The sequence below is a fragment of the Oryctolagus cuniculus genome, chromosome 4 (assembly GCF_964237555.1).
Source record: "Oryctolagus cuniculus chromosome 4, mOryCun1.1, whole genome shotgun sequence".
Lineage (NCBI taxonomy): Eukaryota > Metazoa > Chordata > Mammalia > Lagomorpha > Leporidae > Oryctolagus > Oryctolagus cuniculus.
Window position 1 is genome coordinate 26732567 of NC_091435.1, and position 72089 is coordinate 26804655.

Here is a 72089-nt window from a genome sequence, read left to right on the forward strand (position 1 = left end):
ACTCGCAGAGATCTTTCATTTAAGTTTTTTTTTTTTTTTTTTCCCCCCCAGAGTGTCTTGGCTTTCCATGCCTAAAATACTCTCATGGGCTTTTCAGCCAGATCCGCATGCCTTAATGGCTGATTCTGAGGCCAGAGTGCTGTTTAGGACATCTGCCATTCTATGAGTCTGCTGTGTATCTCACTTCCCATGTTGCATCGTTCTCTCCCTTTTTTATTCTATCAGCTAGTATTTGCAGACACTATTTTTGTTTATGTGATCCCTTTGGTTCTTAGTCCTATCATTATGATCAATTGTGAACAGAAATTAATCACCGGGACTAGTGAGATGGCATTGGTACATGCCACCTCGATGGGATTGAATTGGAATCCCCTGGTATGTTTCTAACTCTACCATTTGAGGTAAGTTAAAGCTAATACATAAAGAGCATAATTGGCTTCCTGAAGTTCAAAGTACAGTACATAGCTACGGAAAGGTACAATGCTACAAATGTAAGATATTGGCACATTCTATTCTACACATTGTCATTGATTTCTCTACAATTCCTAAACATTCAAGTAGTGTTGAGTTACCAACTAAGATAAAATTAAATAAATAAGATCATTAGCCAGAGTGCCACCAATTTTTTTCACGATTCTCAACAATACCAATATTTTCTTCCTTCTAGACTTCTCAGCCAAAGGAGTAAAAATCTCTAAAAGCATGTGAAAGAAACGTTTCTATCATCTCATACAAGAGGATTTTTAAGTTACTGGAAAGAATTTTAAGGAAGTCACAATCAGAAATACTGATCAATTGATCATGTAGCACAATTGCCTTACCATGTTTGAAGTAGCTAAGAAATATTAGAAAGGATTTGTAAAATAATTGATGTTTTTTAAGCTTTTCCAATTTGGTAAGAAATGGTTTCAAAGCACATTCCAATCAGATGTTCTCCATGTTAAAAGGGTTTAAATAATCCATGTTTTGTCAGGAACACTGGCAAAATGTAGAAATAAATGGCTTACAATTGCCATAGTTTCAGATTATAGAGTTACATCAAATCTATTACATACAAACTCATTTCCAGGAAAGTTGTTTCTTTTTTAGAGAACTTTCTGGATTTCTTGATCCAGCTTATTTTTTTCTATGTTGTCATGCATACCCATAATTTATCTCAATTACTTCCAAGTTACTTAAGCTAAGTAAAATCTTCTGAAGTAGGTTTTCTTATTTCTGTTTTATATACATAGGTACTGTAATTTAAGGGTGTTAAAACAGTAATTTCAAGTCTGCTTCCCTGATTTCACATTCTGGTTTTCTCTTTACCCTCTTTTCAAATTCATCTTTTTTTCAACCTGGCCATTTTTTTATAATGGATTCTTACTACACTCTCTTGTGTAATAGCATAAATTGAATCATATAATTTCACAGTTGAATGCGTCTTAGAGAATATGCAAACAGGACATATAATAAATAAATAAAATTGCCCGAATAACATGAATATAAAATTCAGATCTCTAAAACCCATAAGCTATGCTTTAAAGGCCTATGAAATATGTCCAAATGAAAAGATAGAAAAAATTAGTTTATATTCTTTCAGGAAGTCAAACTTAGAAAATAATAGACTCAATAGAGAAATATACTTTGAAAGAAATTTCAAGAAGCCATATTAAAATTATTTAAATTTCTAAATTTCTTGTCTTTGTGCACATGGATAATGTTGTATAAGACAACGTATGGCACAATCTCAGTGTCTAATGTCTCCTACAAATGTGTTTTTCAATTAAATTTAACCCAGATGTTTCAATTTCTTTGTCTTTGTTTAAATCAATGAAATGTAAGCAAATATAATGCTCAAATTCTAGAAACAACAATACAATGTGTGTCATATATACATGAAAATTAGGAAGCAAATTATCCTTGATGCCAAGCAATTCAGTTGGAGGGTTATCATTTCCATTCAAGGAACACTGGAGATTGACCAAATATTTTTATCTTTGTCATCAAATGTGTTGTACCATGTTCCTTTGCCTAGTTAAATGTTTTATTTTTGTTTTTATTTATTTTTGTTATTTTTAATTTCTAGATCAGATATTACTTTGTGAAAACTTTTGTCACTCATTCTACTGTAATTCATTAGTCCTGAGTGAGACAATCAATTACTCAAATAAGCAATTTCTCAATTTGATCACATATTTCCATGTACAAAATAATGTGCCACATTGATGAAAAATGAAATATTTTTATTAGTCTTCATTTAAAGTTGCCTAGAGCAGTACTTTGAGAGTGCTAGGTGACAAAAAGTATTTATTTCATAGATTAAGAAATGAATGACTGCATGAATAAAATTACTTGATGTTATTTTTACATATATCAACTATATGTAAATATATTAAAGTTGTATTGATACAGAAAACAAATTACTAGCACATTAAAAAATAGAGAAATTACCAATTATTGAAGCAAAAATTGAAACAAATTGGACTAGGAACCACAAATTCTATGCTGGATCCTGATTTTATCACTTAGGAACTTTAAGTCCTGATTTCTTTCACGTGTAAAATGAGATATATATCATTGTAGCATTACATACCTACAAATACCCTGTAGACACACACATACAAACACACACACATACACACACAGATCTTTTCTGATGGCAATAGCCAGGGCCCAGCCAGAATGAAGCCAGGAACCAGGCACTTCTTCCTGGTCTCCCACATGGGTGCAGAGGCCTAAACACTTGGGCTATCTTCCATAGCTTTCTCAGGCACATTAGCTGGGAGCTAAATTGGAAATGGAGCAGCCAGGACTCAAATAAATGTCCATATGGGATTTTTGAGTCTCAGTTGGTGGTTTTACCTGTTACGCTACAATGCCATCTTACAAATATGATTTCCAGAGGAGGAATTTCATATTGTCTATTGATGCTATCAACACAATCATCTGCATTACGATTATCATTTGCATCAATACCATATCAATCATAAACATGTTTTGTGTAAAAAAATGAGAAAGATAAAATCTTATATTTTTAAGATGCTTTTTCCAAATATTTGAGGATTGATACAGATTTTAATTTTAAATATAAAAATTATGCTTTGCATGCTTTCCTTAATGATCTTGAACTTTTTGTTTTTACTTAAAGAAAACTGAAAAGAACATTAATAAATGATGATATGTTATCAAAAATCTTATATTTTTAAGTACAACTCACATTTTTAAATTTGCTTTGAAATATAAAATTTATCTGTATAAATTTTATGGCTGCTAATACATGACTCTTCATAGAGAACACAAAAATGACATGATGAACATGAGATCAGTTAGTATGGATATTGTACAAAGTCACATATTATTTTTTTCAATATTTATTTATTAATTTGAAAGTCAGAGATACAGATAGAGGGAGAGACAAAGTGAGGAAGAGAGATCTCCTATATGCTGGGCCATTCCCTGGACAGCCACCACAGCCAATGCCCAACAAGGCCAAATCCAGGATGCAGGGATTCAAATACTTGGGCCATCCACTATTACTTTTCTGAAGCCATTAGCAAGGAGCTGGATCAGAAATGGAGCACATATGAAATCCCAGCATCACAGGTAGCAGCTTTGACTGCTACACCACAACTGCCAGCCCCACATGTTAAATTTTTGTGTACTTGAGCCAAATATTCAGATTTTTCCTTATTATATGAAATACTAGAGCTGTGTCTTAGATTATGTATAAAGAAGTAGTCATTTTGCATCTGGGGTAGCTTTTTTTTTTTCTTTAAACTATACTCTCAGAACATGAGATACATTTTTCTTTATTTTCCAGGAATTTTTGCCTAAGATTTATGTCTAAAATGTATCCCTTTTATTTGGCCTATTTTATAGCATAACCGTCATAAATATTATATATTTAAGAGTCTAAGTTCTGGAACATGAAACTTCTAAGATGTTTTAGTCAATTATTGAAATAATGCTTATTCCAAATTTTTCTAATATCCTCAAATTTTCCAGTTTTAAGTTATTTTGACAATGACAATATAGATATTTGTAAAATAAAAAAGTGGAAACTATTGTATATATTTCTTTTAAATAATTTTATATCAACCATTAAATCAAATTAATAAAATAACCAAGGTAAGTAGAAGATGGTAAGATGGTCTTTGTGAACTTTCTCTTTCACATTTTTGCAGCAATTCAAATATTTATTTTTTTGCTTATATTACTCTGACACATCTTGTGCATTTTCCCTTTAAGTGGTTATATATGTAATATATATATATATGTAAATATTTGGACAGATTTGCTTCTTCAATGACCGTGGTATATGTATAGTAAAAAAAAAATTCTTGTTAATTCAATGTGATTTACTATATACATGTCAATAAATACAACTTAGTGAGAAAGTTACTTGTGAGAAGCTACTAGGTATCCTAAAGCTCAGAGAATGGAAAGAGAAAAGTTTGTTTTAACTGGGCATCTTATATTTTGAGGAATCTTGAAAAAGGAAAAATACATAATAATAATTTTTGTCTCCAGATAATACATATTTCAATCTTAAGTTGCATTTGAAGTGAACTTTTCTTTAGAATGTAATAATTTTAAATAGTGTGACATCATAAAAATCTATCCTTTAAAAGTCATAATAATGAAAAGAAAAAAGCAAATGTTCAATTAAAAACATTAACAAGCACTTGTCAAATATAAAACTGTGTGTTTTCCAGAGCTTTTCTCACCAACATGCAGGAATCACTAATGCTGCCTAGCAAACCATCAGGCACTTAACAACTTAAAGAGACTCACATTTATTGATGCATAGCTCCATCAGTCAGAAGTCTGGTGTGGTGTGGCAGCATTCTTTTCTGAATACAAGTTCGCAATCAATGTTTTAGTTAGATAGAATTCTTGTCCTGTGGCTGTAAGAAGGGTGCTTTAATGACCATTCTTATTATGTTTAAATTTAGTGTCTCGTGATTCTAGGACTCAGTTTCTCCACTCACATGCTGAGAGTCACTTTCATTGTTCGACAGATTCGGAGTATGTCTAGGTTATCTTTAGCCGGCAACACTTGGAGTCTTTCTCGTATTTCCTCATATGTCAAATTATTGATTTCTTTGAGCAGCTGAAGTAAACTATTGGTAAAAGGCTTCAAATCTGCATGACAAATTTTTAAGTTACTTGGTTAACCACACACACACACACACACACACGCACTCATGCACAACACACTCACAGGTTTTTAAAATATCTCCACCAAGAGGCATTTTGTATCCTTTGAAATTCACGTGACTCACACCATTTGATCTTTACATCTGCTTTATTCAAGATTATGGTACCACAACCCTGCTCATCTACCAGAAACTGGACAACCATAGAGGGAGTTTGTATGGTAGGTCTAGAGTACCTTGCAGTTTTATTAAAAAATAAATTAAAGAAAGAAATGACAGGAGCCTGCCTTGTAGCGCAGCAGGTTAAGCTGCCACTCGTGATGCCAGCCTTCCATGTCAAAGTTCCAGCGACTGCTGTGCTGCCTCTGGGCTAGCTTCTGCTACTACACCTGGGAAGGCAGCTGAAAGGGTTCAAGAGCTTGGACGGCTGCCACTCAGGAGTGAGATAAGGATGGAGATCCGAGCCCCTGGCTTTGATCTGCCCTAGACCTGACTGTTGAGCCAACTGGGGAATAAACCAATGGATGGAAGGTCTCCCTCTCTCATTCTCTCTCACTTTTTTACCTTCTCTCTCTGTTACTACGATTTCAAATAAATAAATCTTATCAGAAAAAAATTTAAAAATTAACAGACATAGAAGAATTGTAGATACTTCTGGGTATATGTGATGCTTGATTATGTATGTGCACTGTGTAATGTCAAATCAGGGTGAAAATATTTATCTCCTTGAACATTTAATATTTCTTTATAATGAAAATCTCCCTTAAATCAGCACTGTTTTCTTCTGCTCCAGTTGAGGACTTGCCCCAAGTAACTCAAGTCATTTTCCTTGGATTCTCTAAAATTAAATAACAAAAGAAAAATAAGTCCATGCTGCAGCCTACAATAAATAGCAAACACTCAATAGTTTTGTCTTTCAGAAGCTGTACTGTAATCATGGTGGTGAGAATGGTAACTAATATACAACCCGAGCAAGCACAGCCTGAGATTGGAAGCTCTCACAGTTCTTCCCACTTTATTACTTCCATGTCCTGCTGGATTACAACTCCTCTCTGCCAAAACACATCACCTCCTCCAATCATTACGCTGACTCTAACACTTCTTTCATCAGCAACACTAGTGTTGTCCTATCTAGAAATGAATAGGAAGTGTCTCATTTTCTTAAACAAAGCAGTTAAGCTCTTTATCTATTTGAAAGACAGAGTTACAGAGAGTGGGAGAGACAGAGAGAGAGAGAGAGGTCTTCCGTCTGCTGGTTCACTCCCCAGAGAGCCACAGCGGCCTGAGCTGCACCAATCCAAAGCCAGGAGCCAGGAGCTTCCTTTGGGTCTCCCACATGGATGCAGGGGCCCAAGGACTTGGTCCATCCACCACTGCTATCCCAGACAGTAGCAGAGAGCTGGATCGGAAGAGAGTATTTCAGGCATGGAAAGTCAAGACACTGTAGCAAAAGAAAAAAAAAAAAAAACAACTATTGAAATATATTTTTAAAAACATGCATTTATTTGAAAGGCAGAGGTACAGAAAGAGAAAAGGAGAGAGAGAGAAAGAGAGAGAATCTTCCATCTGCTATTTCACTTTCCAAATGGCTACAACAGATGGCTTTGCCAGGCCAGGAGCCAGGTGCTTCTTCTGGGTATACCCTGTGGGTGCAAGAGCCATGCTCTGCTGCACATTAGTAGCGAGCTGGATCAGAAGTGGAGAAGCCAGGACTTGAACCACCATTTGGAATGCCAGCACTGCAGGCGGAGGCTTAACCTCCACCACAGCACTGGCCCCTGAAATACATTTTAAACTGACTAAAATTATGATAAGTATGTTGTTTCTATAGTGATTTATAAGAAGCATTAGCTCATGATATTTTTCTTTTAAATATATTTGAATTTAATCCCCATTGTTAGTGATTAAGCAATATAGCTAATAATCTGGGTTTATTGATTATTATAGTATTTACTTAAAATTTAATGATGTATCAAAATATGTCCTTAAATATATTTCTAGAAGAAAGATAATGGTTTTTCATTCACCAAGGATTACAACAACGAAGAAAATGTGGCTTAAAGTCTTGCTCTTGATATAAAAATATTAGGAAGCGAATATTTTATCACTGAAATCCAGCAAGTATTTTGAGTTGAAGAGAAAAGGTGTATAAGGGATACTCTTTCTTTCACTGTAGCACAGCATCTCTCTTATAAAACATTTTTGACTACCTGTGATTTATACAGTACAATACCATTTTTATGACACTTATGTTAATTGTTTTTCCCCTTTTCATTACCTGAACATATCACTATGTTTTCTTGTTGAAATAATTTGGAGTCATAATTTGCAAATTTCCTCTGACAGCCCTTAAGGAACAATAAATTTCTCAAATCAGTAGGAGCCTTTAAAATGTGTTTTCAATATCCCTGCTGCAAATGAATCTTGTGAGCTACAAATGTACAAGTGCACAGAAAATCACAAAGAATAAACTTTTCACTTGTACAGAATTGGATGTTTCCTTAATTATTTGTAACCTAGGGTCAGAAGGAAGTTTCCTGTTTTAGAATTCGATTTTACTACCAAGATTTTTTGTTATCGGACTGTACTATATTTAATGAGTTTGAATCAGAATGAATATAAAGACACACTTGAGCACAAATACCTCATTCCCTTTGATAAATTCTAAGATTTTTCCCATAAAAAGTACTACATCAAGTATGATCTTAGATTGTATCTATAAATCACATTGAATCTGTTATAAACTAATCAAAAACCAAAAAAATCACAAAATCTAACTTTTTGGGTGAACATGGAGAAAAACAAAAAAGAGCCTTTGTCTAATCAAAATATGGAATATTTTTTATCTGTGACTAACAATGACCATGGAAAGTGTGGGTGTCAGGAATTTATGAGATGATATTTCATGCCTTATACATTTTTTAAATCCTATGGTCATAATATATTTTATACTTATTCATCTTTTCAAGAAATTTATGATCATTTACATATCTGAAAATTGCACTTGTACTCCTGGGGCCCCTAGTCATGATGATCAAACTGAAAGTGCTGGAATCAGATCACTGAGGTACTAATTCTTGATCAATTTACTCACTTGGGCAAAGAATCTAGCTTGCTTAAAATGGAAAATACATCTAGGATTGGCAGCATGAATAAGAAACCCCAATATAATAATGCCTAAAATTCTAAATGGCTACATTTCTCTTCCATAGCTTATATAAGTGGCTAACTCTTATGAATTACTGGAAAATTTGATTAAGTCATCAGAAGTCAGGTTCCTTCTTTCTACTGATCTATATTGCAACCTCAGATTTCCATTTTCAGGCCTCCATCCTAAGTGTTTTATTATGGTGGCTGGAGCTCCAGCTACTATAGCTCTATGTCAGGGCACAGAAAAGGAATAGACACAGGGCAGAATCCAGCCCAGTGGTTTGTTTTATTTAATGATCCTTTAGATTACTTCCAAATTTCACTTACCTCTCATTCACCCAAACACTCATTTAGCTGTAGGTAGATACTGTTAAATTTACTGTCACTAAGTAGACACTTAAGGCTATATGGAATAAATGAACAATAATATTGTTACAGTTTTCATAGGTTAGGGATTTACAAATAGCATAGAATTAATGGTTTGTGTCCACAATGGTTGGTGTCTCACCTAGGAAAAATCCAAAACTAGAGATAACTTGATAACTGTGGACTGGAATCATCTGAAACCTTCTCTGATGTGCCAGGCGGTTGATAATCACTGTTGAGTGATATCTAAGCCGGGAGTGTCAGTTGGAACATCTCTAGCATCATTGCCACAGGAACCTTGGACTTCATGGCAAAATAGGCTAGATTGCAAGCTTAAGCATCCAATATGAAGCAAGCAAAGCTCTTTTCTTTTCTAACCTAGATTTGAACATCACACGGTGACATTTGAATGCAATATTTTCCTGCAAAAATATATAAACCTTTTCAGAATGAAGAAGAAAGGAATCGTACTCCATTCTTGGTGTGGTAGTTGTACATACACCCACAAAAACAAGAGAACATGAGCTGCAGAAAATACTCTTTCTGTTATCCTTGGGAAATTCAGTCTTGTACCTTCAGAACTTAGTCTCAGAAAATCTAGTGGTTTTTCTGGATGTATTTTTTCTCTAAAAATTGTGGCTTTATTGCTTCTTAGGAATAATGGAAAAAAAGTGTATTCAACAGTGGTATTTGGCTGACCTGTATTTACCCATCTGTAAAATAAGTAATAAAGCAGCGTCTAACTCTAAAACTGTTATCATCAATAAGTGAAGTAATGACAGCTACCCTTTTGGGGATATCCAAAAGGATTCTTATGGGCCCTTTGGTGAAATATTGAATTTCTACTACTATAGATATATTTTAATATATATATTGCCTCAATGTAATTATTCCCAACAATTTAATATCATGCATGACATAGAAAGTGATACTGTTTCATAGAGACTATTGTATCCAGGGTTACTCATGATTTGCCAGGACAGAGGTCTAGACCACTCACATGTAAGCCAGTAGCTCTGTGTACCTCAATAATTAACAAGCCCTTGTTGGCCATAAAAGTCTGTCTTATAAATTACTCCATATGGCCGGTGCCTTGGCTCACTAGGCTAATCCTCCACCTGCGGCACCGACCAGCACCCCGGGTTCTAGTCCCAGTTGGGGTGCTGGATTCTCCCGGTTGCCCCTCTTCCAGTCCAGCTCTCTGCTGTGGCAAAAGGAATGCAGTGGAGGATGGCCCAGGTCCTTGGGCCCTGCACCCACATGGGAGACCAGGAGGAAGCACCTGGCTACTGGCTTCGGATCGGCACAGCTTGCTGGCTGCAACATGCTGGCCATAGTGGTCACATGGTGGGTGAAACAACAGAAAAGGAAGACCTTTCTCTCTCTCTCTCACTGTCTAACTCCGCCTGTCAAAAAAAATAAATAAATAAAAATAAATAAATTAGTCCATATGATTTTTCAAACCTTTCTTTAAGTGGATCAGTTAGTCCATCAGATCATATACTTAAATTTTAAGGCGGTATTTATATAGCCCTGAAGTTACTTCAAGATTTATGCTTTGAAATCCCAGGTAATTTTAAATCCCAGGTAATTTTTAAATTCCAGGTATTTTTAGATTTTTTTTGTATAATAGAAATAATTATGTTTCTGTAAAATTCATTAATTCTGTGTCGAGTAGAATCAGGTACTTCTTCTAAAAATCTGCCACTGAAACTGGCACTTTCTGTATTGAATATATTTTTGTTTTTAAATAGAATGTGTCATCCGTTTTGTATGGAATTCCTTCTATTCACTGTCATACAAAAGAAAGTAGAGGGAAAGAAAGGAAGAGGGAGAAGAGAGGAAAGAAGAGAATTTCTAGTAAGCATCTGGGCATTTAAGACATTTTCCAGATTTGGAGATTCCTTGTGGAATGTTGAAAAGAGAAAACAACTTAAATCAGAGCAGTGAATGTTATTTCAAATGTAACGTCACAATGTATTTTGTTAAAGGTATTAAAGCTACTTGGCTAAGTTTTGAATGAAATTTCACCTTTCATCTTTTTATTAGAAAGGTTTTTCCTATGCTCCGAATGTGTGTCCTCTCAAAATTCACATATTGAAGCTTAATCCATAATATGACAGTATTAGGAAGCAAGGTCTTTTGGTAAGTGATTAAGTCATGAGGGCTCCACTTTGATGAATGAAGTTAATCCCCTAAGAAAAGATGTCTCAATGAGATGCCTGACCCTTCTACATAATCTGCCATGTGAAGACACACAGCAAAGGAGCCATTTCTGAAGCAGAGAGATCCGCCGTCACCAGAAGTGAACTCTGTTGCTGCCTTGGTCTCAAAATTTCCAGACCCCAGAATTGTGAGAGATAAATTTCTGTTCTTTATAAATGATCTCGTATCAGGTGTTTTGCAACAGCAGTTCAAATTTTTTACCCTAGTCTTACCTCAAGCACATTTCTTTCTAATACAAGAAGTTTTGGGATTATATTTGTTTGAGATACTTCTACTCTTATATCCATCCTCCAGCACTTTGTGCAGGTATTTCCCTGCTATGTAAATGTCCTTCCTAGGAGGACTCTTAACTCCAAGTGTTCCATTATGCAACGGTACTTTGCAGATACATACCTTCAAAAAGGGAATGCTGCCTCGTGTGGGAAAGCACTGTTCTAAATAGAAGGCTTCAAGAAAAGCAGACAAAGCATGTCAGGTCTCCTGGAGTTGCAAGTCTCAAGGAATTACTTAATCTTCAAATTGCATTATTTATTTAATCAACTTAAACCACGCTTGTGCAGTAAAAATCAAGAGGAAAGAAATGGATCAGATTAAGTCAGTAAGGGTAGAGTCTAAGGCAGGTGAAATGACTGTATTCTAAGTAAAGTTTTATCAGTGTTCATATAGCCTTTGTCTCTATTTTTGCCACAATATCCTGCCTCCCCTCCCCCGCCATGATGATATGGTGGAAAGAATCGAAGTTGACATTTGAGCAAAGGAACTTGTTGGAAAGAAGATGCTTGGAACCAAATGAACCAGCTGTATGGGGAATGTGTGTGCCAAGTGTGTCTGACTGATAAATATGGCTTAACTATGATTTACTGAACAACTGTGCTTACTTACTGCATTTCTAATGTAGAACATGCGTTAGTTCAAAATGGGGCCTTAATGAGTGTCACCAATGGGTGACTGAGTTGGGGATGATTTCAAACAGGAGGTGGCATGATTATTCCTTATTAATATCTAAGGTTTGTTTGTCCCTTCCACCCCTCAGTTTTCATGTACCTGGTGCCTTTGTTAAACCACGTATTCTATCTTTACATTTCAAGTTCTATTCATAACACTGGTAACTTCTCAGTCTCACACGCTATTTGCTTCATCATGCTTTATGCATAATGCTTCTTACTAGCTTCACCCAATCTGTTTTTTTCATAGTTAAGAAACTGCATATTCTTAGATAAAAGAAAAAAACTACAACTAAATAATGCCATTAGTGGACAGTATGACTGTGTTTAGTGAAGGAGAACAAAGTACCAACAAATCTGCATTACCAACGCTCCATTCTGTGCTTCAACACTATTGCTCCTGTTACAATCACCATCAAAACCCCATGTAATTGGTTTTTAGTGAATAGTGATTAAAAGATTTCTCTTTTAAGGTAAGGGCAGAGTATCATAATACAGAATCCTGGATCTATCATGCAGATAAATTACTTAATCCTTTTTTTCTTCATGATCCTCATTTAAATAAATATTGAATTTAACTGATGAGATACTACATGTAAAGGATTTAGGACTCTACCTAGCATATTATTAGAGCTAAACAAATGTTAGCTATTATTATTGAAACCGAGTGAGTTTTAAATTATAGTGATCAACATACATTGATAATTACAAAAGCATTTAAATATATTATTAAAGAACTGTAGTTCTGAGGATACAGAAAGCCTTTTAGCAGAATTTAATAACAGAACTTGATTCAAATATTGATAAAACGTTCTGATTTCACTATCTAACTTACAGTTGGCAGAAATGCTCAGAAGTATTTTACGGTATATTTGTTTTTTGGTTTTTTTGGGGGGAGGGGGTGTGATTGTAATAATACTTCCCTCTCTAATATGTGGATGGCTCTCTGTATAAATTCAATAAATAGTTTTTACTTACTATCTGAATCATGGAGAAACATAAAAGGTGGGAATCTCATATTTTAATTTATTAATAGGTACTTGGTTTTGTAGTATATCAGCTTAAGCTGATATGGGCAGGCAGATAGGATTAAATCAGTTAGATTTGTGAGCTGGAGACCACGCCCTCCTGTCCCCTGCAGGATCTCACCTGTATATACCCACTGGTAAGTCAGACTACGTAACCTCTCCCCTTTTGGAAGTGAATAAAAGACATGGAGCCCCTGGAGCCTGCCCACGCTTTTTCCTGGACACTGAACTATTTGCGATCATTCCAGCCCGCATGATTTTTCTCTCTACAGAGCTCCAACCAGTGAACGCCCACATGTGGCTCTTGGCCTGTTCTCTGCCTTGTATGAAACTCCTGGTTCATTTTTCTGATCACCCTCCCTTAAATAAAGCCTTCACATTTCTGTATATTTCTCTCACTTCCCCAAATAAATTCTGAGTTTTCGCCATGATTCTTGTCTTGTGTATGTCTAAGTTTAGAATGACTCTCTAAGCTCAGACAAGAACCTAAAACATTAATCTTGGCTCGTAATTAAACAATATCAGAGCCACAGCTTGAAATACCAGCATCACATATTAAAGTGCCAGTTCAAATCCCAGCTGCTCTGCTTCTCATCCAACTTCCTGCTAATGTATCTGGGAAGACTGAAAAAGATGACTCAAGGCTGACACCGAGGCTCACTTGGCTAATCCTCCACATGCGGTGCTGGCACCCCGGATTCTAGTCCCAGTTGGGGCACCCGATTTTGTCCCGGTTGCTCCTCTTCCAGTCTAGTATTCTGCTATGTCCCGGGAAGGCAGTGGAGGATGGTCGAGGTCCTTGGGCCCTGCACCCGCATGGAAGACCAGGAGGAAGCACCTGGCTCCTGGTTTCGAATAGGCGCAGCGCTGGCCGTAGCAGCCATTTGGGGGGAGTGAACCAATGGAAGGAAGACCTTTCTCTCTCTCTCTCACTAACTCTGCCTGTCAAAAAAAAAAAAAAAAAAAAAAAAAAGAGAGAGAGAGAGAAATTAAAATTTAGTGTTATTTTATTTTTTGCAATGTTTTTACTTTAGTTTTAAGAAAAATCACACACATGAATCATCACCATGTGGTACAATCTAAGCTTTATTACCACAAATTTTAAAATTAAATACACAAAAGATTAACCCTACACTAAGCAATAAGGGTGGCAGAGAGGGTAGGGTGGGAAGAATCACTATGTTCCTAAATTTGTATTAATGAAATGCATGGAGTTTGTATACCATAAATGGAAGGTTTCTGTGTTAAATGAATAAATAAAATAAAAAAAATACATATTGGAGGATATACTTCCCGTACCAAAACTTGAATACTCTTTTTCTCTGTGGAATTGGTTGTGAATTAATAAGGGTAGACACAGTGTGTCATAAAAAATGAAATAAATGACAGTCTTTCTTCTGTGAGAAATTGGCAGTTTTTGTATAAATATTATTTTAAGATGATTCAAATGTCAAAGATTCAGAATAGCCAAGTTAATATTGAAATAGAAGAATAAATTTATACAAGAAATCAAGATTTATTTATTATAAAGCTGCAGTTATTAATATAGTGTATGCTTGGTGAAGAAACAGAAGAATATCTCAATACAACAGAATACAGAATCCATGATAGACTCACATAAGTGTAATCAATTGAATTTTAACAAACAAGCAATGGTGATGCAATGGAGTTAATATAGCATTTTCAATCAAAGGTGATGTGAAGCAGGACACTCACATGCAAATGAAATTCTAGACTAGACCTTAGAATTTTTACTAAAATGAATTCAAATTTGATCTGAGTTATAAATGTAAAACACAAAAATGTGAAACCCTTAGAAGATAATAAAGGAGAAAATCCATATGACTTTGGTATGGTAGTGACTTTTTAGATGTAACAGCAAAAGCATACTACATAGACAATATAACTGAAAAATTGAACATCATTAAAATTAAAACTATTCTGGGAAAAGAAATATCAAGAGAATGAAATGATAAGCCACAAAAGAAGGTAATTCAAAGATGTTGTAGAAAAATGGCATTAAAATATAAGTTTATTTGGGGCTGGTATTATGGTGCAGGTTAGGTTACTGCCTGGGACATTGTCATCCATTATCAGAGCCCTGATTTGAGTCCCAGATGATTTGCTTCCAATCAAAACCCATGCCCAAGAAAACCAGTCAAAATTGCCTAAATATTGGGGTCCCTGTTATCTATGTGGGAAACCTTGATGGAGTTACAGGTTCCTGGATTTGGCCTAGCCCAGCCCTTGGCATTGTGACCATTTGGAAATAAAACAGTAGATGGAAGAATTTTCTCTTTTTCTCTCTGTCTCTAGCCTCCTGCCTTTTGAAAAAATAAATAAATAAAAAGCAAAAAAGAGAAGTTTATTTATGTGCAAGTAAATGAAACCCATGCATGATTTTTTCCCAAAACACATAATTTCAAGAAACATTTTGAGGACCTCTATATTCACAAAAGTCACATGTGATAACAGCAGTTACTCACAAATACATGGTCATTCTTTAAAACTATGTGAAGAATAGGAATAGACTGATTAATAAATAGGGAAAAGACTTAAAGTGCTAGCTCAACAAAGATATGCAGAAGTAAAACATGCATAGAAAGATCGGCACCATATATTATTAAGTTATGGCAAATCAAACCAGAATTGTGATATCACTATACACATATTGCAGGGCTAAAATCTAGAAAAATGCAGCATTAAATGCTGGAGAGGATAAGGAGCAACAGCAACTCTCAGTCTTTGCCAGTGAGATTGCAAGTTGATGTGGCCAACTTGGAGGCCATTTTGACAGTTTATAAACTTAAGATTATATTGCCATTATGGCCTAATAATTTATCTCCTTTGCACAGCACTATTCCCCTAACTGCCATTTTGCTTTCTGCTGTTTCAATTACTTGCAGTCAACATTTTTAGATGGAAATTTCCATACATTAACAATTTATGAGTGTTAAATTGCATATTATGAGTAGTGTGATGAAATTTGGCACAATCCCACTGTGTGTTTTCCGGTACAGGAATTCTCATTCTCGGTTTGTCTAACATATACATATTGTATGGTTTATCTGCTTACTAAATACTTATCTCATCAGTTGCTATAGTATTACAATGATAGCATTACCTGGACGTAATCCTTCACAGTACCCTGATGCTGCTTCCCAATGCCTACATCATTGTTTTCCCTTCATCTCATCATGTAGACATTCTACCGTTTCACATCACCAGAAGAGTATAGATTAATAAGCTATTTCAGGAGAGACAGAAATGGGCATATTCACATAACTTTTATTACACTTCATTTTTATAATTGCTTCATTTTTATAATCATTATTAATAGTATTAATTTATAGTCATTATTAATCTCTATTTTGCCAACTATATTAATCTTTATCAGAGGGATTTATATAAAAATGTCCAGACATTGTAGGAATTGGTACTATCCACAGAGTCAGGAACCCACTGAGGATCTTAGAATCTATGCCCTGTGGCTGGCACTGTGGCATGGTAGGCTAAGCCTCCACCTGTGGTGCCGGTGTCCTATATGGGCGCAGGCTCTTGTGCCAGCTGTTCCTCTTCCAATCTAGCTCTCTGCTTATGGTCTAGGAAAGCCGTGGAGGATGGCACAAGTGTTGGTGCCCCTGTACCCATGTGAGATACCTGAAAGAAGCACCTGGCTCCTGGCATCAGATTGGCCCACTGAGTTGTGGACATTTGGGGAGTGAACCAGCATGTAGAAGACGTATTTCTTTCTCCTTTCCTCTGTCTGTAACTCTGCCTCTGAAATAATTAAATAAAATCTTAAAAAAAGGATGCATGTCCTGTGGCTAAGGAGGATGAAATGAATCTATACCATTAGTCTTTTCAAAATCTTAATAAGAATGTTTATAATTTTGTAATTGCTGAAACTTGAAAGCAACCACCAGACAATGGAATATTATACAATGCTGAAAAAATGAGCTAACAAAGCAAGCCATGCAACGATATGGAGGAACCTTAAATGCATATCACTATAAGAAGCCAATCAGAAATCTTTTAATATTATATGATTCAAACTATAAGATTATTTTGTAAATACACAACTATGGAGACCATGAAAAGTTTTTGTGGTTGCAGAGGGAGGAGAGAAGGGAAGAAACATGTAGAATACAGAGGGCTTTTTAGACAGTGAAACTATTCTCTATGATTCTGCCATGTGAATTTATATCATTGTACATTTGATAAAAACCACAGAAATGCAAAGTATATATGTGTTAGGTAAAAACAAAACAAACCAAAAAGGGCATTTAGTACCCATAATTAGAGCAAGACTGAGGGAAGAATAAATAGAAGAAAATAATTTAAGAAAAAAATTTAAATTAGACTATGCACCCTCACCAAGAGTGAAGCTTGATGTGAACATGATCTTTGGGTGATAAATGTGTTAACGTAGATTGCCCAATTTTGATAAATTTACCGCAGTTTGCTTGATGGTGGGGAAAAATTGTGGATGTGTAATGGCAGGAACTATGAGGCTATGATAACTCTGTAAAAAGTCTACTCAATTTTACTCTTAACCTAAAAGTATTCTAAAAATAAAGTTTATTTAAATAAGATAAATTTCTAAATTGTCACATTTCACTTGTAAGTTTCAAAACAGATTTTCATACGAATAAGGGTGATTATACAGTTATAATTATATTGCAGCTTATTTATAAAAACTATCATACCAGGAGTGGCTGTTTAGCTTAGTGATTAGGACACCAATTGGAATGTCTGTGTCCCATATCAGACACAGAGTACCTGGGTTTGCTGCCTGTCTCTGGCTCCTAACTGTAGCTCCCTGCTGGTACAGACCCAGGGATGCATCAGGTGTTGGCTCAAGTAGTTGAGTCCTTACCACCCATGTAGCTGACCTGGACTGAAATCTTGGCTCCTGACTTTAGCCCGACCCCACAGGCCAAAGGCATCTACAATAATTTAGGGAATGAAAGAGCAGATGAGAGATTCTCATTCTCTCTCTCTCCTGTTTGCTCTCTCTCTCTCTCTCTCTCTCTCTCTCTCTCTCCCCTTCTATGTTCTCTGCCAAATAAATAAAACATCTACCAAATCCACTAAGGAAAAATCTATACCTTTGATCCATTGATACCATGGACTAATTAGCAATGCAAAAGCAGAAAAAAGGGAAAGACGAGTTTAATAAATCATAGGAACATAAACATGGTACACTTGTGCATATATCCTCCAAAAATCACTTTAATAAATCAAACAGCTGTGGGGGAAATCCCTAGGGCTAACTACAATGAACTAGATCCTTCTATATTCCCCTCCCTTCAGGTTCAGCGAGAACCTGTGACTTGCTGCTAACTCATAGAACGTGGCAAAATAAAAGGAAACTGCAAAATGTAACTAAAGTTCTAAATCTACTGATTTACAATTAACCAAAAAACACCATCTTAGAAGAGGCTGATTTAAATGATTAAGGTACTGAAAAGAGGGACTGGGGTCTCCCTTCGAAGTCAGAGACTCTGTTCCATTCTCTCTGAAAAAGGAAGCTGTCATTTAAGTTATTCACCAGCAAGGAAAGGGATTTTGCCAACACGACAAGGGAGCTTGAAGGCTAATCTTTGCCAGTTTGACTCTTTTGTGAGAATGCAACCTCTGCAGATGCCTTGACTGGGGTCTTTGGGTACCTGAGTGAAGAACCCAGGTAGGCAGGACCCAGGCTTTTGACCCATGAGAACTGAGAGATTCTATAAAATGTGATATTTTAACCTGGTAAATATGTGATAATTTGTTATATGGCAGTAGAAAATGAATAGAATTGTTGAGAGTATAGAAATGATCTAGGAATAATAGGAAATTCTGACAATCTTTCACAAGCAAAATTAATTATATTTTTTTCTGTTAATACACGTATGTGCCATATACTTTTAAAATTGAATTTCAATAAAAATCTGGGATAGCAGTAATGCTATATATTACACAAGTAAGAGGCAAAGAGTAAAAATTGCAGTTGCTAAAACCATTACTTAACACAATTTGCACAAGGGATGTAAAAATGGGTTAATATGTTGAAATTATTGAAAATCACCACATTAACTAATTAACAGGGGAAAAAGCTCTCAGTAGATCCAGAAAAAAGACATCAGAGAAAAATATAGTAATTATGATAAATCCTAGCAACTTGATAAACTGTTCTGCCGAGAATCAATGCAATATCATATTTAACAAGGGAAATGTAGAGTCATTTCTCTTTGTGTAAGCAAAATGCTGGCTTGCCTGCTAACATAACTCAGAAACAGCAGGCTACTGGAAGTCCCAGCCAAAAAAATAAAAACTCTTGAATAAAAAAAGTGGTAAGAAGTAAAAAAAAGAGATTCTTTTATATAAAAGCACATAATGTTGCAGGAAATCAAAATATATCAATACTTATTTAAATTAAGATATATATATTAGCAAAGTAATAGTATCAAAATATAAAAGTAATCATGTTCCAAAGAATCACTGATTACAATGTTTTAATATGTACAAAAAAGGAAAGTTAATGATGGCAAAGAAATCCATGTAATGTATTAATCTACAGAAAGTTTTAAAGCTAAGTGAGACATTTTGCTATACGCTTTGACATATCAGAATTTGATTTTCTTAACATTTTCAAATTCTCTTGATTTCAAAAACATAATGAGAAAAAAGTTAAAATAAGCAAAAACTGTGGAAAGATATAAATAAATGAGAATACCATAATAATAGCTGATCTAGGTATAAATTTTAAATTGCAATCTTATCAAAAGCAAAAAGACAAACATCATGGCAAAGAAACCAAAACAAAACAAACTGAAACAACTCAGCATAAGAGAAAATTAGAAGCTAACAATAGCATGACTTTATTTACAAATGTGATGCTATTTCATAGAATTAAATTAATTAATAATAAATTTCTTAAAATTATTGGTCAGGATGAGAACTCAAAAATGCAATAAATTGTTGATGGGTGTATAAGTTTTCAAAATTTCTTAATTAATTCACTTAATAAAAGGTAATATTTAAAGTTCTTACCTTCTACATCCATCAGATATGCTGTATGATAGCAAAGATTCTGTGGCATTGTCTGATAAAGCAAATTTGGAAAGAATTTTAGTTAGAAATGATGGAGAAAGGGCATGTATATCATTCAAATATTACACTTTTATTGATCATATGTATTTATAATGTAAAAAAATTATCTACAAATGGAAAGCTGAATGGTTTTATAAAACTTCTAGTACCAAATAATTCATGTTATGAAAGAAAACACAATTTTCATTTCAAAAGAACAAACATATATTCAAATATGAGACAATAAATGCATGCTTTTAAATTTTTAAAATTTTAGATATTTATTTATTTATTTGAAAGACAGAGTTACAGAGAGGCAGAGGTAGAGAGAGCGAGAGAGAGAGGTCTTCCATCTGCTGGTTTGCTTCCCAAAAGACTGCAACGGTCACAGCTGGGCCAATCTGAAGCCAGGAGCCAGAGGCTTCCTCCAGGTCTCCCACGTGGATGCAGGGGCCCAAGGACTTGGACAATCCTCTGCTGCTTTTCCAGGGGCATTAGCAGGGAGTTGGATCAGAAATGGAGCAGCCAGGACTCAAACCAGCACCAATATGGCATCTTGGCACTGCAGATAGAGGCTTTACCTACTATACCACAGCACTGGACCCTATTCTTTTTTTAATTTTTTATTTGCTTTTACCAGATTCAATGTGGTTTGTAGATATATTCTAAGAACATAGTGCTATTCCTTTCCTCCCTCCCTCCCTCCATCCTTCCCACCCTCTTTCCTTCTTACTTTTTTTTATAGCTTTTGAGATAACATATTTTAAAAATTACATTACAGCAGAAAGGCTTAATTCTTCATCAAATAAGAATGTAAATAAGTAAAAACCAAAAAAAAAAAAAAAAACTCTAGTGCAGTGGGAGCATAGACAACAGCAGTAAAAAATAATTGAATGGTTATTAAGTAAATTTGCAAGAGAACACAACGAAGGAAAATATGTTAGATTACCTTAGGAAGAATATGTGAACAAAGCTGAAGTCTTAATTTAAGAGATAATAAGGTAAAATATGCAAAATGAGAGACCACAATGAGAAGAACAAAGATATAAAATGAAACCTGTGAAAAACATAATTTTGACAAGTATAACAATAAAGGTAACACTTCAGAGAATTATCATTCACTGTTTATTGTTCTTGTGACTGGTCACGCACTAGACACTTCACAGGTATTCCTCCAAAAATCGTGTAAGCAGATATTGTCTCATACAAAGATAAAGAAATCAGGATTAAAGAAATTATACATAAAGAATTTTAAAGAATTAAATAAGAAACTCTTGCTAGAAAGATACAAACATGAAGTATCTAGTTTCAAGATGTCATAAAGTCTAAAACCAATAAACATTATGAGAATGGCTGCACAAAAAGCAATGATTAGAAATACTAAGGAGAAGTGAAATGGAATGTCATTTAGGGAATTATGGGTGGCATTTACAGTGTCACCAGGACACAATGGAAGAAGTCACTGTGTGTTCGACTATAAAATGATTGAGAAGTAATGACATCAAGGATACTCTGAAATGACTGCACTGTAAGGAAAGAAAATAAAGAATGATTATAGAAAAAGAACCATGTGCATTTTTAGACTGAGAAAATATTTATAGATATTTAAAATGTTATATTTAAAATACTGTACTGGAGGTACAATATTGTATTAGAAGTCACAACCAATGTGATAAAGAAAGACAAATTAAAAAACAAGAAAGTGATATACATACTGGAAGACCTTGAACAGAATGTCCTTTTTTATTTTTTTTTAAACTAGCATGAATATATAGAGAGAAAAATAAAAAAATTAAACAAGTCATGTAATTAATAGAGAATTTAACCATGACAATATATGGAACTCAATTATAATTCTATGTATGAGGACTACAAATAGAAGATAAAAGATCAAAATATAGTCTTTCCAATGGCATTAAAAAGAAAAATTCACAGGAATATATGTGACAGTAGAGGAACAATAACTTTCCACTTACAACACAAAAGTATGAAGTCCATCATTAAAGAACACCAAAATCAGCACACTATTCCAGGTTTGCAACTTATAAAAACCAATGTTAGGATGATACAAATTCTGTCCTACATATTTTTAAAATATATTGAAAGAGTGAATTTGAGAGCGAAAGCAAGGAGGGGGGTTGGAGAGAGACAGAGAGAGAGAGAGAGAGAGAAAGCTTCCATCCTCTGGTTTACTCTCCAAATGGCCGCAGTGTTGGGTGCTGGTCCAGACTCAAGATGAGCACAGAACTCCATCCATGGGTTGTTTTCTGCTGTTTTCTCAGGTGTATTGCCAGAGAGCTGGATCAGAAGTGAGCAGCCAGTACACAAAACACTCCAGTAATAGATTCAGTCATTGAAAGCCCTGACTTAACTGGCTGCACCACAGTACTAACCTCCTAAATTATTAGTTTGATTTTATATAATCTAAAGAAAAATTCCAGCAGGATTCTTCGTAAAACTTAACTGTTTCTAAAATTTTAATTGAAAACAGTCTAGCAGAAATATAAAAAGCTGAAGAATTTATCTCTCTATATAAAGATAAATTATAAATATATAATAAATATGACAGTATATATTTAGCTCAGAAATAGGCAAATTGACAAGTTTAATAGAATACAATGCTCAGAAACAGTCATAAAATTATTTGGTATTAAAAATAAAAAGATACATTGAAATGCAGAATTGATTTTTGGGATTAAGCTTAATTGGATATCTATTTGCAAAAATACATCTTGACTTCTATATCACTACATTCACAAAAATTGATAGAATAAAAATGAAAGATAAAATTCCTTTATCTAGAAGAAAACATCTTGTTCTTCCTGATCATGATCTTGAAGTAAGCAAGTACTTTTTTAAAAAAGAACATACAAAGTAGTGGCTATCAAGAAAAAAGAAACATTCCACTGGCATTAGTCTTAATGGTTTTTATTCATCACAAGACACCATAAGATAATTATTAGAAAAGACACAGATTAATTTATAATTTGTATTGCTGACAAAGAATTCAAATGCAGAATATATACAGAATTCTTATAAACCAAGAACAAATTAACATCATATTGGTTGCTACAACTCCTGAAAAATGAAACACAAATTTAATAGTTTAAAAGAATAAAAATTTATTGTCTTCCACTTCTGAAAGAGAGAATGCAAGGCTATTGTGTCAGTAGTGGTGGTGGCTTCTGAGGACTACAAGGGATAAAATGGTTGGACCCCTCTCTTGACTGACGATCTTTTGCATTTCTTGGCTTAGGCTAGATCATCCCAATTTCTGCTTTCATCCTCATATAGGTATCTCCCTGTGTGTCTGTGTGTCCTGTCCAGATTTCTGCTATTCATAAGGAATCTAAATACTTTTGCTTAGGATTGTCTTTATTCCATTATGACCTCATCCTAATTACATACACAGTGATCATTTCCAAAGGTCATTTAATCAGATACTGAGAGTCAATCAGATACTTCAACATCTGAATTCATGAGGGACACTGTAAGACATAACAGACAGACAAGCCAATGAATCAAAATAGGTACACACTGAGAGATACAGAAGTGAATCAACTGAAAACTAATGTGAATAAATGCTCAGACTCAGTCAACAGGAACTTGAAAAATAAAAACCAAAATGAAATTTCAGTATGCAAACACTAGAATGGATAAAATGAAAGAGACTAACAGTTGTGGGTATTGCCTAGGATGTGTAATAGTTGGAACACTTATTCTGATAATTATAGTATAAATTAGTTAACCTGCTTTGAAAAATGGCTTGCCAGCTTCTTCTGCTAGAGCTGTGTATTGAGCACCCTCACTTCTAAGCACATGTTCTATCAGGACTACTTGTAAGATCCCTGAGTAAAAACTGCTCATTCAGTGGTAGAACACAGTGTCACACAAAAGCAAACATTCATGCATTTTCTTACAGTGAAACATTTCATAGTAATGAAAAAAAGTAATTATTGGTTGAATGAATCTCACTAATTTTGGGTGTAAGATGCTAGAAACAAAGAACCGTTATAGTCGCTGGAGCCGTGGCTCACTAGGCTAATCCTCCATCTCGCGGCGCAGGCACACCGGGTTCTAGTCCCAGTCGGGGCATCGGATTCTGTCCCGGTTGCCCCTCTTCCAGGCCAGCTCTCTGCTGTGGCCAGGGAGTGCAGTGGAGGATGGCCCAAGTGCTTGGGCCCTGCACCCCATGGGAGACCAGGAGAAGCACCTGGCTCCTGGCTCCTGCCATCGGATCAGCGCGGTGCACCGGCCTCAGCGCGTTCCAGCCGTGGTGGCCACTGGAGGGTGAACCAACGGCAAAGGAAGACCTTTCTCTCTGTCTCTCTCTCTCACTGTCCACTCTGCCTGTCAAAAAAAAAGAATCTCTATAGCGAAAAATACAAAAATATATAACATAGTTACAACGTTAAACATCAGAGAAGTTACCACCTTGATTGAGAATTATTAGTGGGGCCAGTGCTATGGCACAGCAGGTAAAGCTGTTGCTTGCAGCTATGCCATTCAATATGGATGCCAGTTCGAGTCCAGACTGCTCCACTTCTGATTCAGCTCCCTGTTAATGCACCTGGGAAATCAGCAGATCATGGTCCAAGTGCTTGTGCTCCTGCACCCTTGTGGGAGACCCAGAAGAACTTCCTGTCTCCTGGCTTCAGTATGGCCCAGCTCGAGCCATTATGGCCGTTTGGGGAGTGAACTAGTGGATGGAAGATCTCTCTTTCTCTCTTTCTCTCCCTTTCTCTCTGTTACTCTGCCTTTCAAATAAAATAAAATAAAATAAATATTTAATAAAAAGGAAAGAAAGAAAATTATTAGTGATTTGGAAGGAGACTAACAGTGACTTTTGGAAGGTAATGAATTCCATTTCTTTTTTTAAGAATTTTTATTTATATAAGGTGAACAAATTTCATGTATTTCATATATAGAGAGATTTAAGAGCATAATGATAACTTTTGTTGAGCTGCTGGTTCTAAGACTGAATTTGCTTTATAAAAATCTGTCCACCTGTGACCTTCTGTGCAGTTCAGATAAAAAATTTCTTACTTCAATAAATATTACTTAAAATGTTGGAAAATAAAACTCTTATATTTTGACTTAATGTATCATAAATTATGCATGTAATAAAATATTTTATAGTTTAAGAAAGAAATTAGGTATCAATAGGAAGCATTGTATTGTTCTGAGGGATGCTTAAAAATTGAATTAAAAATTACATATAAACATATATATGGAGAGAGTATATACAGATACATAAATATGAATATTTGATATATATTTCAAAAGTATGTGTGCAAAATGCAAAAAGTGTATGGAAAACGCATTTAAAATTCAAGGGTAGGATGGATGTTACATTTCATCAAGTTAAGTCACAGTTTTGGATGACTGCATCCCATATCAGAGTGCCTGGAATCCAGTCCCACCTCTGTCTCTGCTTCTGATCCAGCTTCCTGCTAATGCACTCGGGAAGATTATTAGTGAAGGTCTAAGTACTTGGATCCCTGCCACCCTTGTGGGGGACCTGGAGGGTATTCCTGGCTCTTGACTTTGAGCTGGCCCAGCTGCAACTGCTGTTGGCTTTTGAGGAGTGTGCCATTAGTTGCAAGATCTCTTTTCTTTTTCTCTCCCATATTCTATGCCTCTGTCTTTCAAGTAAACCTTTAAAAACCAAGTTTATCTTGAGCCAAAAAAATACCACAATAAAATCCATGCATAATTTTTCATTGTACACATTTCCATGAACTTTTTGCAAACCTCATGTGTATGTGTATGTATACAAACATATACATACATTTTTATACATGACATACATATCACTTTCCAAGATAAGTGGTGCTTATCAGATAAAGAAAACAATTTGAATAAGCTAATTTGCCATTGTGGAGTTGACTCAGTTTTTTGATCTCCTCAATGTCTTAAAACCTTTGGGAACAACAACAAAAAAGTAACTTAAAACAACACATATTTTTAACTCTTTTCACTCCCCAGCATTATGAATCTTATCCCAAGATTTAACTTGGCGACTACAACACTTTTCCTCCAACCATCTACTTCATGTTCTTTTTCTTTTTGTCTTGTACTGACACTCTGACAAAATGGGTAATTTCCCTAGTTGAGGATTACCTAAAAGTGTGTTCCTCCCCACCCCCAATTATCTGGCTACTCTTTGGTACTATCTCAGTAGAAGTAATTTTCTTTTGATCAAGTCTATTAAGCAGAGGAGTAATGAGAACACCAGTAAATTCACCAGAATCCTATTTCCTCCCAGTCTGTACCAGAATGCCATTAGGCTTGGCAATTAAACAATGCACATAATTCTATAAGAATCGTGACCCATTTTTGTATTTGTTTGGTCAGTGGCATTAGATTTATAGGATATTGGGAGTAGGTGATGAATCACACTGAAATTTAAAGCCCCTGAAAATATGTATCTTTTGCTACAATTTTTTTTTCAGTAGGAACACAAGATTTCAAATATTCCAAGCAATCTGATTTAGGATTTGAAAAAAAATACAATAAATAAATAATTTACTGTATTTGGGAGAAAGCCCACATCCTTCTTGCTGTCTTAGATCTTGAACCTATTTAGTACAGCCAAGAAGTAGATGTCACACAAACAAACTCTCAGGCATGGAAGCCATAACTTGTCTTTTGTTTTTTATCCTATCATTCTATCTATGCTCACTCTAATCATGTGTTTCTGTGATCTATGCATATGATCTCATTGTAATACCCTCTTTGCATGAGGCCTGTAGTACTGTCCTACAAGCTTGCATTAGAATGGGTACGACAGCCTGCAGGACCATAAAACCAACAATGACAGAAACTTTACCAACAAGAATATGGTTTTATATTCAGCAAACAGTTCTATCTATTAGATGAAACTTCTGCCCTCTCTATGATTAAGTAATTCTATATAGCAAATCTGTGTCCAGATGACTGGGATAATCCCCCAAGAAAAGTGCTTTAATGGGTCTACATGTAACACTTAGCAGAAAGGGTATTCAGATAATTTATGCTGAGGGTTGGCCAATGTATTAGTGTCCATGTATAACCTCTACCTTTATCACCATGGTTACCTTGTACATGGGCCCAGATTTTAACAATAATAATGACTTGAAAAGAATATCTGGATTTCCACTAGCTACTCATAACACACCACTATAAAATTTCTGTTCCCCTGAGTCTGGATTTCTTACTCTTCAATATTTCAGGAGTGTTTCAGGATATCTCTCACTGCCTGAAGATCATGTGGCCAACCCAGGATTAAGATCAAAATTCAAAGTACCATTTCTACTTAAGAGTGTGGCCTCAACATCACAGTAAAGTTGAAAAATGATAAGCTGAAGCATTTAAAATCAGGGACCTTCAATATCCAAAATATGGATAACTTCAAAAATATAGAAGTCTTCAAAAAGTATAGCAAGGAGTTAGGCAGTTATATAGCTTCTTTGTCCACAAAGCCTCTAAAAAATTGTTTTTACTCTGTGATCAACAATTCACTCCTCGGCAAAGATTTTGTCTGGAGCTCTGGGTATCATACTGTTATTCCAGGAAATAAGAAAACAGACCAACAAAGCCATCACTTGAATTGTGTTTTACAGATGACTTTTACAGGTGTCCTTGTGACATTTTCCATTATTTCTCAATTGCCAGGACTTAGTCACAAGCTATACTTAATGCAAGATAAACTGAATATTTTATTTTTAAATATTGTGTATTACAATGGAGGAAGTGGAAATATTTTCTTGGAGTTCAACTAGTTGTAATTGTCCTATGACAGTCAAATCTCTGGCCTATAGTCACATAAATATTTACAGGGAAAGACCCAAATGAACAGTTTTGAGTGTTGTATTTGACTTAGCCAAATCACTGAAGTATTGTTCATGAACCACAAGATTAGGAGAATCATTTTAATACTATTAAAATTAGGCCAGAGGGGCTGGCGCTGTGGCACAGTGGGTTAATGCCCTGGCCTGAAGCACTGGAATCCCATATAGGCACCGGTTCGAGACCCAGCTGCTCCACTTCCTGTCCAGCTCTCTGCTATGGCCCAGGATAGCAGTAGAAGATGGTCCAAGTCCTTGGGCCCCTGCACCTACGTGGGAGACCAGGAAGAAGCTCCTGGCTCCTGGCTTCAGATCGGTGCAGCTCCGGCCATTGCAGCCATCTGGAGAGTGGACCATCAGATGGAAGACTCTCTCTCTCTCTGCCTCTCCTCTCTCTGTGTAACTCTGACTTTCAAATAAATAAATAAATCCTTAAAAAAAAACTTAAAAAAATAAAATTAGGCCAAAGCTTCTTGATGCTGGACAGTCATTTCATCAGAGAAGAGTTGTTTAGAGATTGGGTTTACTCAAGTGGCCAGCAATTTTGGAGGTAAAACAGGTTTCTAAATTTTCAAAAGTTTTTGTTGTTGTTTTGTTTTGTCTTGTTTTTTACAATTTGCAAGTTAGCAGGAGGAATTTTAAAGAACAAAGGGCATCTAGGTAACTTTTTGCCACAGTGTCTTGGCTTTCCATGTCTGAAATGCTCTCATGGCCTTTTTAGCCAGATCCAAATAAACTAAGTGCTGATTCTGAGGCCAGAGTGTTGTTTAGGGTATTTGTCATTCTATAAGTCTGCTGTGTGTCCTGCTTCCAATGTTGGATCATTTTCTCCTTTTTAATTCTATCGATTATTATTAGCAGACCCTTGGTCTTATTTATGTGATCCTTTTGATGCTTAATACTATCTTTTTGATCAATTATGAACTTAAACTGATCACTTTAACTAGTAAGATGGCACTGGTACCTGGGAACTTAATGAGATTCGGAGTCCCATGGCAAGTTTTTAGCTTTACCCGTAGGGGTAAGTCTAAGGGAAATTATACCAAACTGTACATCTCTTCCCTCTCTTATTCCCACTATTATTTTAAACAGGGATTGATTTTCAATAGGATTTAAACACCTAAGAATAATTCTTTGTTAAGTAAAGAATTCACTCATTCTGTGAGTGAGATCCTGGTGGAAAGAAGGGGCCATCAAAGAAGGAGGTACCTTTCTCTGAAGGGAAGAGAGAACTCGCACTTTGATTATGGCCTTGTCCAAATAATGTCTGAGTTTGTGAACTCAAGAGGCTTCCATAGCCTTGGCAGCTCATGGCAAGATCCTCGGGTGATCACTGATGTCATAAATAAGAGTGTCAATTGTTAAATCAGCAACAAGAGTCACTGAGCACTTGCTCCCCATGTAGGACCTCTTTACTCAATGTGTTGTACTATGAGAATTAATGGTAAAACTAGTATTCAAACAATACTCTATACTTTGTGTGTCTGTGTGGTGCAAACTGTTGAAATCTTTACTTAGTATAGAGTTGATATTCTGAATATAAAGATAATTAATAATGAATCTTAATGAAGAATGGGATGAAAGAGGGAGTAGGAGATGGGATAGTTTATGGGTGGGAGGGTGGTTATGGGAGGAAAAACTGCTACAATTCAAAAGTTGTACTTATGAAATTTATATTTATTAAATAAAAGCTTTCTATAAAAAATGAAGGACAGTTGGAGGAGATTGGGGAAGGTAATGGGTCTAGCTGATTGATTGTAATGCAGGTTTCCAGGATCAGTTCTTGTAGTCATCCATACACCAAATAAGTGGAAATTTCTTAGATATGAAACTTGGTTTATTTTAACTGGTGGTCTTAAATTCCTTCCCTGAGTTCTACTATTTTTACTATTTCCCTGCAGTTAGCCTTGGAAATTGTTAGGCCAGCATCTGTTGAAAAAACATCATGATTAGTAACAAGATTAGTAGTTAGCTTGTGTTAATTAAAATGTGAAAAGGGAAAGGAAGAGACACTCATTACAATTACAAGTTTTCATGCAAATCATCTATTACTAATATATTCATAATGGAAAGAAAGCTTTGGTGTCATTGTTAAATTATAAAAGTTGTTATGAAGCATGAAAGAAATGTTTTAATTATTATTACTTCTTTTCTTAGATTATCAAAATATTTTTCATAATAATATACTTTTATAATTTAGTTTTCTAAATTTTTTTAACTTTTATTTAATAAATTTCCAAAGTACAGCTTATGGATTACAATGGCTTTTTCCTCCCCATAACTTCCCTCCCACCCACAACCCTCCCATCTCCTGTTCCCTCTCCCATTCCATTCGCATCAGGATTCATTTTCAATTATCTTTATATACAGAAGATCAATTTAGTATATAATATAATTTAACAAATACCACATTTTATGAAATATGTTAACTTTATGAAAGTTAATATTTAAACAGTTTATATATAAAATATTTGATTATTTGAAAATGTAAGAATTTTGATTATAATACACACTCTAGAATATAATTTTATAGAGGGACATCTGAAAACTTTAACGGAAGATGAAATTAAAAAAAAAGTTTATTTTGATGCAAAAATTTTTGAGATCCATAAACACAAAAGATCTTCAAAGATTTATAGAAAAATACATGTGATTAAAAATAGTATGCATTGGTCTCCAAAATGTTTGCAGAACCATATCTGTGGTAGATATTTGCTGTAATAGCTAAGATGGCAAGATCCCACATCACTTTACCAAGGTCTAAGTACATTGAGATTTAATGCTGTAAGTAGTACTCAAACAGTATTTTTCACTTTATGTTTCTGTGTGGGAGCAAACTGTTGAAATCTTTACTTAATGTATGCTAAACTGATCTTCTGTATATAAAGAGAATTGAAAGTGAATCTAGATGTGAATGGAAGGGGAGAGGGAGTGGGCAAGGGGAGGGTTGTGAGTTGGAGGGACGTTATGGGGGGCAAGCCATTGTAATCCACAAGCTGTACTTTGGAAATTTATATTCATTAAATAAAAGTTCTTAAAAAAAAAGAATTTACTCTCAATACTAGTTTCTCATGAATATGCACTGTGCAAGGCAGCAAATGATGGTTAAGGAGGTTGGACCCTGTCACTCAAGTGAGAAGTCTGTATTAAGGCCCTAGGTTCTAACTTTGGATTGCGACAACTCGTGCCATTGTGGGCACTAGGGGAGTGAACCAGTGGATGGGAGTTCTCTCCAAGTGAATGATTGAACTTTTATCTATCTTTGTCTCTATCCACTGTCCCACCCATCTGTGTTTCTCTCCCTGTATCTCAATGTAAATAACTAATTTTTTAAAAAAAGTAAATGCGTTTTCTCATTCCATTTTCCATGAACTTTTTGAAATATCTTGTATATTTTGCACTTTAAGAACTAAAGAAAAAAAAAAAAGCAATACCATTGGGATATAAGAAAACAAAGAGTGTGTGCAAAATTCTTAAATCATGTACTCACATTATTTAACATATGAGAGGCCTTCAAAAATCCATACAAATAGTTATTATGAAAAATATGAAAAAGATCTATGCATAGATTTCAAAAATTATTGTGCTGATATTCATTTATCTTTTTATTCCTTTATTAGAATAGATTTTTTGAAGGACTTTGGTGTATCTACAAAATTATTTTCAACATTCTCATATATGTATGTGTTTAACTATTCTGACATTAAGTAATGAAATCCAGCATTTCATTTTTTCAGTTATTGATTTTTCAACTGTACTTTATAGAGAATAAATAAAAGGTCGCATGATAAAATATTTTTCAACATACATTAATTTTAAGGGGAATAATATTTACATACTGCAAAGAGTAGTATTTAAGAGAGTTCTCTAATCAACATACCACAAAACCAAAAATTTGTAATACTGTTTATGTTAACTAAAATGTCAAAAAGCCATCATTTTCAGGGAAAACTATGGGATTAGGTTAATTATAAATACTATTTCATAAAATGCCACAGACTAGAAAACTTACTTCATTTACCGAGATAGGAATAAAATACATTTTTATTATTATAAGATTTTAAAAAATAAGAAATTAATTCAAAAATTGATCACATACAAAGCAATATTTATATAAGAATTAAACTGGGTGTTATTCACAATGCTAAAGTAAAGTAGCTACATGAAATGAAGAAAATGGACCATATTTTTACTGAAATGCACATGACACCATTGAAATATGTAAAACTATTATAATGCATTTTTGAAGTTGGAAAATACTTTTTCAAATCATAAGAAATATAAATTGCACTATATTTTATATTGTATGTCTATGTGTACAAAAAGTTTAAATAACAAAAAATAGTTGAATTAATTTACTCCAGAAATTTGAAGAGATGATTTTCTATGTATTGAACATTTGCTTGAGTCGAAAAATGTATATATGGGCAGGCACTGTGGCTTACTTGGTTAATCCTCCACCTGTGGTGCCAGCATCCCATATGGGCACCAGGTTCTAGTCCCAGTTGCTCCTCTTCCAGTCCAGCTCTCTGCTATGGCCCAGGAGGGCAGTAGAGGATGGCCCAAGTGCTTGGGCCACTGCACCCATATGGGAGACCAGGAGGAAGCACCTGGTTCCTGGCTTTGGATCGGCTCAGCGCGCCGGCCGTAGCAGCCATTTGGGGGGTGAACCAACGGAAGGAAGACCTTTGTCTCTGTCTCTCTCTCTCATTGTCTAACTCTATCTGTCAAAAAAAACTATATAATTAAGTATAAACAGTTTTTTTCTCAAACAATTCATATCTGCAAAATTTCACTTTCATATTTTGATATGAGAGTAGAACAGAATGCTTTCTGAATGTTTATATTTGTTGATGGTTTTCTTCCCCTTGGTATTATCAATTATGCTCAATATTTAAGAGTAATATTCCAAGTAATAAAATAATGCATACTTAATAACAATCTCCTTATTAATATAAATGACAGTAATATCCAGTTGAAAAAATACAGAATATTCTTAATTTTTAGTTTGCAGCTTGCTTTTTTATTTACTGATTGTTCTAGTCTATCATGTGTTTATGTTTTAATTCTTAATCTCTTCTATAACACATTTGTTTATTTAAAGTATTTCTTAACTTCCCATTCTGTCTATAACCCTATAATCATAGCCATTAATATTTTGCTCATGTGCAGCAAAACAGACAAAGGAAAAATAAAACAAAAACTGAGTACTGTAGAGGATGGAAATCAATTCCACCTACATCCACAAAGTGTTGTTTTAAGGTATGTTAAATAATGTGTAAAATTCAGGAAAATAACACAAAAGTGTATATGAATGGTAACAATTCTGACTGAATAGACAATAAAAGTAGACACATTTTTCAGCAACATTTTTATTTCATAGATAAGTGTGTTGTTGCAATATATTTAGTATAAACAGCATATTGAGCAAATCTTTCATCTAGAAAATGCTAATAGACCATTATACTAAGTGAAATAAACCAGTCCCAAAAAGACAAATATCATATGTTTTCCCTGATCTGATGAAACTAATAGAATACCTGAAATGTAATGTATTCAAGCGAAATAGTCATTTGGAGAATGGGTGATTGTTTATAGCCCTTGTCTCTTCCACTGAGAGACAATCTTTAGTTGTGTTTTATTTTATTTTGTTTTCTTTCTCTTCATACTATTTGATGAACTCCTCTACTTACAGTAGGGCTAACTATGAGATCATTATGTAAACTGATAATAGATCATCGCAAAAATTAAGAATGGGAATCAAAGAGGAACGTGTCAAGGGTGGGAATGTGTGTGGGATGGGGGAATCTCACTTTTTCCTAAATCTCTATATATAAAATATATGAAACTTGTATAACTTAAATGAAAAAAGAAATATGTATAAAAAGGAAATGTTAATAGAAAGACAAAATGAATAAAACATAGGACATCATTTTAAAAATATTTTTATGTATTTTGAAAGTCAGAGTTACAGCAAGAGAGAGAGTGTGACACAAAGAAAGAGGGATCTTCCTTCTGCTGTTCTACTCTCTAGAGGGCCACAAAGGCCACTGCTTGGCTATGGGCATGTCAAAGCCAAGTGCTGGGAGTTTCATTTTTGTCACCTACCTGAATGACTGGGACCCAGACACTTGAGCCATCCTCTGCTGCTTTTCCCAGGCCATTGCTAGGGAGCTTGATCAGCAGTGAAGCAGCCAAGGATATAATCAGGAAATCATGGGATGCCATTGTTACAGGTGCAGCTCTACACACTATGTCACAGCACTGATCTTATAAGAAAGCATTTCTATAGTTTAACTGTGCTTTCAGAAATTATTTACAAGTAATGAATTCAGGAAAACTAATGAAAGAACTGCAGATCACTGAATTTAACTGAAAATTCAAATTCCTTAACATTGAACATGAGTGTGATTCTAAACTCTCACTTCACATTATGTAGAGTTACAAAACATTTATTCTGTCTTCTTAAATCATTGTTTTACTCTGATTTTATTAATTTCTATTCTGGCAGCCAATTTTGATGAATTTTTTGATGGTTTATATTTTTGATAACATGTCATTTTCTTTTTTTAAGATTTATTAATTATTTATTTGAAAGACAGAGTTGCAGAAAGGCAGAGGAAGAGAGAGAAAGAGAGGTCTTCCATCTGCTGGTTTATCCCCAACACAGCCTCAATGGCTGAAGCTGTGCTGATCTGAAGCCAGGAGCCAGGAGCTTCTTCTGGGTCTTCCACATGGGTGCAGGGGCCCAAGGACTTGGACAATCTTCCACTGCTTTCCCAGGCCATAGCAGAGAGTTGGATTGGAAGCGGAGCATCCCAGTCTCACTGGTGCCCATATAGGATGCCAACACTGCAGGCAGCAGCTTTCTCTGCTATGCCACAGCGCTGCCCTGATAACGTGTCATTTTCATTCAACTGTTGCCTTTCCCTTCACACTGAAGTTGAAATTACTTGCCTTATGCATACTCTTTTCTTTTTTTTTTGTTTTTTTTTTTTTGTTTGTTTGTTTGTTTTTTTGTTTTTGTTTTTTTTTTGTTTTTGTTTTTGACAGGCAGAGTGGATAGTGAGAGAGAGAAACAGAGAGAAAGGTCTTCCTTTTGCCATTGGTTCACCCTCCAGTGGCCGCCGGGGCCGGCGCGCTGAGGCCGGCGCACCGCGCTGATCCGATGGCAGGAGCCAGGTGCTTCTCCTGGTCTCCCATGGGGTGCAGGGCCCAAGCACTTGGGCCATCCTCCACTGCACTCCCTGGCCACAGCAGAGAGCTGGCCTGGAAGAGGGGCAACTGGGACAGAATCTGGCACCCCGACCGGGACTAGAACCCGGTGTGCCAGCGCCACAAGGCGGAGGATTAGCCTAGTGAGCCGCGGCGCAGGCCGCCTTATGGATACTCTTAATTCAACTATGCACTACAAAATATTTTGTAGCACAAAGCACCATTTTCCTATTTTCCCTTTTAATATTTGTCAACATATTTTATACTACTGTGAAATATAACCTCTTTATCAGTTCTCAATTTTAAGATGTCAACATTCCCCAATATATTTTAAATATACTTTTAAATATAAAGACAAACATTCAGGGGACAGCACTGTAGTGCATGTTAAGCCACCACCTACAGTGCCGATATTCCATGTGGGTGCCTGTTCCAGTCCTGGATGCTCCACTTTAGATCCAGTCCCTGCTAATGCCCCTGGGAAAGCAGAGGAAGAAGACCCAAGACCCTGGGCCCCTCACTCACATCAAAAACATGGAGAAAGCGCCTGGCTCCTATTTCAGCATCTCTCAGAGCCGGCCATTGTGGCCATCTGGGGAGTGAACCAGCAAGTGGAAAATCTTTCTCTTTCTGTTTCTCTCTCATCTTTCCTTCTATCACCATAGCACTAGCTTTCAAATAAATAAATTAATTTTAAAAAGACATTCAACTGAATAAAAGAAAATGATTTATATTTCTTCTTCTTGATTCATCAGCATCTTTTTCTTGAAGTATTGATAAAATGAGCCATAGCTTTTTAATGAAAAGTATATTAAAATCTATATTCAAATGATGCATTGTAGTCCCATTTCATGTTTTAGCCACAACTTGATAGAAGGATTTACTGGTTTATCCCTGGTCATTGTGGTAATTTAGGAAGTGAATCAGCAGATGGAAGATATGTGTCTCCCTGTCTCTCTCTGTAACAGTGACATTCTAAAAATAAATAGATGGTTAAAAAATTTTAAATGCTATCTTAAAGTCTCAAATGGTGTTAGTCAAAAGAAGTATAATTAGGATTTACAAAATGTTAATTGGAAATGTTTATTATTAAAACAATGTATGGCCAGCGCCAAGTTCAACGGGCTAATCCTTCACCTGTGGCGCCTGCACACCAGGTTCTAGTCCTGGTTGGGGTGCCGGATTCTGTCCCGGTTGCTCCTCTTGCAGACCAGCTCTCTGCTGTGGCCCGGTAGGGCAGTGGAGGATGGCCCAGGTCCTTGGGCCCTGCGGCTGCATGGGAGACCAGAAGAAGCACCTGGCTCCTGGCTTCGGATTGGCGTGGTGCGCTGGCCCAGCGGCCATTGGGGGGTGAACCAACGGAAAAAGGAAGACCTTTCTCTCTGTCTGTCTCTCTCACTGTCCACTCCGCCTGTCAAAAAATGTATAATTTCAATTTTTTTCTCTAAAATAAACATAGTTTGATTTGGACATCCCTTCATGTATCTACACAAATTTTCACTGAGACCCTGGTAAGGTCAGAATGCTAAAATACTCATTCATAGTAAGCTTAACAGTGCCCCTCAAAGATCTGCTTAATCAATCAGCAGGCTACTAGTAAACTTAAGGGTATTGTCCCACAAGCATCTTGGCTAAAGCCAAAAATAGAAAAGGATTATTGCAGACATATCTGAGGAGATGTGTTTTGTCTAATAGAGTGAAACAGTGCAATTCGCAAACTGGCCATGAGTTTCTTGATGGAATTATCTCATCATAGCCCTGCTACTGCTGCTTTGCTCTGAGAGGGACAGAGAAGAGTAGCAAATGGAGGAAGACGGTTGGACTCCCAAAATTATACTGGGAAATAGAAGCTGTCAAAATACTCACTTGGAGATACGCAGTACTTTTCATGAAAAAGAAGAATAAGTCAGAGGGCAGAAGCAAGAACCCAGGGATCAGCTCTAAAAGCCCAGTAAATGGATCCAAGAGTTCACAGGGAGGAACTGAGAACTACAGCAGAACAGTTCAAGCCTTGAAACCTAATCAAAACCTCCAGTTTGAATTTGTCAAGTTCATACTAAAACTCTTTTGAATCAGCTATTTGTTTTTGCCTTCTATTTTTCCTTTCTTTGAAATAAATCAATTTTATCATCATCATTATTATTTTATTTGGGTGGCAGAAAGATAGAGATGGAAATGTAGAGTTCTTCCTTCCACTGGTTCACTCCCCAGATACCTTCAAAGCCGGGCTGGGCCACGCTGAAGTCAGGATCCAGGAATTCAGTCAGGTCACCCATTTCTGTGGCAGGGACACAGATAACTGTTAGCTATCACCTGCTGCCTCCCAAGGTGCATAATGTCAGAAAGCTGGCATCTGAAACAAAGCCAGAACTTGAACACAGGCAATCTGATATGGGGTGTGGGCCTCCCACCTGGCAGATTAACTATTTCATCCAATGCTAATCCTCTATTCTTTCCACCTTGTTGAACTAGAATGTCTGTAGGATCATTATGTGCTATGTATGCACCACTTTTTTTTTTTTTTTTAATCTTGGGAACACTGGAATAGTTATACTGTCCCATTAGTGATCTAAACCCACAAGGGGGAAGTAATTGCATGTGAAATCTCTTTACTTACTGAGTTACACTCAGAACCTTCATTCATACTTGAGCTAGATCCCACAGAAAGTGATTCTTGAATCTTGAGATTTTGGACTCTGAACTGGCTGTCAGGGAATAAGAAATCTGGAAACAATGAGAGGATTATGAGTGTGTTTTAGGTACAGAAGGAATATGAACAATCAGAGCCAGAAGGTGGATTGAGTTAGGCAACACTCAAGAACATTTCCCATGACTTCTGCCTCCTCATGATATCTCCATGTTGCATTACAAGGAAAATGGATTTTGCAACTATAATTTTAGTCATCTTTTAGCTGTTTATAACCTATGAGGACTACATGGGCCAGCCTAAATTGCACAAGCCCTTTGAAAGCAGAATATTTTCTTTCACTAGTATAGCAGAAATATAACAGAATAGTTTAAAATGTTCAGCTGAGTTGTAAAGTAAACAGAGATTTCCCTCTGATATATCTAATCTACTTGAACTGGAATGGGATTGGAAATGTATGCTTCCCTCAAACCTCCAGATAATTGCCAGTTTGGCTGGTACCTTCACTTCTGGTTTGTGAGAGCCTATGCAGAGGATATAGTCAAACAAGTTTGTACTTTTCACACAAAGAACTGAAATATAGTTAGTAAAAGGTGACTTCAAAGAGGTTATGGGAAAATGGAATTAAAATAAGAATTTATTTTAGTGCCCCAAATATTGAAATCCAAGATCATGAGGAATCTTCAGAGCATTAATAGAAAACGTGTATTATGAAAAAGTGCATAGATTTTAAGATTCTTTTTGAACCAAAATAAATTCATCTTTTAATTTCATTTTTCATGAACCTTTTGTAATACTCTTACAGATGCCATTTAATATTATATCTGCTGTGGTAACTTGTTGATTAGCAACAGATAATTAGAAAAAAATATAATATTAGTGGTATGATTTTAAAATTGTTAATCACAAAAAAGACCCAATTTGTAATATTTATTGGTTTCTATGATACTAATATTGCCACCAAGCCTAACTTCATATGACCAACTCAACTTAGAGTTGAAGGAGGTGTATGCATAGTTGGCTCCACTTGAGCCACTAGAAGCAGGATACATCAAATTACAAACTACTTATCACTTACATATTGGTGTTAATAAAAGCATCTTCACATTTACTTTAATATTGTTTATGTATTTTGAGTTACATTTTTATCATTTTTCTTATATTGGGGAATGGGGATTGTGAGAGTTGATGAGGTAGGTGGGAGGAGTTCAAAAAATACTGCACTGCCACTATCATTATTTCTTTGTTATTTTTCTTTCTTTATAAAAAGATTTATTTATTTTGAAAGAGTTACAGAGAGAGAAGGAGATAGAGAGAAAGAGGAATCTTCCCTGTGCAGGTTCACTCCCCAGATGGAAGCATCGACCAGGGGTGGGCCAGGGCAAAGCCAGGAATCAGGAGCGTCCCTGGATCTCCCATGTGGGTGCATGGGCACAGACATCTGAGCCAATCTTCCACTGCTTTTCCCAGGCCATTAGCAGGGAGCTAACCCAAACTGGTGCCATTATAGGGATGCTGGCATTAAAGGAGACCCCCTCTTACCTGCTATGCCACAGTGCCAGCCCCTTGTCATTTCAGTCTCAATGTTAACTAAACTAGATGTATATTTATTTATTATTTCTATGTGTGCTTATTAAAATATAATAAGTAAATTAAACCAATAGGCAATATAAGCATGATAAATTTAAAGCAAATTTATTATATTTATTACTTCTATTGTAAGTTACTCATCCAGACTAGAAAAGAATATTCTTTCTATTTTAACATATTTTCCTTCAGATTAGGTTCACATTCAAAATCCCAAGGAGAATTACACATTTTTCATTTAGTGCATTTTCAATTATAATGCACATAAAACATAAAAAATAAGAAATTGCATAACTTCTTTGTAAATGGGATAGTAAGAATTTAATAACTTTCTAAAGAAACAGAGGAATCAGCCTAAACAAAATCCACCAGGGACAATAAGCAGTAATATACATGTTATTTTTCATAATACAATAGAGCCCTCTAAAGTAGAGTATTTGTGTGTGTGTCTTCACAATATGGAAAATAGTTTTCTTTTTCACAAATGCACAAAAGAATTTATCTACATATTTGACAAAGTGTAAGAGAGTATCACATTTTCTAAATCATCAGCTATTGTAAAAATGAAAAAATAATATACTGTCATCACTTATAATGTCAAGTATTTCCTTACATTCATCATACATTTTATACACCAGTAGGCACACATGTAAAATAATGCGACATGAGTAAGTAGATAGATTTATACCAAAGAGAACTTCAGCATAAAGTGTTCCACAAAAATTAAATTTCTTTTCTAATTTTTCACTCAATTCTACTTTCCCAAATGGAAGTTTATTGTCAATCATTTTTATCTTGTTATGAAAAATGTATTGTTTTATTTCAAAACAAATTTAGTTAAATGTCATATTCAACATGAGTATTTCATTACTCTTAAATTCTCAGTATGTCCTCAAGTCACAAATTAACAAGAGGTATACTCTGTACAAACACTCTGTTAGGCGTTGGTCTTGTAAACCTTAGAAACTATTATATCTCTGTTGTATTATTTTTATAATATTTACAAAAATGAAATGGGAAATATTCTTTTTGAGTGTATTTTTACAATATTTACAAAACTGAAACAGGAAACATTCCTCCTTGAGTGTAGTTGCATTTGTATAGAAATAAGGAATTAGATTATAAATGCCTATTTGTAAGATTATTACAAATTAACAACAACCTACTTATTATTTTTTAGGCCATACAATACTGTACTTTATGATGATAAAAATAAATTCAAGTCTTTTTTTCAAATATACTTTCAACACCCACAATTATAATTTTGGTGGTTCATCATGTTCAAGTATATTCTTTCATCAAGATCTGAATGTTAGTAAACTTTAATTTTAATTTTTAATTTTACCTTTTTGTGGAAACCAAATTTTTTAAACTTTTTGTGGAAACCAAATTATTATGTGAAGGTTTCTTGAGCTTTTTCTTTAAGATCAATTATCAAGTACTATTTCAAAATTATGAGTTGTCACTTAGTTTTTTTTTTTAAGATTTTATTTATTTTTCTGAGAGAGAGAGAAAATTACAGACAGTGAGAGGGAGAAACAGAGAGAGAGGTCTTCCGTCCACTGGTTCACTCCCCAAATGGCTGCAATGGCCAGAGCTGTGCTGATCTGAAGCCAGGAGCCAGGAGCTTCTTCTGGTCACACACATGGGTGCAGAGGCCCAAGGACTTGAGCTGCCTTCTACTGCTTCCCCAAGCTACAGTAGAGAGCTGGATCAGAAGAGGAGCAGCCAGGACTCAAACTGGCGCCCATATGGAATGCTGGCGCTGCAGGCAGAGGATTAACTTACTGTGCCACAGTACTGGCCCCATCACTTAATTTTTAATAGTACTAATTGTTATGAAATCATCTCATCATTTACCCATGCAAATATCTGGTTTCTCCACCACTTATCCACTGATGTTTTAATCTAATATTAAGACTGTAGTAGAAACCTTCAACTTGGAAGTGGTCTGATCCTTGAATTGATAAAGATACAAACATATATTTTTGTATCAGACTCATATGAATTGATTAAAATGAGAAAAAGATTTAGTTCTTCTTCATGTAATGGTATGGAAATAAATGAACATTCTGTGATAAGTTAACCAAATTTACTCCATAGTTTCTGCCATGTTTTTGCACCACTAAGAATCTTGTACTTCCGCACAGCCAAAACTGGAAAAATATTATCCTTAAATTCCATCATATCTTATTTTTACTGATTCTTTTGGCAAAGGATTAGTCACAGGGACAAGGTTACTTAAAGACCAATATTGAAAATGATGTGCATAGTTAGACTTCCATAATTATGGAAGAAGGAAAGTCCAGATTTGGAAAGAGGAGAGTGAAGAATTAACCAGGACAAAGCAAAGCTATCGCAGTGTTTCAGTGTGCATTCCAGCCTCTGGAAACTCTCTGGAATTGCACACATGTGAGTTTTGATACTCTGATCTCTTAGTCACTGAAACACAAACTGGAAATATCCCTGCTCAATCTTTAGTACCCCCGTCTACTTCTCTTTTTTATTTTGACAGCTCTTGTACAGAACATGTGCATGTATTTCTACCTACAGGGATAATATGGTTCAGATTTTTTGGTAAAGCATCCATTTCTCTAACCAATGCCAATCTCTCTCACATGCCAATACCCAATTATTCTTCTATATCTATATTAGAGTTTTAACAATCACATTTCAGTGTAAAGCACATGGTCTCCAGTCAAAGGGTATTTTACGTAGTTACTGAATGATTAACAGCTCTTTTCATGACAGACACCACATAACTCTAAGAGAAATGTCGTTTTACTGCAGTGTGTGTGACATACAGCTTCATTATATTTAATATTGCAGTCTTCAGAGGAGGTTTTGATTAAGATTAATTAATAACAGGTATGTGTTACTCTTCAACTTTTCTGAATGCATCATTTTTTAACATTTATTTATCTATTTGAATGGCAGAGTTAGAGAGAGAGAAGGCAAAGACAGAATGCATGAGAGAGGGGCTGGCACTGTGGCGCAGTGGGTTAACGCCCTGGCCTGCAGCGCCTGCATCCCATCTGGGTGCCCATTTGAGTTCCGGCTGTTCCTCTTCTGATCCAGCTCTCTGCTGTGGGGAGCAACTCAGATTAGACTGTTACTGGAATTAAGACTTATTCTATGCATCTGCTCTCCCACAATATGGCGCTGGGAGAGGAGGAAACAGCTTCTACACAGCTGCCTCCAGTTCAACCAATAAACTGTAGGACCTGCTCCTGATTGGAGGAGAGCAGCGTACTCGGCGTGTGGGTAGCAGAGTTGGGATTGGTGGAAGAGGTCTATAAAGGAGGAGAGAGACAACATGCACCAGGAACATCTATCTGAAGGAACACCTGTGCAGCCCCCGAGAGAGCCGGCCGGCGGTGTGCCGCTCCCCCGCGGAAGTGGGGAAAGTGGCAGGGGGAACCGCCCTTCCACGGAGGTGGAAGGGACGGTAGCCAACCAGGGAAGAACCAGCAGCAAACCCGGGAAGGGCCGAGCAGACGAAAGAACAGCGCAGGGTCCTGTGTCATTCCTCCATGAAGAGGGGGAGCGACACTCTGCTATGGCCTGGGACAGCAATAGAAGATGGCCCAAGTCCTTGGGCCCCTGCACCCATGTGGGAGACCTGTAAGAAGCTCCTGGCTCCTGGCTTCAGATTGGCACAGGTCTGGCCGTTGCGACCATCTGGGGAGAGAACCATTGGGTAGAAGACCTCTCTCTCTCTCTCTGCATCTCCTTCTCTGTCCGTGTAATTCTGAATTTCAAGGAAAATAAATAAAAAAATCTTTAAAACAATGCACGAGAGAGATCTTCCATCTGGTGGTTCGCTCCCCAAATGGCTTCATGACCAGGACTGACCCAGAACAAAGCCAGAATCCAGGAATTTCATCTGAGTATTTTAAGTGAGTCCAGGTGCCCAAGGACTTGGATCACTTTCTGCTGCTTTTCCCAGGCCATTAGAAGGGAGCTGGATTGGAAGTGGACCAGCTAGGACACCAACCAGTGCCCTATGGGATGCCAGCATCACAGGTGGTAGCTTAACCCACTAATTCTTAATAATAGGCAGTATCATGTAAACATTCTTGTGCTTTTAGTTCTTATTTCAAATGGAAAACTGTGAGAAAACACTGATGTAAACTATGCTTTAGATATTGCTTCTTATAGTTTAATATTACATAGAGAACATGTTCAGCTGATTTTTGTATATTTATTTTCCTAAGTTTACAAAAGGTTTATTACATGTGCTAAACTGAAAAATGACTTGACATGAAGTTTATTTCTATGAACATAAAGAAAACACTATTACAAATATTAAAATTGTTCTAAAATTTAGTTATTATATTCTGTTTTCATAATTCTTTTTTTTAATTTTTATTTAATGAATATAAATTTCCAAAGTTCAGCTTATGGATTACAATGACTTCCCCCCTATAACTTCCCTCCCACCCTCAATCCTCCCCTTTCCCGCTCCCTCTCCCCTTCCATTCACATCAAGATTCATTTTCAATTCTCTTTATATACAGAAGGTCAGTTTAGAATATATTAAGTAAACGTTTCAACAGTTTGCACCCACATAGAAACACAAAGTGAAAAATACTGTTTGAGTACTAGTTATAGCAGTAAATCACACTGTACAGCACATTAAGGACAAAGATCCTACATGAGGAGTAAGTGCACAGTGACTCCTTTGTTGACTTAACAAATTGACACGCTTGTTCATGGCATCAGTAATCACCTTAGGCTCTTGTCATGAGTTGCCAAGGCTATGGAAGGCCCCTGAGTTCGCTGACTCTGATCATATTTAGGCAAGGTCGTAGTCAGAAAGGAAGAAGAGATCAAATAGGCCCCATATAAAGTCATGCAACAGAAAACATAGTCCTATTCCTGATGAAGATATAAGTGTGCATGTCTATAAGCATACATGTGCAAGTATAAATGTGCTCAAAATGAAATAATCATTCAAATTTAAAATTTCATACTTATGCCTTATTATGAATTACTCACTCCACACAAATAGGATACCATCTAGTGTTTATCAGTTATCATTCTACTTAGTTTTATAAAATTAAATTTTATTATTCATCGTGGAGTGCATTGATGTTCTCGTACATGCTCAATATATGACTCAAAATTGCTTCTTTCATGATGGGGGCTCAATTTCTTACATGTATTACAATTTATGGAGTTTGCATTGCGATGCTAGTTTTTGCTTCCCATAGAAAATTGTGGTCATCCCTACTACTTGGCTACTAAATATTCTTCCACTTCTGTTGAAAGTCTTCACATTAAAGGACCTAAAAGCACAGTACTGGTGAGAACCATGAAAAGGAGGTAGTTGACGAGGTATTGGTATAAAGATCGAGTTACTAGCCATTTTATGGTTATTCTTTCTACACCAAGATTATGGGATGCTGACTACAACTAATAGGCTTGTTATGAACAGCTAGCTACAGGTGTTCTGTGAAAGAATTAATGACTTTTGAACACCTAATCTGATAATACCTTTTCAAAAGAACAATTTTGTTTTTTGTTTTTACAGGCAAAGTTTTCAAGAAGATTCAGGTAGAATTTAAGTAAGAATCCTGCCCCTTGACACAATTTTTCCTCTTGACTTGTGAATAATAACAGCTTTTAATGAAATGGATTAAGTTGACTCACTTGATGTGTTACTGAAGCTACATAAAATGATTGTCACATGGAAGGTAAAATTTCATGTCTAATTGAAAGGAAGAAAAAATTATTCTACATTTAAATAAGTCTAAGTCAATTGCCCTGCAGCATAACTGTTGGGAGATATGATGGCTAAATAAACTAATAACTGTAAAGCACTTATAAATTTTTACTATGTTCCCAACACTGCTGTTTGCTATATACATATTTAAAGCTCACATTTTAAAAGGTGAGCCAATAAAACATTTTTCAAGTCTATAAAAATACAATGAAAATATAATCATCCATTCTAGCGTTAATGCACAGAGGAACAATTGAATAGCATTCACTGGAGGCATTTCACAGTCAATGTATTATAGTTATATACATAAAACATTACAGAATTATGACTGTCATTCATGTCAATGTGAAAACATTCACTTATGATCAGTTAATATGTAGCTATAAGCAAAAATAATATGCAGCCATAAGCCAAAAGCAAATTCAAAAATGATGTTCAAGATTTCTACATAAAATGGATTTCTTTTTTTTTTTTTTTTGACAGGCAGAGTGGACAGTGAGAGAGAGAGATGGAGAGAAAGGTCTTCCTTTGCCGTTGGTTCACCCTCCAATGGCCACCACGGCCTGCGCGCTGTGGCTGGTGCACCGCGCTGATACGAAGGCAGGAGCCAGGTGCTTCTCCTGGTCTCCCATGGGGTGCAGGGCCCAGGGACCTGGGCCATCCTCCACTGCCCTACCGGGCCACAGCAGAGAGCTGGCCTGGAAGAGGGGCAACTGGGACAGAATCCGGCGCCCCGACTGGGACTAGAACCTGGTGTGCCAGCGCTGCAAGGCGGAGGATTAGCCTATTGAGCTGTGGCGCCGGCCCAAATGGATTTCATAATTTGTAATCTGATTCTGATCTTAATGTGAAAATACTTTTCTAATTATGATATTTTTCCATGAACTTTTCTATGATTGCCCATTTGAAGAATAAACATTTTCATGGTTCCCAGTAATAAATATGATTTTAAATTCAGAAGACAATCTATTAATTTTAAATGATGGCTTCATAGGCATTCATATAAATTTTCCTGTATAAATATTTTTTCAATGAAACTGAGTTATACTATAGTGGTTAGTATCAGTGTCCACAATAATATTAGCTGCATATTCAAAAGTTAAACAAATAAAAATACTGTTATGATTTGGAGAGGATATGACTCTTGAATCATGTCGGATTTTGGACTTCAAAGTCATAAATAAATAGTACTAAGATGGTAGAAACTTAAATTAATTATGATGATCAACCCTGTGGAAAGCAATTAGCTTGTGTTAGCTTGATAGAGTGGAGTTGTGGTGGAATGAGAAGGCCATGCCAAGATGGCCTCTGGCAACAGAACCTTCCTGGCAACAGGCTGTGATTGTATGGCTTTGAAAACTGCCTGGCAACAGGGTGTGATTGGTTAGGGCATAGACCATCCCTTGAGCAGATTGGCTGCCTTGGCTATATAAGCTGTTGTAGCAACTGAAATAAACGAGTCTGCAGGCTGCTTGCCTCAGGCCTGCTTTCACCCAACTCCCGGGGTGGGTCTGTGTGGTGACTGCGCCTCTTGCCCCCTCCACACTCTTCCTCTCAGAACAAATCTACAGCAACAGTGGAGTGTCCATGATTTCATAGATAAAGACACAGAAAATTACAATACTTACCCCTAATGGTAGAGCTAGAAATGTACCAGGGGATTCCAATTCAATCCCATCAAGGTGGCATGTACCAATGCCATATTAAAGTGATCAGTTTAAGTTCAGAATTCATCAAAAAGATAGGATTAAGTGTCAAAGGGATTACATAAATAAGACCAGTGTCTGCAAGTAATTGATAGAATTAAAAAGGAGAGAATGATCCTACATGGGAAGCAGGATACACAGCAGGCTCATAGAATGGCAAAAGTACTAAACAGCACTCTGACCTCGGAATCAACCCTTAAGTTATTCAGATCTGGCTAAAAAGCCCATGAGAGTTTCGCAGGCATGGTGAGTTTCACAGGCATGGAGAGCCAAGACATTGTGGCAAAAAAAAAAAAAAAAAAAAAAAAAAAAACACACCTAAATGAAAGATCTCTGTGAGTGAGATCCCAGTGGAAAGAATGGGCCATCAAAGAAGGCAGTACCTTTCTCTGAAGGGAGGAGAGAACTTTGATTATGGCCTTGGCTAAATAAGATCGGAGCTGATGAACTCAAGAGGTTTCCATTGCCTTGGCAGCTCATGACAAGAGCCTCAGGTGATTACTGACGTCATAAATAAGGGTGTCAATTGCTAAATCAACAATGGGAGTCACTGTGCACCTACTCCCCATGTAGGATCTGCCCTTAATGTGTTATACTATGAGAATTCATAGTAAAACTACTACTCAAACAGTGCTCTATACTTTGTGTGTTGTGTGGGTGCAGTCTGTTGAAATCTTTACATAGTATATACTTATTTGACCTTCTGTATATAAAAATAATTGAAAATGAATTGTGATGAAGAATGGGATGGGAGAGGGTGTGGGAGATGGGATGGTTACAGGTGGGAGGGAGGTAATGGGGGGAAAAGCTGATATAATTCAAAAGTTGTACTTTGGAAATATATGTTTATTATATAAAGGTTGAAAAAAAAAACAATATTGCTCCTTCTTGCCATATCATAAGCTGCACCATCTTAGGACTCTGCCATCAAGAACACAATCGCCAGAAGCCAATCCAATGGGATTTCCCAATCGTGGCAGCCATTGGAGGGTGAACCAACGGCAAAAGGAAGACCTTTCTCTCTGTCTCTCTCTCTCACTGTCCACTCTGCCTGTCAAAAAAAAAAAAAAAAAAGAAAGAAAGAAAGAAAGAAAGAAAGAAAGAAAGAAAATTAATCTCTTTTGTTCATATTCATTCGACTTAACTATTTTGTTGTAATAATGAATGTCTGACTAATGCAGCAATCAATTATATTTTTAATGCATAATGTTTTTCTTGGAATTTTGGTAATGATTTAAATATCCTAATGACCTCATTGTGTAAGAAAATACAAGTGCACGTATAAAAAGCATATTTTTACATGTCTATGAGTTAAAAACTAATGCAATGTTTATCTCTGAATCTATTATTAAAATGCATTATTAGGACCAGTTTATTGACTTAGTAGGGTAAGCCATTTGCAAACTGCATTCCATAGTGAAGTGTCAGTTTGAGCCTTGACTGATCCACTTCCAATCCAGCTCCTTGTTAATGTGCCTGGGAAAACAGCAGAGGATGACTCAATATGTCAGTCCCTGCTACCCACATGAAAGAATCTGATGCAGTTCTTGGCTCCTGGCTTTAGCCTGATGAAGTCTGACCATTTCAGTCATTTGAGGAGTGAATCAGCAGATAGATTATGCATTATTATTCCAAATGCAATATTCAGAGAACCTCTAATACATATCTGCAGACATTAGAAATTTAAAACACACTGTGTTTATACCCCAATTAATGAGCTTAATGAATTTCAACATATTGACACAAATGTTTGATGTTAGGTTTTTAAAAATCTTTGTTCTCCAAACTTAAATAATATAAATAAATAAAAATCGAGTAGAAGGATGTATGCAAAGTAAAGACTGCAAATGATCCAAAACTAGTTCAAGAGGTTGATCATAAAAGTCCATTAGAAATTACTCATAATTACTCATTAACTAATTCCCAGGAAGAATTCTCTCAATACATGTTTACAACTTCCTGGTCATACAGAGCTGATGTCTTGAGATACTGGCACCCCTTTCTTTTCAATCTGGAGTTGTTAACAATCATTCTAGGGCACCAACTGTTGTTATGCTCATGTGCAAATGAAAACTTTGGGAGGATTTTTTAACACTTTGCCACTTAAACTTCTTGTTTTTAATCCTGTGCAGATAAATTATTTTCTCAGGATTCTATCTTAGAAAGTTATAAAGAATTCAATGCAGTGCCCTCTCAGTGAAATTGGAACTACTGAATTAAAATGAAATTCGGTTTCCAAATAGAAGTCATAGAAACATTTTCCTTTCTCTAAAGTAAATGCTTTAAGTGAGGCAACTCTATTTCTGATGGTAATTTTTTTTTTTTAGGTCAGTATGGAATTCGGCGGGGGGAGGAGAATTGGAAGGGAAGTACGTATGAAGTTATTGGCCTTAAACTCTATTAAATTTCCTCTAGTGGAAAGAAGATGAGTAACAGATGGTAGGAAAGGCAGTGAGTAGACCCCATGCAGGAAATGAAAATGGAAAATTAAGAAAAAAAAAAAAAACAAGCTCAGTGAAAAGAAAAACGAAGGTGGGAAGAGATTTTACTTCAGTAATAACAACATTTTCATCTCATTTTTCTCCCAGGAGAAATACTTGCTCTTCTTTTGGATTTAATACACTGACAAAGACGCTGAGTGGAAAGCACAGAGAAAATGCCACAGCATTATTTGAGACAGCTCTGCTTGTAAACCCCCAGAGCCACCCTGTGTTTATCAACCATCTCACCTTGCTTTGACAAAGTACAGATAATAAGCATCATTTGCTAGGTTCCAAGCTAAAGTGCACATACTAATTATGTAATGTGTTATACTTTATAAAGCCAGGTGTATGCATAACAAAAATAAACATGCAACAATGGAAACATACTACTATATATGACAGTATTTATTAGATTGAGTCAAATTAACTTTGAACTTCTCTATTTTTTGACAATATATTTTTGCTTTCTCTATCTGCACTGTGAAAGTTAAATGAAGAGATTTTTAAAATTAATTTTTGACAATTTAATAATAATACTAGGTGTCAGCATTTGGGTTTAAAGGGTAAAGCCACCACCTACAGTGCTGGTATTCCCATATGGATACCAGCCTGTGTCCCGGCTGTTCTACTTCCAATCCAGATCACTGCTAATGGCCTGAGAAAAGCAGCAAAATATTGTCCAAATGTTTGGGTCTGTGCTATCCATTTGGGAGACTTGGATGAAGTTGCTGGTTCCTGGATTCAGGCTGGCCCAGTCCCAGGCCCTTGAGGCCATCTGGAGAGTGAACCAGTGGATAGAAGAATTTCTCTCCCTCTTCCTTTCTCACTCTCTCTGTCTCTCTCTGTAACTCTGACTTTCAAAATAAAATAAACAAATTTTAAAAAAGATTAAAAGATCTTCATATTGGCAAAAGTAATTATACCAAAAAACATGCTAGGTACTTGGTAGGAATTTCAGGAAAAAAAAAATTTGCCCCCTTCTTTCATCATCTCTCTTAATCATCAGAAGTACGCAGTCTTAATACTTTTGTAATTACTGCTGTGTCTCATTAACAGTTAAATAAGAATTCACCAAAATAAATTTATCTCAGGAGATAATTCCACATTCTATTCTGACCCATTTCTTCCGTTGCTAGTTTATACCACAGACAACATTACATCTAATGTAGATTGTAGAAAGTGCTGTCTTGCCAAATTACAATTATATGACAAGCAATAATTTGTACTGAAGATAAATCTGTTAGCCAAATTACAGGAAGCAAAGAAGAACATAATGCTGACAGAGATTTATGAAGCAAGAATACTACATTAACAATTTTATGCAATTCTAAAATTCAGTTACCCATAAATACATTTAAATATGTATTATTTTAGTATTTGGATTTATATAAAAATTAATTATCTAAAATATGTTTGGGACTCAAATATGCTGTGCCTGTAAAAGTCTTACAGTTTTTTTTTTTTTTTTTTTTTTTTTTTTTTTTTTTTTTACAGGCAGAGTGGACAGTGAGAGAGAGAGACAGAGAGAAAGGTCTTCCTTTTGCCGTTGGTTCACCCTCCAATGGCCGCCGCGGCCAGCGCACCACACTGATCCGATGGCAGGAGCCAGGTGCTTCTCCTGGTCTCCCATGGGGTGCAGGGCCCAAGCACTTGGGCCATCCTCCCCTGCACTCCCGGGCCATAGCAGAGAGCTGGCCTGGAAGAGGGGCAACCGGGACAGAATCCGGTGCCCTGACTGGGACTAGAACTCGGTGTGCCGGCGCCGCTAGGCGGAGGATTAGCCTGTTGAGCTGCGGTGCCGGCCCAGTCTTACAGTTCTTGTCAGGTCCTGAGTACAACACAAATCACATAAATTTCACACTGCCTTCAGATTATAAGAACACAGACTACGTGGTTGCTAAAAATATTACTTTTCAATCAAGTTTCTTCTCTGTCTCTTCTTTTTTTTTTTTTTTTTTTTTTTGACAGGCAGAGTGGACAGTGAGAGAGAGAGAGACAGAAAGGTCTTCCTTTGCCATTGGTTTGCCCGCCAATGACCAGCCCGGCGCGCTGCAGACGGCGCATCACGCCGGATCTGAAGCCAGGAGCCAGGTGCTTCTCCTGGCCTCCCACAGGGGTGCAGGGCCCAAGAACTCGGGCCATCCTCCACTGCACTCCCCTGGCCATAACAGAGAGCTGGCCTGGAAGAGGGGCAACCAGGACAGAATCCGGCGCCCCGACCAGGACCAGAACCCGGTGTGCCGGCACCACAGGCAGAGGATTAGCCTAGTGAGCCACAGTGCAGGCCTCTCTCTCTCTTTCTTGCTCTCTGTCTTCCATGTACACACACAGGTGACATTTTAATTTTGGACTCAAGTATTTTCTAATGTTTGTCAGATGCTACTTACAACATACTTAATAGAGTCTTCAAATATTTCAGCTATTTAAGCATTAAACGATCGAAATGACTTGAAGTTTTTCCTCTCAAATAGACTAAAGCCATTTATATAAAAATAATCAAACAGCCATCAAATACTTACAAGTTGTTTTAGTAATGTAGGTAATAAATGTATACACAGAGTAAACTAGAACAGACAATTTAACTTGAAAACATAAATAAACATAGTCCTAGGGACAAACTAAGGAGGCAGAGTACCTGTGTTTGCTGGATCTGATATATAATATATCACAAGTGTTCTCTGTGGTATTTTCAGGATAGAGAGATTTTCCAATTCTTTATACCTTATAAGTAAGCCTATTAGACTGTGTTTGCATTGAATTTTAACTCTTTGCTTATTTTTAGGTCTCCAGTTTCTATTAGCTCCAAAACAACAAATATTTTGTCATTTCATGTTTTTTAATCAATGAATTGCTTTATTCTTATTTATGATAAAGTTGTTCCGTATTCATGGATTTTTCTTAGCTGCCTATTACATATCAAGTAAAATTTAAACTCTTCCCCTGGTATCACAGGTGCCCATTGCTGACTCCATAATACATTTCTTAAATTATCATCAGTAACTCACCCATAGGGATTTTGAAACTAAGGTATAAATTTATTAATTACTTTAGTTCAATTTTTGCATTTATATATCCTCTAATTCTTAAAAATTTAATATATTAAAATAAAATGCATAGTTAAAGATCGATGTACTATGTAAATATGATAAATTTCATGCATTTGTTCTGTTATTAATGGCTATGCTCTTTCATCATATACCAAATAGATTTTGAAAACAATATGGAGAATTTGTTGTTTCCAATGACAGTAAAGTGAAAATTCAGTAAGTAGTTTGCAGCCTGATATTGATAACATCTTTTTTTATTCTTGGCTTTTAGCTTGTTCAAAAAAATCCAGTTTCAGAAGTTGCAAGTTTTTTTTTTTCTCTTTCCCATATTTTATTTGGTAGAATTTCATGGAGGATACTTACATTATCTGATTTGCTACATGAGATTCTAAGGATATAAGAGCTATTTAGTGCTCTGTGACTTCTACTACATCTTAACTTGATACAATTGTGAACATTTGAATAATTTAGTTACTGTAATTTTTAAACATCTTGAAATCATTCAATTTGTTTTTCAAAACTATTACCTTTCTAAGAATTTTAAATAGCCTGAAACAGTGTCATTGAATATGACCACACCTAAGAATAAAATTTTCTCCAGTCCTAGACACATATATAGTATCTCCTATATATGGAAACTTTGTATTGGATAAGCATGATAAAATTTAAAATAATGCATTTGTGTGTAATAAATAAAATAAATCTATAAACCAAAGAAAATATAAAAGTGTATTTTTAATATTCCTGACATTTTGCTTTTTTTCACTTTTCTTTATGAACAAAGGCTTTTTATTTTAGTGTTATGAGATAATTAGATCTAACTTTTCATAATTTAATCATATATCATCATATGTATATGTATAAAATATTTATTAATTTCCTATTACATTCCCTCAATCAGTTCATACTATCACCCATGCAAAACTATTAGTGTATTAAATGTTTCTAATTGATAATATATTATGTAAAATACACAAATCTTACTAGAATATTTTGATGATAGAAGTATGATGAAGCCATTATTAATGTTAAAATTATGAAAAACAAAAGTTAAATCCTTCTAATGTATTTATTTTCATAAGGTCTGTTTTAAGATTAATAGCTTTTCCATATATTAAACAAACTGAGCGATTCTACAGTCTTTAAAATTGTCCCTACTGATGGGGAGAAATATTAGGAAGTTCTGGTTTTTTGCAAGTCAAGTCCAATCACATTGGGATATAACATGTGACAATACTTGAGAATTTCAAGTAGATGTTTCTTGTGATTTCAGAACTATAAAATAGTAAAGGCCATTGTCAGTCCATTCAAAAAGAAATTAAAGGAAAATTTAATTCATATTTTATGATTTTTAACTAAGTATTAATTTTTGAGGATTACATTACTAATTGTTTCTGTGTTGCTTTAGTAATGTAAAGTTTAAGAATATAAAGTGAATCTACGACCTGACACCATCAAGTTATTAGAGAACATTGGAGAAACCCTTCAAGATATTGGCACAGGCAAAGAATTTCTGGAAAAGACCCAGGAGGCACAGGCAGTCAAAGCCAAAATCAACTATTGGGATTGCATCAAATTGAGAAGTTTCTGTACTGCAAAAGAAACAGTCAGGAGAGTGAAGAGACAACCGACAGAATGGGAAAAAATATTTGCAAACTATGCAACAGATAAAGGGTTAATAACCAGAATCTACAAAGAGATCAAGAAACTCCACAAAAACAAAACCAACAACCCACTTGAGATGGGCCAAGGACCTCAATAGACATTTTTCAAAAGAGGAAATCCAAATGGCCAACAGGCACATGAAAAAATGTTCAAGATCACTAGCAATCAGGGAACTGCAAATCAAAACCACAATGAGGTTTCACCTCACCCCGGTTAGAATGGCTCACATACAGAAATCTACCAACAACAGATGCTAGCAAAGATGTGGGGAAAAAGGGACACTAACCCACTGTTGGTGGGAATGCAAACTGGTCTATGGAAGTCAGTCTGGAGATTCCTCAGAAACCTGAAGATAACCCTACCGTTCGACCCAGCCATCCCACTCCTTGGAATTTACCCAAAGGAATTTAAATTGGCAAACAAAAAAGCGGTCTGCACCCTAATGTTTATTGCAGCGCAATTCACAATAGCTAAGACCTGGAACCAACCTAAATGCCCATCAACGGTAGACCGGATAAAGAAATTATGGGATATGTACTCTTTAGAATACTATACCGCAGTAAGAAACAATGAAATCCAATCTTTTGCAACAAAATGGAGGAATCTGGAACACATCATGCTGAGTGAAGTAAGCCAGTCCCAAAGGGACAAATACCATATGTTCTCCCTGATTGGTGACAACTGACTGAACACCAAACAGGAAACCTGTTGAAGTGAAATGGACACTATGGGAAACGGTGACTTGATCAGCATAGTCCTGACTGTTAATGAACAACTTAATACATTATCCCTCTTAGTAGTTTTTTTTTGTCTGTTCTACTTAATATGACTGGTTTAATTCTGTAATTAACACACAGTTATTCTTAAGTGTTGAAATTGAACTGAAATGTGATCCCTGTTAAACATAAGAGTGGGGATAAGAGAGGGAAGAGATGTACAATTTGGGACATGCTCAAGCTGACTTGCCCCAAATGATAGAGTTAGAAACATACCAGGGGACTCCAATTTAATCCCATCAAGGTGGCATGTACCAATGCCATCTCACTAATCCAAGTGATCAATTTCAGTTCACAATTGATCATAATGAAAGGACTAAGAGTCAAAGGGAGCACATAAACAAGTCTAGTACCTGCTAATACTAACCGATAGAATAAATAAAGGGGAAAGTGATCCAACATGGGAAGCGAGATACTCAGCAGACTCATAGAATGGCGGATATCCTAAACAGCACTCTGGCCTCAGAATCAGCCCTAAAGGCATTCGGATCTGGCTGAAAAGCCCATGAGAGTATTTCAGGCATGGAAAGCCAAGACACTCTGGCAAAAAAAAAAAAAAAAACAAAAAACAAAAAAAAACACCTAAATGAAAGATCTCTGTGAGTGAGATCCCAGTGGAAAGAACAGGTCTTCAAAGAAGGAGGTACCTTTCTCTGAAGGGAGGAGAGAACCTCCACTTTGACTATGACCTTGTCTAAACAAGATAAGAGTCGGAGAACTCAAGGGGCTTCCATAGCCTTGGAAACTCATGACTGGAGCAAAGGGAGATTACTGATGCCATAAACAGGAGTGTCAATTTGTAAAGTCAACAACAGGAGTCACTGCACTTACTCCTCATGTAGGATCTCTGTCCTTAATGTGCTGTACATTGAGGCTTAATGCTATAACGAGTACTCAAACAGTATATTTCACTTTGTGTTTCTATGGGGGTGCAAACTGTTGAAATCTTTACTTAATGTATACTAAACTGATCTTCTGTTAAAAAAAAGAAAGAAGAAATTAGCAGTTCCCAACTTGACTCTCCCTGGGATTAAACATGACAATAGGTCTGATCTGATTTCATCATCATTTAAAAAATCATCTATTATTTTTCACTTTATGTTTCTGTGTGGGAGCAAACTGTTGAAATCCTTACTTAATGTATGCTAAACTGATCTTCTGTAGATAAAGAGAATCGAAAATGAATCTTGATGTGAATGGAAGGGGAGAGGGAGTGGGAAAGGGGAGGGTTGTGGGTGGGAAGGACGGTATTGGGGGGAAGCCATTGTAATCCATAAGCCGTACTTTGGAAATTTATATTCATTAAATAAAAGTTAAAAAAATGGCAAAAAAAGAATATAAAGTGAACCACAGAATAAATTTCTATGTTCCCATATAATGAGAATAAAAAATAAATAAATTCTGTGCAAATGTGAGGTACTTGAAAGTTCATGGAAAATTAAATTAAGAAATAAATTATTCTCTAGTAGGAAACAATTTTGAAGCTAAACCGTCTTCTTACATAACACACATTTTCATGAGCAATTGATGAGTCATTATATGAATGGATTTCAAATGTTTTTGCACATAAATATTCATCTTTTACTCTTATTTTTCACCAGCTCTCTGAGAACTTACAAAAAGAAAACAATTTAAGCAGACAGAGAAGAACAGAGAGGTCTGCCATCTTTGGGTTCACTCCCTAAATCCTACAATAGACAGTCCTGGGCATGACCAAATCCAAGAGTCTGAAACAGAATTGTGGGTTCCCTGAAGTTTCCATTGCCCCATGTACTTGAGCCATCACCTGCTGTCTTTCAAGATGTGCATTAGCAGGAAGGTGATTGGAAACAGAGCCAGGCAGTGAGTTCAACGACTCTGATGTGGGATATGGGTCTCTCAAGTGATGACTTCACCCATGTATCAAAATCTTATATCTGCAGTGCTCTTTATTTATTGTTTGTGTCTCCAAACCCACTCTTCATAGTTTTCCAAGTTGCTGTGTCCAGGGGGACTGATCTGCACCGAAAGTCTGCTCTACTTCTTGATGTCCAGGTGTGGTTAGAAGGGAGGAACAAAAACTGAATGTTGTTGAGAGTGTAGATGAGAGTGAGATTAGATCACTCCTTTATTTTTGTATGGTTGGAGACATGGACTTCTTTTAGGTCCCAAATGATAAGAAATAAGACTTACTAACTGTTTTCATTGATAAATGGCCAAGCAATCTTCTCAGCAAAATAAAGTATATCAAAGAGAAGTTAATATTATGGAAGTTAGCTTTCATTCTTTGTTCTGCATAGCCTCAAAAGACTTGCCAGCTTGCTGAGGGGGTTGGATACAGTCAGTTAAACGTGGATCCAGAGTTATATTGAAATATGAATATTAGATTTATTAACATGTGAAATTATTGAAAGCAGAAATTATTCTACTGAAATATTGTCAAAAAATGACCACTGTGGGCTGAAAAAGCCTTCACTAAATAAGACATTATGAAAAATTGTTTTCACTTACATTTTCACAAAGAGAATTGAAAATGGTGATTTATTTATTCTTGTAAACCTTAAGAAAATGTGTATTCGACATTCATATTTTGGCATGATTTTAAAGGATAAATGAAAAGCTTCCCAGAATAAAAAGTTAAGGACCTTGGACGAAGAGTTCCTCCCACACACCTGGAAAGCAGATACATGGATTAATAAATAAACTCGCTCCCAAGGAGGCCTTTGCAACACATGCTTCATAGACTTCAATCATGGCAGTGATTTCTATGTGTTTCTATGTTCTCATTTTATTGTTGTGAATTTAAAATTATTGCTGTGTTATTTTTTAAGCCACATAATTATATTGACAGCCCTCTCTCTCTTTCCTTCTCTTTCTCTCTCTTCCCCTCTCTCTACCCATACCTTGTCTCCCTGTCTCTGTCTCTGTATTCATATTTCTCTGTCCTCTATATGAGCTCAAGATTTGGGCCTGATGAGAAGGTAACATTCCACCAGAAATCCTGAATTTAAGGAGTGAATTCCATGTCTGGAAGGGGCTTTAGTTTGATTTTTATAAAAGGAAGTGTCCCTGTTGTAAGGGAGAGATAATAAATGAGTGGCCTAGATACTGAATGGAAAAGAAAACAAATGCAGAGATAATACTCTTAATTGTAACAACATTTTATTTTTTTTCTGGAGATATGAAGAGTAACATTATTCAAAGTACTTTCTTAAAGCATAGCCAAAAATCGGAACCCAGTGAATATTTGGATAATAATCGAAATGTTGCATTTAGGACACGAATACTGTATTATTTAGGGCTCTGCAGAGAAGCAGAACAAATTGAATAAATATATGAATACAATATTTAAATATTGATATTGTCCTCTGTGATTAAGCCAGCTGGAAAATCCCAAGATCTTCCAGGTAGAGAAGTTGGAGATCCAGGAGAGCCCCTGACTTAGTTCCAATCTGAAAGCCAGCAGTCAATACACAGGATGATCAAAAATTTCTATCCCATTCCAAAGGGAGGAAAAATGTCCGATGTTTTGGTCCAAAGTCAGTCAGGAATAAAAGCCGTTGTGCTTAGGGGAGGGTCATTCTTTTTTTGTTTTCTTTTTCTATTCAGATCTTACCGTGATAGAATGAATTCTACCCAAATTTGGGAGTGTGTGTGGTGGTGTATGTGTACAAAATGCAGAGAAGTGCCACACACTGAGAATTTGGAAAGAGTCCTTTATTAGCTGGCTGCTGAGAGCAGGCTCATGCCTCAATATCTCTCCACCCTGAGAAGAGACAAGGGTCAGTCTTTTAAAGCTGAAAACCACAATCGCATTTGGGAAGGAACAAATGGGAACAAGGTACAAGGGAGTGACATTTGGCCATTATTGTCTTAAAAAACAATTGCAGGTGCTATTCATAACAACTACAGGTGCTGAATGTCCTGTCAAAGAGTATGCAGTGAGGAGACTTCCTAGAGCCACAGCCTGGGTTTCCAAAAGTCCTGGGGTTGGTCACATGGTGGGTAGTGGCTAGGTGAGGTGAAAATGGAGCCATGGGACAATAAGGAGTCACTTAAGTTTCTCTTGCCATTTCGTTCCCCACTTCTTTTAGTAAGGAGTCAAAGAATTGACTCATATTAACTAGGTTTAAAATGAGCCCTGACATACATGAGTATAACAGAATCTATGCATTGCTTAAGTTTAACAACCAATTAAGAATACAACAATCAACAATTAGCCTGATGAAGAGGAGAACAAGTGGACCAAGGAAGCCAATTAGGAGGAGTCAACAAGGGGTTCCAGTTGAACCAACTATGGTACCAAGAGACATTTGTTTCTTGTTCTTTTTGTCAGTGTCCTAGATTTTCTCTGATCTTTTGCAGGGTATCTTTTATTATGCCTGAATTGTTGGCATATATACTGCAGCATTCATCTAATGCCACAAAGAGACCACTCTTGAGAGAGAAACAGTAGGTAGAGTCCCCATGTATTTTATAGCACAACCTCCCCAAGAGATTGTACTTGGTTATGTAACAGATCAATAGATGATTGGAGGTGGCTGATGTCAGCACATGGGAAATACCTAACTCATCCCAAACCAACGCTGCTGTGCTGAGGGCAGCAGTGCCTGGCACACTGAGCCCAACTAAGACCTGGACTAAGTACTGTAGGGACCTGGAGCATCTACCTCATCCTAGCTACTTGTGCTGACAAGTTCACTGTCCTGGTGGCCTCTTAGGGCATGGAAGGTCGAGGGTGGTGGTCACGGCCATCCAGGTTGCTTTGGTAGAAGGTAGCCTTAATTCAGAGTTTCATCTCAAGTACCATTTTCATCTTAATGGACTCTATTTTCTGAGGGGACTGCACCCATTGCAGCCAGGATCTCTCCATGTCACCTATTCTAGGTGCTGTGGTCAAGGTAGGATTCCAGCAAGAGGTGGCCTCTTGAGGGGGTTGCAGTGCCACCTTGCAGAAACTGACAATGTTCTTCCTGTGAGATAAGAAGATGCCCATAAGGAGAGAGATTTTCTTCTAGGTAAGATCAAACATGAAGACCACCTTATACAAAATGTCTATACATTTTAAAGTGATTAGTGAGATTTTGTATCTCTCCCTTAGTTTGGTTCGAAAAAGGAGGTTAAAATATCCTTCTAACATACCAAAGACTGAAATACAATCAGAAATTGAGCATTTATCTAATAAGCTTCTGTTGCTTACTATTGCAGCATATATTTTAATAGTATTTAAAACAATTCTGAAACTATAATAAGATTTTAGGACATTTCCAGTTCAATGTGAGCTTTAATGACTGTTCACAGTATTGGGGAGGTGTAAAAATTTAATTTCAGTAAAAGCAACAGGAAATGCTTGGATATTTTCATTGGGTATTAGAAAACCAGAGAGATGCGGCCGGCATCATGGCGTAGAGGGTTAAGCTGCTGCCCGAGATGCTGGCATCCCATTTGGGCACTGTTCAGAGACCTGGCTGTTCTACTTCTGATCCAGCTCTCTGCTAGTGTGTCTGGGAAATCAGCAGAACATGGCCCAAGTCCTTGGTCCCCTGCACTCACCTGGGAGACCTGGATGAAGCTCCTGGCTCCAGTCTGGTCTAGACCTGGCCATTGGAGCTATCTGGGGAGTGTACTAGAGGATGGAAGATCTCTCTCTGTCTCTCCCTCTGTCTGTCTCTGTAATGCTGCCTTCCAAATGAATAAATAAATTATTTTTTAAAAAGGAACAGAGAACAAGAATACCAAGCTCTAAATATTGACCTAGATTAAGAATGTCAGTAAATTAGTAACATCGGATTCACACTTTTATTGACCTGCTCCAAAGCACAAGTAGTGGAGAAAGCAAGATTAATAAAGTTTCAATGGGTGAAATTAAATGAATTATGAAAGAAAAAAGTTCCGATAACAGCAATTTATTTACTAAGAAAAATTAACAATGTAATATTTATAATCTAGTAATATATCAAAGAATGCCAAAGAAACATTTGGCATTTAAGAGAGAAACCATTTTCCAGAAGAGAAGAAAATAATAATTTAAACTTTTGCTATGGTAATACAAATTCTGAAAATTCAGTGACTGACATAGTCAATATCCACAAGCAAAAGAAAGGCAAAAGATGACAATTATGTTTATCAAATTGTACTACATATATGAGAAAGAGGTTTTCAAAAATAACTTTGGAAGTTTCTAATTCAATTATCTGTTTTTCAAGTAAAGAATTTTCTGTCAAAGACTGTTTTAGAATACCTATACAGAAGAAAAACACATTTTAAAGTAAAGTGACAGGTAACTATTGATGAAATCCATGATTAAATTGGACTCCAAACAGCGAAAGGTATTTTGGTAAAGAATCACATTAGAATAGATGTTGCAGAAAAGTATCATTAAAAGCACAAATATATAGTATATGCAAATATGAAGTAATAACTAAAATACAAAATGAAAAAGGTAAAAGTAACAGAAAAGATGAAAATAATTCACCATTAAAATCCTTATGTACATTATTATGTTACTATTTAACTTAAAAGTTTTTTTGATAACATCAATTTAAATAATTTGTCTGCAAGCGCCTTAGTGAAGCCCACTTGCATTACACTCTTGTTCAAAAGCCTTCGCGATATATTCTTCACAGCATTTTTAAATGTGCTGCCAAAAGCCTTTGCTTCTAAAAATGTATAATAATGTTAATAAATTTACCAGAGTAGCCAAGTTCTACATTTAATATCGACAATGAATCATCCCAGCTGTCTGTTTTTATGTAGCTATTGTCTATTGCTATTTCCCTTTTCATTCAATATCTCAATAATAATGTGCTTTTGTTTTTATTTGATTTTCACCAAGAGATAAGAGAAATTTAGTCATTGAAATAAAAAGCAAAGCTCACATCCATCTTTTAAATTTATTGCCCGAATTCTACTTACTCTCTTTTCTACATTTTATCATTTTATCCCACTGTCTTAGTTGGGATTTACTAGGGACTTGTGTTAGCATAATTAAAGACCAATCTAGAATAACTGGAGCTATCTCTCTCACAGCTGTACTTATCAGTCTAATGTAAATGAATTCCAGTTTACTGAAGAACATGTTTCAGCAAGCTCTAAGAGAAGAGTAAAATTAAACGTAGGGCTAGAGTGGGGGAGGGGAGTGGGCAACCAACACCTTGTGATTAGTTAAAAAGAGTCTCATATGGTGCATTTCATGGGCTCTCAGTTTAGTGTTCAGTCATCAGTGGGATGGACTCTAAGAATGGACACTGATCACTCAATAAATCTAGAAATGGATTAAGGTGTATTTCTGTATTTCCATGAAATGCATAAAAATTTAGCATCCTCATCTCAGTGTCATGAAATCCTTTATGACATCTTCCACTAAATGATTAATATAACTGGCAGTGTGATATTGCATGTCATGTTTAAAACTACCAGATTATCAATATTGCATCACTGTTTCAGATAGATTTCTCCAGCAAGTTCTCATAAAACGTGGCATTCTGTTCTTCATAAGTACTTTCTTTTCAGTCTATTCCTAACATTAAAAGTAAAACTCAACATTAAAAAAATATGTTCCATATTAAGTCACCATGATTCAGGGGTTTTTTTAAGGAAAAAAAATTAATTTATTCCTGCTGCTTTAGAAATTACGTAGCGCTATAAGTTAATTATATAACCTTCTTTACCCTACTTATCTGCTAAATACAATAAATATTTAGTTAAATGCATTTTTAATTTTATACAGTGCAGGAAACTTCACACCAAAACAAAAAAATCATACAACTCTCATAAGGAGAATCACCCTACTCATTATTTTGGACCCTTCATCAATAGATTTTTTTTATTGTATTGCCTTTTTTTCTTTTTTTTAATTTTTACATTTTTATTTTTTAGGGAATACAAATTTCATAAGTATGACTTTAGGAATATAGTTATTCTTTCCACCATATCAGCCCTCCCACACACACTGTCATGCCTCCTCCTCCTCCCTTTCCCGTTTCCAGTCCCATTCTCCATTAAGATTCATTTTCAATTAACTTAGTACATAGACAATCAACTCTATACTAAGCAAAGATTTCTACAATTTGCACACACACACACACACACACAAAACTGATAGCTGGTTTCACAGTTAACTCAATACAACTCATTGAGGACAGAGGTCTGGTTCCAAGATAGTGGAGTAGGAAGGGCCCTTACTGCTCTATCCCAGGAGATGATAGTTTTAAAAAAGTGGGGAGAGTGTAGTCTCAGGGAAGAGTGAGGGAGAAAACAGCAGAGGGACACAGTGGATCTATCTGGAGGGCGTGGATGCCCATAGCTCAGGATTCTAGCAGCTGAGACTCTACGCACCAGCTCTGGAAAATGAGGTGAGACCAGACTGCAGCAGCCCAAGCCACTGGTGATCAAGCTGTAGGGAGAGCCTAGAGGGAACCTGGCTTGGAGCCCCATGGGGAATAGTGTACCTGCCAAACTAGAGGACAAGGAAAAAGAAAAAAAAAGGATGAGATGGAATGGACACATTTCTTTCTCCCCGATCACTTTACAATTTTGTCCTATAACAAGCCAATAGGTGCCATTTTGGACATGTGTAACAGCTGTGCCAGCTCATGTCAGTGCCCAGTAATCAGCCATGTGGAGACTCCTCACTCTGGTGGGGAGAACCAACAGGGGGCTAGGAGCTTGTGACTGTGTGACGCTTCTGTACGGGGACTGTGAAAAAATCTGAGGGTGTGTGGGAGGACTCATGGTATGGCTGGGACTTTGAGCAGCATCAGTGGGAGACTCCACATGCTAAGGGTTTCCTGGTTACCTGGTAAAAGACATTGCTGGGAAATCTAAACTTAGACTGAGGGCTGCACAGATCCTTTGTGTGGTCCTTTGGACAGAGAAGATGAATATTATACCCACTGGGGCTAGCACTCGGGCACTGATCTACTTAGAGGAGAGGAACTCAGCTGAGAAGAATAAATGTCCCTTCTGATTAAAAAAAAAAGAGAGCAAGAGAGAAGTATTTCCATGTAAAACTGGGTGTGCCACCTTAGGCACGCTCTAAACCCTGGAGAACTGGGAAGGTCCCCCTGGCCACACTCACTACAAGCCTTTAGATAATCACTGAAAGCAGACATTCCACTTATCTACAGAGTAATAGTTCAGGGAGCACTGATAATTGCTTTTGTTGAACTTCTTTACCACTGGTAGAGAGGGATACCTTGTCTTCTTCAGAGAACGGAACCACATGAACCCACTCTGTTACAATTACGCTTCCATTTTCATTCCAGCCACATTGAATTGTAGAGGAAGAAGGTGAAGTGGAAACAATTTTTTTAAAAAAAGATTTATCTTGAAAAACAGAATTACAGAGAGGCAGCGACAGAAAGAGAGAGGTCTTCCATCTGCTGGTTCCCTTCCCAAGTGGCCACAAAAGCCATAACTGGCCTAACATGAAGCCAGGAGCCAGGAGCATCTTTGGGGTCTCCCACATGGTTGCAGGGCCCCAGGACTTGGGCCATCTTCTACCAGTTTCCCAGGCCAAAGCAGAGAGCTGGATTGGAAATGGAGCAACCAGGACCCAAACTGGTGCCCATATGGGATGCTGGTGCAATAGGTAGCAGCTTTACCCACTACACCACAGCGTCAACCCTGTGGAAATGAGTTTGCTGCCACTGAGAAAGAGTGATTTTTCCACCTGCTGGGTCACTCTCTAGATGGTTGCAAATGCAGGATTTAGCCTTGCCAAAGGCAGGAGCATGAAATTCTTTCAGGTCTCCCATGTAGGCAGCATAGGGCCAGACACTTGGGGCCATCTTCCATTGCTTCCTCAGGGAGCTGGATTAGAAGTGGAGCAGCCAGGACATGAACCTGTGCCATATGGGATGCTGGCATTGCAGGTGAAAGCTTTATCTACCTACCACACTACTGGCCCACCTTTTAAAATTTTGCACTGTCACCCTTCTCAGAAAAATTGAGAACTTGAATAAATATTACTAATCTACAAACGTGCTCTTATAACGATAAACATACAGATTTTCCCTCCCTGGAGTTTCTTTATCAAATGGTTTCAATGTAAGTAAGCTCTAGAACCATCATTTCTCAAACTTCTCATCCCCAATAGAACATCCTTAGAAATCCTGGTCAACTGTGTAGGACCTCACATGCTGAACAAGCACGCATTTCTCCACAAAGAAACTGCTGTTACTGAAAGTAACTTCTGTACCACATGAACAACTCTTTCTAGTGCTATCATGAGAGATAGGTTACAGTGAAGCCAAGGACAAAAGACTGATGGGTGGAGGAACTCGGTAGCCTCTGAAATTTTCATCAGAAGGAATGTGATCTCATTATTATGAAGAGAACAACACAAAAAAACTCGGACATTGAAAGCCAGGACATTGTCAATAAAATGTTCTTTCTTTTCTACAAATTTTAAACATTATACAAATATCACAAAACCTTGAGACCTTATAGTTGAGAAAAGAAGATTTCTTATCCCCACCCCCCAACCTTGAAGAGAAACATGATGAAGGCATGAAATACTTTAATTACATAAAGGTTTTTTTTTTTTTTCTTTTCCCTTCCTTTGCCTTCTCTCCTCCTCTCCCCTCCCCTCCCTGCCTCTCCTCTCCTCTCCTATTCTTTGTTCTTTCTTGAGCAGTTTTAGGTTCACAGAAAAAGTCACAGGAAGATATGAAGATTTCTCATATATTTCTACCCCTACATATGCACAGTCTTCCCAATGATCAACATCTGCCAAGAGAGTAGTATATTTACTACAATTGATGGAACTGCATTGACACATTATAATCACCTGATACTCATAGCTAATTGGGGGCTCACTGTTAATGATACATATTTATGTGATTGGACAAATGTATAGTGATTAATGTGTACACACATTCACACACACACATATTATCATAATGGTGACATTCAGAATCACTGTGCTAAAATTCGTCTGTGTTCTGCTATATAGGTTTTCTTTGTCTAGAATTACATGTAGTTGTTATCATATAGCACATGAAGTTTTCAAACTTACTGCTTCTGTTTAGTACACATAATCTTTCTGCTTATGTTTCCATGGCTTGATTTTTTAATTCTTATAGAGCTGGTTGGCATTCCTTTGTCTTGTTGTATCACATCTTATTCTGCAGTCACCTACTTAAAACACTTTGATTGATTTCAAGTCTTGACAGTTATGATTAAAATTGCTATAATTATCTGTTTTGTAGGGTTTTATGAGGACAAAACTATTCAACTCATTCAACTTACTTGGGTAAATAACACACTGTTTGATTATTATATTTATGCTAAGAGTATGTTTAGTTTTGTAGGAAACTGTGCAACTATCTTCCAAAGTATCTACCATTTTTTTTATCCCCCAAAATGAACATGAATTCAGCTTTTAGTTTTGTCTGTGTTCTGGACTTTGGTCCTTATAAGTAATCAAATTGGCCATAATTTAAAATAATTTGTGTGAAGAGTGTAAAGTCTGTGTCTAGATTTGTGTATGTGTGTGTGTGTGTGTGCCTCTGTTCAGGACTATCTATGCTCCAATTTCATTGTTATTTTGTCAAAGGTCAGTTAAGTATAATTATGTAGGTCTATTTCTGGATTCTGCTTCATACTCCATTGATTTACTTGGCTAATCAGTCACCAGTACTAGGCATTCTTGATTACAGTAACATTGTAGTAAATATTGAACTCTATAGTATCAGTCTTCAAATTTTATTCCTTTAAGTCAATATTATGTTGCTTATTCCATTTTTTCTCTGTGTATAAACTTGAGAAGCAGTTTGTTTATATGTGCAAGGAAACCATTGGCATTTTGGTTTAGAGTGCATTGAATCTGTAGTGGAAATTTGGAAAGAAATAACATCATCACAGTATAGAGTCTTCCCATCCATGAACACAGAATGTGTCTCCACTTAATTAGTTCTTTGACTTCTTTCTTCAGAGTTTTGTAGTTTTCCTTGTATATCTCTCATGCTTATTTTGTTAGGTTATTATACAAATAAGTCATGTTTTTATTATTAATACAAGTGCTATTTTGTCTTTATTTTCAAATAACATTCATCTATTGCTTGTATAAAAGTGAATTTTTTTTAAGATTTATTTATTTGAAAGAGTTACAGAGATAGATTGAGACAGAGAGAGAGGTCTTCCATCTGCTGGTTCACTCCTCAGTTGGCCCCAACAGCTAGAGCTGTGCCAATGTGAAGGCAGGAGCCAGGAGCCAGGAGCTTCTTTTGGGTCTCCCACGTGGGTGCAGGGGCCCAAGGATTTGGGCCATCTTCTACTGCTATCGCAGGCCATAGCAGGGAGCTGGATCAGAAGAGGAGCAGCCGGCACTAGAACCCGTGCCTTTATGGGGTGCTGGTGCTTCAGGCCAGAGCTTTAACACGCTGTGGCACAGCGAGGGTCCCAAGAGTCAACTTTTAATCACAATGATTGACTATAAATTTTAGGATATGAAAATATGCTACATTATTTTTGCATATAAATAAATGCATAGAAATACATTACACTACTTTAGTATACTTTTTTTTTGGTAGTTTAAAACTCAAAATTAACTTTCAGGGCAGATGTTTGGTGCAATAGTAAAAGTATCACTTGTGACACCTGAATCCTATTTCAAAATGCATGTTTCAAGTCCCATTTCTGCTGCATCTGATTCAATTTCATGCTTATATATGCCCTAAGTGGAGGTAACTGATCAATATTATTCATTGGGAGATGTGGCTGGAGTTCTTGGTTCCTGGACTCAAACCAGCATATAAACAATTTTGCGAATAATATGTTAAATATTATAAAATGAGCAAAGTCAATCCTTTAAAACATGACAAATTTATGCCAGAATATCAGAATATAATTCATTAAAGTTGAAGTATGATCATGAATGTGTATTTATAATACAGAATTATATGATCCCTTTAGTGTTAAGATGAATCAAGGCCGGCGCCCTGGCTCACTAGGCTAATCCTCCACCTAGCGGTGCCGGCACACAGGGTTCTAGTCCCGGTCAGGGCGCCGGATTCTGTCCTGGTTGCCCCTCTTCCAGGCCAGCTCTCAGCTGTGGCCAGGGAGTGCAGTGGAGGATGGCCCAAGTGCTTGGGCCCTGCACCCCATGGAAGACCAGGAGAAGCACCTGACTCCTGCCATCGGATCAGTGCAGTGCGCCGGCTGCGGCGGCCATTGGAGTGTGAACCAACGGCAAAAAGGAAGACCTTTCTCTCTCTCACTCTCTCTCATTGTCCACTCCGCCTGTCACATAAATAAATAAATAAATAAATAAATAAATAAATGGTATTTCCCTTAAAAAAAAAAGATGAATCAAGTGGATTTTAAGATGCTAGAGAAAAGGAAATTTAAATTTTAGTGTCTTGTGATCATAATTTTTAACAGACCTTTTTGTTTTCTAGTAACTGAAAATTACTTACAAGAAAAAACAATACAACTTGCTGAGAAAGAATTCTAAGACATTCTCATGGAAATTAAATTGAAACAAATGAACTAATATGAAATAACCTAAACACCCACCTCTAACAGGTAGCCACACAAAGAAATTATAACTGATTCCAGAGCAAGAAATTTGACTACAAATATTTAGTGACACAGACTTAAAGAAAAAATTAAAAGAATCACTATAGCATTTTGAAATTCATGTAGTGATTTTATCTTTTATTAATAATGTACTGTTTTTGCAGCTACTTAACTGTGAAATCCAGCAGTGCAAATAATTAATATGTTAATTATATTAGTGATCAAGAATTTCAGTATAAGAAAAAACTACACATTAGTAAATGTTACATTTAGTTAAGCCACAAAAAGATGATATTGATTTATCTATAAAGTCACATTTCAATAAAAAACATAAAAGAACTGCTTTGTTGTATGTGACACTAAAATTGCAACTAGTCAGATCTCTACTACAAAATACCACTGAAATGAAGTTTATGTATCTAATATTAGTTTCTATTAAAAGGCACTATTTCTGCTTGAAAACATACTGAATTCATATCTGGGTCTAGAATGAGTTGATTCTAAAACATCTTGCTGTGTTTAAAAGAAAACAGTTTTCAAAGACTTAATGAAATCATGTTCAAAGATCATGGAAGGCCACCTAAAATAAGCTCACACTGGCCAGGTTGAGAAATGTGAACAAAAAAGGGGTAATATTGCTTGAAATCAACTGTACACAGTGAATCTAAAAAATCATAGTGTGTAGTGATATAAAGAGAGAAAGTTAATATAAAGCAACAGTGAGGAGAATAAAATGCTCCTGTTGAGTTTTTTAATTGATTTATTTATTTGATCAATTTGAAATGTTACTATGTTTAACTGTACCACTGAGTAGAGATTTATGTAGAGCATAAAATACGAGATACAAAAATATCCAAATTCAATTAGTTATAATTTTAATGTATCTTCAGATATCAATATAAAGAAAAATTGATTTGTATGTTGTGAAAATTACTTTCCTTATAATCTTATAATCAAATACAAATATATATATTTAAAATGAGAACTATATTACACATTATAGATCTTATCAACTTGACTGGTAAGTGTACATATTTATTCTATCTACTTAGGAGTCAGGTAAAACTGATAACTTGTATAAAGGGAAGTTGACCATGTGCTCCTTGGAATAACAAAAGTTTGGATATTAATTATTACTACAAAATAATTGTCTTGAGAATTCTCAATACTTATAATTATTTTGCAGACTGATATTCATACAAAAGCTCAACAAGATTCTAACTCCTAGAGAATACATTGCTGGCAGGGTCAAATACTAACCTGCAGTCTATGTTTCCTTTTCAATTTAAAAATAACTACCAGGAGAAGGAAAGAACGATCAAGGAAATATCATTACGTTCTTAGAATTGTATCTACAAAAATTGTATCTACAAAATACATTGAATCTTTTAAAAGCTATTTAAAAATTAAAATTAAAAAAAATTTTAAAATATGGGAAAAATGGACTTGATAATAACTAGCCGATCTCTAGTTAGAAGATTGGATCTGTGGACTACAACTAGGGAGGAAGAATGACCAGCCATTAGTTGTTATTCATAGAACAAATGTATCATATCATTAAAATGTAAAGGCTGTCTTGTCTTAATTAAAGCAAAAATTCCAAAGAAATGATTGGCAAAATATATACACACACATTTCATAAAAAACTCATTGGGCTAAAATTCTAAGCATACTATTTTTTTAAAAAAATAATGTGAACTAAAACAGTATTGACATTTTCTTTTTAAACGTATTTGGCAAAGATAAAAATTATGAAAAAGCAACCTGGAGCTGGGCAGAATGAAAATAATATGTACATTAATGTGCTTTAGTGGGTATTTTTTAAAATTTTGAAGTAGTATTAACATTTGGAGATTAACCTGGTAGCTTCAGCATTTAAAGTACTTCCTTTGTGCCAGCAATTTCACTTTTGGATTTTATCTGTCCTAGAGAAATGTAATCATTGCTTCCATGCATTGCACTATGTAGCATATATATGTTATGGAGACCTGGCTGGTTGTGTGTTCTACATTTTTCATAAAAAATAAAAAATGAGATTCAAGTGAATTCTCTCTGATGTGAATTCAATGAAATTTACATTGCAAAAATATGTAATTGAATTTAATTATTAGTATGAAACGTTAAGGGAAAGCCAGATCCATTTGTAGTATTGTCCTTGGATCTTATTATTAAATCAATAGAAAGTTACTCTGTAAATGTGTCATGACAGACACATAGGTTAAGTAAATCCTGAATGACATTTGAAAATTATTGGAGTTCTAAGTACTAGAGTTGTAATTTTATCTTTGTAAATAAGCAAATGTTTTCATGTAGTAAATAGTGGAGTTGTGTAGTATTTCAAAAACTTTCTAGGGAAACAGATGAGGAAGGAAGTTCTGGCATTGTGGAACAGCGGGTGCCCTTGTCAGACTGCTGGTTGGATTCCTGGCTGCTCAGATTCCAATCCTCCCTGCTCCAATGTGCCTAGGAAGGCAGCAGAGAATGGCCTGAGTACCCGAGCCACTGTCACTCACATGGGCAACCTGGATGGAGTTTCTTGATCCTGGCTTTGACATGACCCAAACTTGACTGTCACAGCCATCTGGGGAGTGTTCAAGAAGATGGAAGATATCTCTCTGTCCTTTCTCACTCTGTCACTTTGATTTTCAAATAAATAATTAGCACATCTTTAGGGGGGAAAAAGGGAAATAATACAGAGAAATGAGTGTTATAGCACATGAAGAGGTCTTCACTTTTAGGAGTTCATGACTTTCCAATGGTTCTTCAGGATTTAATGGCTTGTTTTTCTTTTCTATTAAAAGCTTCTAACAAGGATATGGAAAGAAAATTCAGACAAACTGCATACCACGGACAAAAAATATAATGATTTGAGCTCATAACTTTCTACATATAAAGAAATAGTTCCTTGTGAATTCTGAATGTAATTGTTAGTGCTCATTATATTTTGTGCCAGTTCTTCTATATTTAACACAGATTAAAAAACTCTATTATAAATCAAGAATGTCATTTCATCTCATGATTTCTATTACTATCTCCTCATTAATGCTGTTATACACACTTTTACCCACTTTTCTATAGTTGAGGAGAAGTATGCATAATTCCCTGCTTCTCTTCAATGTTGGAATTGATTATTCTCTTTAATGATGCTGTAAAAGTTCATTATTTTATAAAATTCTTTTTATTATTGAAAGGAACATGTTTTATTTTGGGAATATTTGTTGGATTCATTTAGCTAGGCTCAAACATAGAGTTCCAACCACTTACTTCCTTTTTTACAAGCCACTGAAATAAGGGAACTTTAACAGTTCCCTTTTAGTTTCCTTTATGCTGTTTGCCACTACAGCTATTTATGACACTTCAAGCAATGGCAAGGAAGAAACATACTATTTAAACGCAGGCACCAACTGTTCTCATTCTAAAACTATTAACAGTGAAAGTCCTTCCACGGGGAGCCCACGCTGGTTTCTAACCTTGATCTTGTTTATTATGACACCAATATACTCTTGTCAGAAGAAAAATAACCTATATTTTATATATTTTAAAGGTCCATTTCAGATGCTTTTGACTCCACACTGGGATCTGTATCATAGATTCCTTTCATAAGCCTCATAGCTTTTCTGCTTTTATATTTATTATTACACAAATATAAATATGAAGTTTATTTATACTAGACTCTAACAAGTAATATGGATGATTTCCACTTTATATTTCCAAGTTTGCAAATCTGCATATGATTACATGATTATTTAAAATTTCAATATATTTACTAATCAAAATCATAAGGATTAGCAGTGCTACATACTTAAATTTTGACCCACACACATGCTCAAACCATATTTTCTCACTCAACTATTATTTATTGTTCTTATATGTTGTAAACTTATTTGAGTATTGCAATTTAAAAAGTCTGTAACTTCCACATATGTCAATACATATATCCAAATAATTATTAGTTCTAGAGCTTAATATCA